This window comes from Curcuma longa, chromosome 12, assembly GCF_044706935.1.
Source record: "Curcuma longa cultivar G26 ecotype Majalengka, Jawa Barat chromosome 12, ITB_CL_G26_1.1, whole genome shotgun sequence".
Taxonomy (NCBI): Eukaryota; Viridiplantae; Streptophyta; class Magnoliopsida; order Zingiberales; family Zingiberaceae; genus Curcuma; species Curcuma longa.
Window position 1 is genome coordinate 2,487,092 of NC_133872.1, and position 70,848 is coordinate 2,557,939.

A 70,848-nucleotide genomic window follows, 5' to 3' on the forward strand; every position below is an offset into this window, starting at 1 on the left:
GTTCCCGAACTAATCTCCTTTCCATCTACTTTTATCCTCAATGTCGGTAGACTAACAAGTGGCTCCGCAGCCGGTGGGTTTTGGATGTGGCCGGGTGTGAGCAGGTAATGCATTTGACTGCCGCCGCCGCCTTGTGTTATTAATTATCTCTGAATTTCTGACGATTTATTTAACTTTTAAGACTTTAAAGCTTAATATCGATGCATCATGCAAAGAGAGTTTGTTATAGATTTTATCAGGGCGCATTTGGTTTACTGAAGAAAAAATATAATTATTTGTAGAGAATAAACAAATCGATGAGTAATTACATTTTCATGATAAAAATTGTATACTCTGGTCTCTGTACGTATGAATAATTTATGGCCACGATTTAATTCAATCTAAAACGAATCTAAACCACTTGACTATTTCCACCGTCCCAATAAGTCAACTCTTCTGGATTGCCTGATTAGTTTGTTTAATTGTAGCTATTTTTATCAAAAAGTCAATTTTAGTTTGACTAGTCTAATTGACCTGATCACACGTTAGAATTGTTCCACTCACTTAGCGACTATAGCATTAGAATGGTTATATATATCATAGCCCCATAAAATATTTTTAATAAAATTCACAAACATATTTCTTTTAGAAAAGATAATTATGAACCATTAGGCATTATAATTTGCATCATATTTGGTATAGCAGTTCAGACGGGTGACTCATCAAAAATTCATTATCTGGTGGCCTAAGACAGATCGATCTGCTTGTCTGATTGGTTAAGAAATTCTCTATCCAAGGTTGGATTGCGGGTTAAGTCACCCAATGAATCTATAAAAAAATTAATATATATAGAAAATATTAACATTTTTAAATTTAGATTGCAAATTAAAGCTTAGTCCATTGAACTTTTCACTTTACTTTTAAGTTTTAAAAAATAATTCTTCTCGACTTGAGACCAACTCAAATCCACCATGGACAAACTTATTTGGATCCATAACCACACGGGTTAACCTGTTTAGGCATATTTTTAAATGGATTAATAAAATTTTAATTAAAATTATTTAAATTATTTGATAGGGACAGATCAACTTGATATATGGATCCAACCTAAATTGACGATTCTAATATTTAAATTTGTGTGAAGGCAAATTTAAAACCTAAACTTTTATAAGTAAAGAGAGATAATATAAAAATTAAGAGGGTGACTCTTATTATAAAAAATAGCTTTGTTTTTAACGTCAAAATAACATCTTTATTATATTTTATATTAAAAAAATATTATTACTCTCGTAGTAGATATAACCATATATAGTTAATACACCATATAGTACAATTGCCAGCCTATAATTACTATAATATATTAAAGTAAATTGACTCAATATTTTTTAGTCCAACTTAATCAAAATTATCACACATAAAATATTATTATATCAAATATTCTTTAATAATTTGATTAAAATTATTTTAAATTAATCAAAATTATTTTAATATTATTATAACAGTAGTTATAGTCTTAACTTCAATTACAGTGGCGAAGCGATTTAATAAGTCAAAGTAATTTTGATAGTTTGATCAATAAATACAATACTACTCTATGTATATAAATTTTAATAAAATAATTTTATTTTATTGTAGTAATTTTAGTCTGGCTATTTGGAATAAGAGTATTTTTCATTTATGAAAATCATATACCATATTGACCATCAATTGATTATTAGGTAATGATGCATAGATTTGGCTGGTAATCATCATACACCGCGTAAGTGCAGGCCCTGCAGCACGGCGGCAGATCTTTGCATGACTTCTCCTTCTCCTCGTCCTTCTTCTCGTCTGGCTTCCCCACCGTGACGATCTCCGCTGGCTTCTTGGCCTTCCGGAGGGCCTTCACGATGAGCACAGCGTCAACGGTGCCGACGATCGTGACCGTGCTCTTCTCCACGTCCAACGCCACCGACGTGACGCCGTCGAACTTGGCGACGGTGCGCATCACGCACACCTTGCACTTCTCGCACGTGATGATCACCTTCAGCACTATCTTCTGCAGAAATTATAAGCACGTACGTTAACTGCATGATTTTCAACTGGGAATATATATAATTCTACGTGGCCATTTAACCAACTCTTACCTTCGCAGACATACTCGAGAACCGATTTATATATATATAATCATATATGGAACAAACTAATTAATTTCTGCCTCCTATTCTATCTTATGGATCTGGTTGGTATTTTTGATCTCTCCTGGAAGATGGTTAATTGTTTGTGGGGTATTTATAGTGCCACTGATGATCCAGATGAGTGCGAAGAGGAAGAAGAGTGACGTAGCACGGCTGTGGGACCATGTGCTGACGACGAATTGAGTGATATAGGAATTAATGTACCTACGCGGGACGACGGCGACCCATCGAAGACTTTAATATAAAACCATGCTTTCTGTGGATGAGAGGCATACACTTTAATGATTTGGTCGTTAGTTGTTATTATTAAAATATAGTAATATCAGGGTTTTGCTGGGGGACGAAGCTTACTGGGGCAGATCTAGCTGCGATCACCAGCAAATCAGAAAGCCGATTAATCTTGGTCGTTCAATTGCGTGAGGACTGGATCATAGCTAGTCAATGAAGACATTGTCAAAGTCAATGTTTACTGTTTACAATATTCAATTATTAGAATGTTTCATTCCTGTTATTTTGGGGACCAGCTCACAATAGAGAATTGACTCGTTAATTGAAAATTACAACCATTCGCAGTTGAAATTTTTTAAGCTTAAATTGATAGTAACTCCCTCATGTGAGCTAATAAAACTTTATCATTTTAAGTCTTATTGTCTTGGTCAAGAATCAAAAGCCAATTTTTTATCTAAAATTATCTATAATTGTCATCGTATGACAATTAATTTTAGTTATACTGTGACACAAGCAATCCTGAGGTGCACTTAATTATGTCTTAGATTAAATATATCAATTAGCAAAACCCATTTGGATTTTGAATTGGTTTATTAATTTGTCAGAGTCAACTATTGATCTAAATATGTCAATCATGTCTTTCTTCTCCACCATTGCAGTTAATTCCTAAGAAATGGATAGGACCTTGTAGACTGCTTCGCATGCCTGGCTAGTGTGGAAAATCATAGGTTCCAGAAAAGACCCAAATGCAAACAAAGTCACCTTGAGAAGGAAATAGCTGATCATCAGAACTTAACGTAACTTGTGTTTCTTGCTTTGTTGAGTGTGTCGATCGAATCTCTCAGATATTTGTTTTTCACATTGCAATTTTGCAAAACAAGGGATGGGTGCAACTTTCACCTGCTTTCCAACACAAGTAGCTAGCTAGCCTGATTCAATCAGTGAGACTGATCTTGAATTTTGCAACTTGAGTGTGCAACACTCGCGCACAAGCTCAATGAGTTCATATCTTAACCTGTGTAAGCATTATTTTAGCTTTTAGAAAAGCATTGGTGCACATGTAAATGAAGTGAACATACAGATAATTTAGATAGATATATATATTTCAATGTCTTATCAAGATAGATATTTGTAATCTCATATAAATAATAGCTCTCTAATTTATTTATTTTATTTAAGTTTAATATAAAGATATTAATATTGCTTGCAAATCTTATTCTATCTATAATTTCTGAAGAGATGGATGACCTAATTAACTTGAGTGGTTAGATTTTTGCTTTCATAATCATTGGTTCCAATCCAACAACAAACGATATAGCAATCGAACCATGGAAATTTAGTGGACCTCAAGGTTGTCTATAGATGTCTTAATTGCACCTAACATTGACATAAGCAAGTAGATTTCTAGACAATCTTTTTTATCCCGCTACCGTTTCTACCTTTAATTTTATTGACGTCCATAATTTTATTAATTAATGTCATTTAATTAAGTCAAGCTGTTCCTTTTATCGTATATGTCGTTGTCTATTGGATCCTTTAGTGATTAATCTAATTATTTTATGATTGAGGAATTTGTAATGGACTTTCATTTAGGACAGCAACTATTAACCCCGAATATTTGGGTTTACAAGGTTTGAGACTTATGACTCTCAAGGGGGTGGATAGGAAATATGAGTTGGAAATAGCCATTAGGGCTGAGTATTCGGTTAAAATCGAACTAAATTAATTGAAATCGAATTAAACTAAATTTTTTTAAGCTAATTGAACTAATCAAATTTTTAAATAAAAAATGAACAAATTGAACCAATAAAATATCGATTAATTCGATAGAAAATTGAATTAACTGAAATAATTAAAAAAAATTTAGTATGGAAGATTTATCAATTAAATAAAAATTTATAAAGAACTTATCAATTGTTTTTTTATTTTAATTAGTTTGATTTATTCAGTTTAATTTAATAATAAATTTTAAAATCAAAATCAAAACGAATTAATTGATTTTTTTTAAAAAAAAATTAAAATTCTGAAATAACCAAATTGAATTTATAAATTTGATTAGTTCGATCGGTTTGTTTGATTTAATTGAACTTTTGTTCACCCCTAATATTGTCACGTCCTGGGAGACGACCGTCCGAAAAATTTCGGCAGCATCTCCCCTGTAACAATCCAACGTTTCTTGATACATAGTGACGTAGAAGGCTCACACGGCCAATACTAATACAATACATGAATAAACTACTAACTACAACATTACAGGCCAACACGGCCACAACCACACATCCAACACATGCATATACTAATACATAACTACGAAAATCGTAAAACACTACGATAATGCTCACAACCAGTAACGATAAAACTCCACAATCTATAATAACAAAAATACCGCAACGAAAATCTGCTAAGGTTCAAGTCCACACGAAGTTGAACATAAGTTCAAACCACCAACCAACATGATCCAAAACACTAGGAAATAAAATGACAAATAGTCCACAACAAGTAAAAATGAATATAACCTAGAAAGGACAAAGACGACTTCTCCTGCTGTGAGATAGGGCAGTCTAGCAGAACTTCAAGTTTCAAATGGGATCCTTACCTGCTACTTGGGGAGAAAACAAAGAAACCCCCAGGGTCTGGGTGGTGAGTATACAATACTCAATGGATATAAACAAGAAAGTGCACAACAAATCAATATATAAGAGGACAACAGGATAGCATACGAGATCAATAAACTATGTACAATAACAAATATCATGCAGTTTGATCACAGTCATATATCAGCAAGTGTAATAGCCACAGTCATGTAACAACCAGTGCAATGATCATGAATGCAGAAGACAACTACCAACAAATGCATGCACATGTGAAATGCATGGTCACTGTCTGCACTCGCCACCCCCAGACACTCACCCAGTGCAATGTACTGGGGCGCACGACAGGAAAGCTGCACACGCTCCAACAACAAACCACCACTAAACAAGTGGGGAGCGGGCAGGATCAGGAGGGCTATCTAGCCAGTCCTGGTTGCACCCAACTTAGTGCAACAATTGCTCTCACTCTTGTACCACTATCATACAGGGTCAAACGAGAGCCAACAACGTCAACAATGATCAACACACCTACTCCTATCATGTATGTGTCATGATGCTCAGCCCCAACAGGACAACTACAACTACTCATGCAGGATAGATAATTAATCATGCGAGGTATCAACAGATCATACAATGATTTCGAATAACAAGTAAAATACTGATCATAGTAATGTATTATCAATGTAGGTCAACAACAAAAATCCACAACAAGGTATCAGATCAGGATCAACAATTAAGATAGCAAGATTATCAACAAGGTAATTAACAGTGAAAATAATTATGCACTTACAAACAATCCTGTGTTGACCAAGCACAGGAATATCCACCTGGTAAGACGCACTTTGAAATATGAACCTTTCCGTATAATAGGATCCACAAACCAAGGTCCCTTGCTTGCACTGATCAGCAAGAATCCATCCGGTGTAACAGGACTGTAGAACAAATCCACGACGGGCCGTGAATGCCCATGGCACACAAGAGGAACTGCCACCTTCTTCTTCCTCTACTCGCGGTCGGCCATACCACACTCACGATTGCCAAAGAAGGCGGCGTTCAGTGACGGCGATGTAGGGCAGCGGGAGAAAGCACGACCATGGAGAAGAGAGGCGGCACTAGGGTTTATTGTTCTTCCCGGTTACCGCGGTCGGATGCCGTGCTCAAGGGAAGAAGAAAAACCACGCCTGAAATCGCGATCCTCTATTCTTAAATCATGCGATTAGGTTGCTTGCTACAGGGGCGGCTGCAGGCTGAGGAGGAAAACCGAAAAGAGCAAACCAATAAAACCTAAATCAGATTTTAAGTTTTAGGGTTAGTGTAGCAAACTGGTACGGTAGCAAATCGGGTTTATTTTGGTTCGCTTGGTTCACTAACCAAACGAACTCCGATTCGACCCAAATCAGTTTTGTTCATTTTGTTTTCCCAAGATGAAACTTCTCATCTTTTCCGTTTTATCAAAGCCTCTTCTATCACGAACCAAACCAAGTTGGTTCAATTTGGTTCAAAATTGAATCATTTGGTTCACTAACCAAACAATTTCTGATTTAACCCAAATCGATTTCGTTCATTTACGTCTCTGCAAGACGAGTTCCCTTCTCTCTCACTAGCAAAATTTCTGATATCTTATAAATATCGGGTATGCGGAAGCATCTCACTGTTGCATCGTAGCCTTGAAGGCCAAAATTTATTTTATTTTTTTAAATCAAGTATCCAACTTACATCGATTAATCCAAGAAGTGAGATTACTTTTGACGCGGCGTCTTAGCATCACTAATTGTTCAAACATGCTACATATATGCATTTTAAACCCTGATTACTTACGAAAAGTATCATAAAAAAACTCAAACTTTATTTTATTCCTTAACTTGCTTTTGTCATAAATTAACTTTGAAAAAAAACAACTTAAAGTGGCGTTGCTCGTACTCGAACTGGACAACTTTAAAAAAATAACTTACGCCAATTAATCCAAAAAGCAAGGTAACTTTTGACGTGACATTTTAGTATCACTAATTATTCAAATGCACTATATGCATGCGTTTTAAACCTGATTACTTAAAAAATTATCATATAAAAAAATTTAAACTTTATTTTATTCCTTAACTTACTTATTTTTGTCATATATTAACTTGGAAAAAAACATTTTATAATGGCCCGAACTCGAACCGGAGGCCTTCAGTGTATATTAACTTGGAAAAAAAACATTTTATAATGGCGTCGCCCGGACTCGAACCGGAGACCTTCAGTGTGTTAGACTGACGTGATAACCAACTACACCACGACACCATATTTAACAACTAAACAAAATTTTGTTTTCTATTAAGAAATACAGTTTCCATGATATTTTCTAAGGATCTAATTACATGAATGCGGAAGCATCTCACCGTTGCGTTGTTCCTTGAGAGTCAAATTTTACTTTATTTTTTTTATATCAAGTATCCACCTTAGACCGATTAATTCAAGAAGTGAGATGACTTTTGTGACACGACATTTTAGCATCACTAAGGAGGCGTTTGGTTTGGTCATTTTTTTTTTTTATTTTTTTATTTTCTAAAAATTATTGTTTGCTTTGTGTTTTCCAATCTCATTCTCTGGAAAATAAAAAGTCATTTTCTAAGAAAATAGAAAATGACAAAATATTATTTTCTATAGAGAATGAAAATTGCGACTGGCAAATAGAAAATGCGACTACATTAACGTCGCACGCCCCCAAATTTCTCTCCGACGTCGCAATTTTTGCCTCGGCCTCGATGAACCCGACGCCTCCAATGGGAACCGCGATGTCGACGCTAAAAACCGGACCTTTCTTCTATTTCCCATAAAGCGAAGAGGAAAGGAGCGACCTTTGGGGGTCAAAGGCAACTCTCAGCTTTAGAAGCGATGGAGTTCTCTCCTCCTAGTTAAAGCCGAGGACCGGGGAGGCAAAACAGGCGGCGGCGAAGGGAGTCGGCAGTGGAGGGGAGGGGTTGGCCAAAGGTGTGAGCTTGCGATGCGGGAGGCAGCGAAAGGAGGCAGTGCGCTGAGATAACCCTCTCCATGATTCCAAGCGGTCGGCATTATCCGAGTAGCAGAGAGAAGCTTGAACAGATTTAGGAATTCAATAACCAGAACCCAACCTCGGAATCGTTATGAGGTAGTAACAAATCCTTTTTTACTAGTCCTGCTCCTGAAGGGATGGGAACAGGGAAGGAAGCATCCAAGGAAGAAGATTGAAATACATGAATTGATCCATTGACGCAATTGCAATGTATTAGTGAGATAGAAGTCTTCGTGGCCGCGTCTCAAAAACAGACTATTTGATACTATTTATTTGGTATTTTGTCCCTTGAATATTTTTATTCCTTTCTAAACTTTTCATAAAATTATATTGATCCTCTTTTGATTTTTTGATTATACTATAATTATTTATTTGATAAATTTTATTTTTATTTTTTTATAATTTAGATATGTAATTCTTCAAATCAATTAATTTTAATTTATTTTCCACTCCATGGTCCCACATGATCGGGTTAGATTTGGCTCCCTTCTTGAATGATTTTTCCTTTTCCATGAATAAGATGATCTTTTTATTTAAAAAATTATTTTATTTATAATTTTTCATATTAACAAACCAAACGTATTTTTTAGTTTTCTTTTTTAGAAAATAAAAAAATAGTATATCATACCAAACATATTTTTTATTTTCTAAAAATGATCAGAAAATAAAAAAATAGAAATAAAAATTCAAAGCAAATGCCCCCTAATTGTTCAAACACGCTATATGTATGCGTTTTAAACCTGATTACTTAAGAAAAGTATTATATAAAAAAACTCAAACTTTATTTTATTCCTTAACTTACTGGTTTTTATCGTAAATTGACTTTGAAAAAAAAACATCTTAAAAACATCTTAGACTAACGTGATAACCAACTACACCACGACACCATATTTAACGACTAAACAAAATTTTGCTTCTTATTAAGAAATATAGTTTTCATGATATTTTCTAAGTATCTAATTACGTGAATGCGGAAGCATCTCACTTTGCATCGTACCTTGAGAGTCAAATTTTACTTTATTTTTTTATATCAGGTATCCACCTTACACCGATTAATCCAAGAAATGAGATGACTTTTTGACGCGATATCTTAGCATCACTAATTATTCAAACGCGCTACATGCATGCATTTTAAACCATGATTACTTAGGAAAAGTATCATATACAAAAAAAATTCAAACTTTATTTTGTTCCTTAACTTACTTGTTTTTGTCGTAAATTAACTTTGAAAAAAAATAACATAAAGTGGCGTCGCCCAGACTCGAATCGAAAACCTTCAATGTGTCAATGTGTTAGACTGACATTATAATCAACTACACCATAACACCATGTTTAACAATCAAATAAAATTTTGCTTCCTATTAAGAAATACAGTTTCCATGATATTTTCTAAGGATCTAATTACGTGAATGCGGAAGCATCTCACCGTTGCATCGTACCTTGGGGGCCATATTTTATTTTATTTTTTTATATCAGGTATCTAACTTATATCGATTAATCTAAGAAGTGAGGTGACTCTTGACATGATATCTCAACATTATTAATTATTCAAATGCGCTACATGCATGTGTTTTAAACTCTAATTACTTAGGAAAAGTATCATACCTCTTACCATTATATCTTGCTCCAGGAGATAGAGTTTATTATTTTGTTCCTTGTCTTGTTTATTTTTGTTTGCTTAGGATGTAAATTAAACAAAAACTCAAACTTTACTTTGTTCCATAACTTAAGTGATGTTGCCCAAACTTGAATCAGAGACCTTGCGTGATTACTTGTAGTCTTAAGCTTCAGCTTTGCTCTCTAAGAGTTTGCATGATTACTTATAGTATAGAGTAGTTGGTGTTGTGCACAAAGAGAACTCTTGAGTTTTTTCTCACGTTCATGGGCTTTGGTCAAATTGAGATGATTTTTTCTCACGAGGTGGATTGCAGGTCGTTCACCCTATTCTTACGTGAGACACCTCACGTTGTGGATTACTGATTATTCATCCTATTTGTATGTGAGATACTTTTTGGGTGCATTGCAAGTTGTTCACTATCTGTGTGTGTTTGTGTATATGCATTCACATGATGTATTTCGTATTAGATGGAATGTGGATCGTTCACCCCATAGGCATACGAAATATCTCTTTCGGATGGATTGCAAGTCTTTCACCCGATCTATGTAAGTATATGTGCGTACATATAGTGTATTTCGTTATGAGTGGATTGCAGATCATTCACTCTCATATACGATGCATACTTCTCAAATAGGTTGCAGGTCGCTTACCTTGATATTTTCATTTATACATAATGTATTCATATTAGGTGGAATGCGCAGGTCATTCACCTTTACTTATACGACGCAACCTTATTGAGTATATCATGTTGTTCACTCACTCAATAGATTATGTTGAGTGTTGGATAAAATAAGATTATAATGTAGGTAATGTTGGAGAATGAGAAATTAAAGAGAACTAATGAAATTAATTAAAAGGAGAATAAAAGATGAATGATGAGAAAGGTGTAATAATCAAACGATGCTTACAAATATGGAGACAAAGTGTAAATTATATTATTGCCCTCTTGGATTATATTTTTATGCACATCTCTTTTATCTTCACTTTACAATTTGTGATCACTTTTTTTTTAACCTCCAAGTTACTTACTGAAATATATACATAACACTAGTGGAATTATTTTTGAAATATGCATGTAGTCAGTCTAGTTCTTTATATTTTATAACATTGTTATAGTTCACGAACGGAAAGCGAAGCTAGCATTGTAGCAAGCCTAGTTCATACGGGATATGGCACAAGTAGCTTGATTCAATCAGTGAAACTGATCTTGAATTTTGCAACTTGAGTGTACAACACTCACGCACAAACCTAGTTAACTAAACTGTATTTGGATAAATAGAAATGTTGTTTTTAGAGACAAGTGAGGGCTCGCGCAGCATCTACTGCGGCTGTGGGAATGCATAATCTTAATAGCTATTGCCTAGTTGACTTTTAATTCCTGAGCTAGCTCTATGTTTTGATCTGTTGTTATCACTGTTACTTAATGCTTAGCTGATATAGTGATATTATCGTCACATAAGTAAACAATGATCAATCGAGTTTGAACTATCAGTGCATTTTAGGCATGTCTTGCTCATTCATTGATTCAAGATAATAATTAATACACAAAGCAAAACAAACCAGCACTTCATTATGCTGAATATACTTGGATATTGCAATCCATACTTGACCTCTTCTCTAGTTTCAGGTAAGCCTCACAACTGTAGATAAGTCAATGCCATGACAATGCTTTCACTATTACAATTTTATGAATGTTGTGTCCAAAATGCAAGATTTTTATAAATTGTAATGCTCAAAGTCTCCCTTACTGACAAGGTTGGCTGCTAAAAATGTTTCTGCATAACCCGGTGCAATGTGTACAGAGAAAAGGAGCTCTTGCAATGTTCATGCCCAAAAATATGCTTTTGATACAGTATTTACAGAGAGGAGATTTGAGCTCAATGGAACCCTTCCCCGAGGGATATGAATTTTATGGAAGATAAAGAATCCTATCAATCAATGTGAAAAAGGAATGTATCAAACAAACGTAAAAAGAAATAGGAATGTATCAAACGAATGTGAAAATAAAATATGATATGATGAATGATTCATTCAGTATTTCATGATTGTTTTATATGGTGGATAGAGAGATTTATATGTGAAGGGAAATCAAAATAAAGTATAAGTGGAGGTCAAAGCAACCATCCAACTCTTTCAGAGGACTCAAGCTCTTCGACTCCTTTAACTTAGCTCATCCAACATCAGAAGACTCAAACTCCTGTACTCTTTCAACTTGACTTACCCAAACATTAGAGGACTCGAGCTTCTTGACTCATTTAACTCGACTCGCCTAACGTCAGAGGACTCAGACTACCAGCTTCCCTCAGCTTGTTCCACACGACCTCAAAAGACTCAAACTTCTCGACTCCAGGAACTAGACTACTCGGCCTAGACAGTCCGATCTTCAGGACCACTCCTCATTTATTTCATTTCCTTATTCATAGTTGAGATATATATCCTATGGGGACTCACTAATAGCTACTATGAATATTCTCAAATGCAGTATCATGATCGAACGGAAAGTTAATCATATGACTATTAGACCTGGTCCTCTAGATGTCCCTCCATATATATATGGCGCTTACCGATTGAAGAGACCTTCAACGATCATTGGATATGGTCGCCTCGTCGACTTTGACATAGAAATTCTTTTTGTGTTATTATATAAACTCTAGATACGGTACGTGTACGTGCAAGAGGTAATGGTCACACATGCACTCATACTTTTCTTCTTCTACCTTACTGTCCTTCTCTTTTAGTTTCTGTGCTAACTTAAACATCGGAGTAGTCCCATCAAATCCATTTTGACACTCATTTTAATCCTTGTCTAAGTATTACAAGCATCCCAGAATTTTCTTTTCACCTTCGTCATCGTCATCGTCATCATCGATCTCATCCTCTCAACAATCTCTTTGGTGTTGGATTTAATCTCCAGTGGATTTATTTATAATTTGTATATGCGGATACGAATCGAACTCATTTAAGTAATTTAATTAAGGTTTATCAAGTTTTAAATTATCAGATGTAGATTAAATATGTAAAATCCGTTAATTTGTTTCAATATTATCCGATATGAATTAAATATGTAAAATTTATTAGTTCATTTTATTATTATCTATGGACTGATAACGGATCAAATTTCTTTATATAAGAGTTGGTCTCGAAAGATTTAGAATCAATTAACATCCTATCTTCGTTTTTATGAAGATTTTATGACGTTGTTATCCTAATTCCTTTAGAAGGTCATCTTATGGAACTTGCTTCGATTGAACACTTACGAGATCAAACAAATTGATGGATCGAACTGAAACAATAGAGGCAATCAATCAAGCCCGGCCCATCAACAAATTTCGTAATCAAGGGCCCAATTACGAGTCACGCCGAAAACAACAGCTGGAACTAAAATGTATCATGCAAATTGTCATGTAAGACAAGTTCAGTTCATCCTTGTATCGTTCGTTATCTCCTGTTCTAAGTATTCTCCCAACTACTCTCCTCCTTCTTCCATGTACATCATTTCTTTCTTCGTCACCTTCTTCAAGCTCAAGGGAGTCAATTAACATGCCGTGTCGAGGACTGGAGGAGGAGGCAGAGGAGGAGCAGGATGAGAAGTGCAGGACGCCCAAGGGAGCGCACTGCAGGATCCCTGAACATCCTCCTCGCTTACCTCCGCCGCCACGGAAATTGAGACCAAAGAACCGCGGCGCAGTGCCGTCCGTGGGCTTCTTCAAGTCCCCGGAGATCGATGAGTTCTTCGCCACAGCCATTAATGCTCAAAAGCCACAAAACTGAGGTAGAACAAATGACTGAGCATATGCCCCCAAGACTGCTGTACTGTGTGCAAAAGTTGCATGAGTTTAAATTGTATTCATTTGGTAGATGGTGCAATATGTAGTTGGTGCCATTAATTTTTCTCGGAGGTTAATTAATTACTTCATGATTTGTTTCACCATGCACTTGTATCACTATCCGGATTAATTTAGATTATTTCACTCTTTGAAATTAATTAACCTTCAGTTTGTGTATAGGTTTTACATAAAAACAGGTTACCCAAAAAAAAAAAAAAGGTTGATGTGTAATTTGGAGTCTTGCGGTTCAGGCCAGTGCATGAGACAAAGGCCTGGATGTTTCTTCTGCAGGTGCGGGGATCAGAACAGTCAAACAGAGCTATTTTAATTCAAAAGCTTGGTCTATAAAGCAGCAGATGTTGACAACAAATTAACGTGTGATAAAATGGTTTAGGCTGTTAGCTTGGTCCCACAACCTCAAAATTTACTCAAAATAAATTTAAAACAATCATGATTAGCAGGTACGTGGTTATTCAGAAAAATCATGATGAGTGTTTGATTTTTGTACTGCACTCTTCCAGACAAAGGGCATGATGAATTCAATAATTATGCTTTGGGAATAAAAGAATCTAGGAATGCCCTTTTCTTTTCTTCTTCTTTTTTTTTTTTTACAATTTCACATTGTTTATCAACACTGTAATAATGTCTCGTCATTGAATGTTTGAAATTGTGAAGTTAACAAAATTTATTTTGTTTTAAAAGCAAATGTAGTGATTTAAAGTTTGGCGAATCATTAGACTGGTTGTTAAGAGGTTGACAAGTCAAGTCATTTGATGGTTATAACTTTTTTTTTTTTTTGATCTTTGACCACCAATCCTGGACCATATTGATGTGAAGACGATTCTCATTTAAAGTTACTTTTATATTTTGGAAATGTAATGATTATATATATATGAGTAATTGTATCGATTGCATGGCAAATTGGAGAACTAATTAGTGAATAGGACTTATTAAAGTTAAAGAAAATTTTCATGAATAAAGATTATTCTTGAATTAACTATTGTACATTGACGCTCCTTCTTTGATCTAAATGAACATGTAAAATATATTTGAGAGTTTAAATAGAATCCAAATCAGCCAGATTTACTGTAAAAGCTATTGTTGTTTTGATAAATGAAGAATTAAACTGGAACGAATTTAAAATTAATAGGCTTACTGAATTGTGATATATTGCCAAATATGACCTCATTTTTAAAATCATGACGCTTATTTAGGGTAATTGTCCTGTAATTACAAGCTTATAGTTAATTAATTCTCTTGCGTGAGAGTGTCGTACATTCTCAATGTGTAGCTAATTATATTAATGCCGGAATAATTCTGATATATAATTACGATCCGTCAAAAAAGCATCCTTTGACAGACCAATTAATGGCAGATCATGATTTATAAATCTCCTAGTACCATCAACTTTTGACTAAAAAAGGGAAAAAAAGAAAACTTTCTCAATTGAACTCTGTATAATAATTAAAGGGCAAGTTCATAGACCTAACAATGGAGTGCACAATAACCATGTGTAAGTTGCATGGAAGAAGCTCATGACTAATTAAAGATTTAAGAAAGATTACTCAAACTTCCCCTTTTTCACTTATCAAAATCAAAGATTCCTAAGAGCTTCCTTTTGACTCTTCCTCCAAAGCTTTCGTTGTAAGAAACTCATCCATGCATCTTGAGAACGCGTTTAAGACCAACGTCTGTGGTTGCTTTAGTAAAGTTTCCTAGAATTTTTGCCCCTCTGCAATGTATAAATACGTACGCTGCACCATGATGATTGTATGAAGTAGCTAGGTTGCTCTGATAGAGTAGTTCAGATCATGGGAAGAAGGAGATCGTTTCTTTCTTTCTTTGGCTTCAAGAGAGAACGCAATCACAGGGGAGAAGAAGGGCCGCCAAGGAAGCGGGAGGTTCGGCCAAGCGACGACGACGAGGACAATGAGTACCGGCACTGGTATGTAGAGCCGGACGTCGATCGGAAAGCCAAGGAATACATTGACAGAGTTCGCAAGGAATTGGAGGCGCCGACTCAAGGATAACTGATGATATATATATATATTTATCGTCGATTTCATTGTTATTTCATGATTGTAGTTATTTTTATCATCCACTTGGATATTGGTTTGTTTGGGAGCTACATATATATGGTAGATCTTGTTTGATCATATCTTCATGTGGATTAATATTGATCAAATAAATTATCTAACAGTTACCATCTAATATTATTAGTATTAATCAGAATTGATGTATTTCTATTATAATAGTCATAATTGATATATATATATATATAGCAACGTCGAACAAGTGTATTTTAGAAAATAAAAGTATTAATTTAAACGTTCACACATGTCATATACTCATTATATTAATATCTTCCTTCTATGAATACACACCTATATTAGTTTGAACGTTAACGCATATTTATTTTAATATTAATATTTTTTATTGATGAATCCCACTATTCATTCATTCATATGTATATATTTGTTTTATATTAAATAAATAAATACATTTTAAATTTATACTTGTAATTCCATAATATTATTATTTTTAAATATATTTATACTTTCAAATTCTTTCATCTTTTTTTACTAGTGTTGTTTATTTATTTAAAAATATAATTTATTATAATTAAATTTGAATTGAAGGAGTGCTAATAGAAAAAATCATACTCAGCATAAAATCAAAAATAATATATAAATTAAATGTTTCAAAATATATAAAATACTAATTCATCAAATTGAAAATAATATATAAATTAAACGTTTCAAAATATATAAAATACTAAATCATCGACTGTTGTTATGTCATGTCCAAATATGCTCAACTAAGTTGGCATGAAGTTAATGATGCACTTGATTGTCAAGTAGTTTGGAATTTCTCTGGAGATAATCATGAAATCCTCGGTTTGAGTCCTAGACGAGTTGTGCAAGTTCGTCACCTTCATTGTCATATCAATTTGTCGTGTGACTCCCTCTCATCTTCAATAATCATATTGTGCAAAATAATGCATGCTAACATAATATGTTTTAATTTTTTTTTCCTATACCAATAATGAGTTGGACCACCCCAAATGCCCATTCAACATTTTTTCTCATAGCCTTTTGTCTTTCTTTAAATAATCTAAATAATCTCCTCTTGGGTCTTCCAAGGAAAAAGCCTAATCTAAATAATCTCCTCTTGGGTCTTCCAAGGAAAAAGCCTTCACAAAAGTACCTCATTCTAAATATATTTCATCTATTAGATAATACCCCTTTATATATTAAATGTTGTTCACTCATCACTGTGAAATTAATCTCCAAGACATTTCCTTACAAAATGATATTGAATATGGGAGATTCATACAACATGTTAATATCATTGCATGAACCAGTGTCCCCAAAGAATGCATGTTATATCCACAAGTCTTGCAACATGACCCCTTCAAGCACAATCGATGGTGACTCATGGTCTCTTGGAAACTACCTTTTCCAAGCAACTGGGTATTTTTTTCATTAGCAGTGCATATAATTAAGGCTACCTAACATGCTAGGGAAGTTGTGCCTCTAATCATGCAGTTGAAGAAGACATTGAACATCATCAGCATTCAGTCTTCTCAAGTATCGATCACCAAATTGTTCAACTACATATTTGCAAAATTTGAAAAGATACTTGATGGCGATTGATTCACTCATACATAGGTACCCGTCAAGATGGTCGACAAGGACTCCATAAGCCGAATGACAATCATACATTTTTGTAGTGATGACAAGCCTTTTCTTCTCGTATCATCGTTCTTAATTATGCTGAAAATCCGATGAACAATTCTCAAATGCATTCACTATGCGAAAGAATAACTCTCTTTCCATTCTAAATCGTCTTCGAAATATTTGATCTGGATACACTAGGTGTGTGGAGAAATAGTCATTGACAAGTCTCGTGTGCCCAACTTTACGATTTCTTTGGATGAACCTTCTTCTTCGCCTTGTCTTGTTATTACTTTGATATGCTTCAAGTATTTCTCGACTTTGTTGAAGTATCAATAACATTAGTTTTCCTCCCGGATCATAACCTTGGTCATTAACTTCAACTTGGACTTCTTTTTCACTAGTGGAGTTATAGAGTTAGAGTTGGAGCTGTTGGAATTTTGAGACATTTTGAGGAAACGAATTTATGTATATATGTTTGCCAAATGTTATGTTTTTAGAATGAAGAATTGCATAACACAAGGTGTCCACATATATATTGTTTTTATCAGGTAACGGTTAGTTTTCAACGACTAATACTTTTAATAATTAATTTGTAATGACTACTTTGCAACGACTACTTTTCAACGACTACATTACATTAATTGAAAATTCCATTAAATGACGGGAGAATTACATTAATTAAAAATAACATTAATTAAAAAAGAATTAATACTAACAATTGAAGGTTGAGTCCACATTTTAGATATTCCAAATCCACCTAATCTCCCGACATAGACGTTCATGAAAGATAAGTTACTCCTATGTCATTTGCGGAGTGTCCTCGGAAAGAATTGTGTATTCCTTCAACTTATGTTGGCAATTTTTAGCTTCAGAGCAGCTTTTGCTTTCATCTCCTGTATTTCGAGTTGTTTTTGTTTGACTTCAACTTCGGTCTTTTTTATGCTTGTATACTCAGCAACCTTTGCAAACATATTGCTGAAGTTTACTGTATATCTCCATGGCCAATTTTTCCTTTCTTTTTGCTGCCTTCTGACCCATTGGACGAGTGTTTCTTCGTTTAGGTCTATATCTTTTATTGACTGCGTATCAGGTAAGGTGTCTAAGTATCAGAAAACAGACCATTTCACTTATTTATTTGCTTTATCTAAAAGACATGAGCTTACATAGTCGTGATTAGAAAACACAATTAAGTCTCAGAACTGGAATTGGGAATTGTGGATGCAGCAACAATGAGATCAAAAGCATACAAATAAAACGATTATGAGCCGGCAGTCAGGTGAAGTGCCACCAAGGATGCATAAGCCCCATCCTTAATGTTGATCAAAGACTCATGCTTCCCTTTCTCCACGATCATTCCGTTCTTGACAACGGCAATAACATCAGCACCTCTTATGGTCGACAATCGGTGCGCTACAACCACCGTGGTTCGATCGACCATGACGCGATCCAGAGCATGTTGCACTGCTCTTTCAGATTCAGCATCAAGAGCACTAGTTGCTTCATCCAGCAGCAAGATTCTGGGCTCCTTCACTATGGCACGCGCAATCGCAACGCGCTGCTTTTGGCCGCCTGATAACTGCACTCCTCGTTCCCCGACCAGTGTTTCATAGCCCTGGCATAGATTTTCATACGATACGATGCCATTGAAGAACACAGATAAAGATAGAGAGCTAAAGCTGCGTTTTGGATGCAGCATCATACCTTTTGCAAACTGCTAATAAATCTATGGGCGTTTGCTAATTCTGCAGCAGCTATGATTTCACTTTCAGTAGCCATCCCCTCCTTTCCATAAGCAACGTTAGCTCGAATTGTATCGTTGAACAGAATCGGTTCTTGGCTCACTAGACCCATCTGCTGCCTCAGCCACCTGAGCTGCAACCTTTGTATTTCAATTCCATCTAGAAGTATATCACCGGAATCAGGGGAGTAAAACCTCTGTAACAATGATATGGCAGTTGATTTTCCACTGCCGCTCTCCCCGACGAGTGCAACTGTCTGAGGAAAAGATAGTGTCAAATTTCCCTAACTGAATTTCAGAAATAGGGACCATCGATCCATTTTGAGTTACGTACCTTTCCGGATTGGATAGTCAAGCAAAGATCTCGAAAAATTTGGATATCTGGTCTCGAAGGGTACTGGAAGCTGACATGTCGAAACTCGATGCTGCCCTCCAAGTTTTCTAAGGTCATGCCTGAATCTTCACTTGGATCTATTCTAGATTTTCTATCTAGAATAGCAAATATGGAAGCTGAAGCAGATCTGGCCTTTGTGGAATCTGGTGCATAGGAGCTTGACTGAGAAATACCAATAGCTGCCATTGAGAGAGCAAGGAAGACCTTCCAAAAGAAAGTTCAAAACAAAAATATTAGGATGCCCAACAAGCCTACAGTGACCTGATGAAAGATAATTGTTGCTTTCGTAATAAACTCAATGTTGAAGAAGTTAGCATATATAGAAGTCACATACCCTGAATACTTTGTCAAAAGTGGTCTTTCCGTTGTTGACTAGCCGTGCTCCGACGTAAAAACTAGCTGCATAGACGCAAAACAATAAGAAGATGGAAAGACCGAATCCAGCACCGCTGACAATCCCTTGTCGGATTCCTTTACTCATCGGACCTTCACATTTCTGTTTATATATTTGCATAACCTTCTCTTCGGCTGAAAATGAAGCAACTGTTCTGATACTTCCCACTGCATCGTTAGCAACTTGACTTGCTTCTTCATACATTATCTACATCCAAGTACAGTATCAATTGTAGGTGAAGAAAGGAACAAATAAGAAGAAAAATCTTTTCAAAAACCATATATATACATACCTTTGCATCCTTGCTAAATCCTTTTATAAACTTCATTTGGACGTATCCGTTAAGAACAAGAAGAGGCACCAAAGCTAGGATTATCAAAGAGAGTTGCCAATTTGCAAGGAAAGCTATCAGCAACCCAGCAACTAATGTTGTGATGTTTTCAACAGTTAATCCGAGTGCATCACCCACAAGACTCCTCACTGTAGCTGCATCTGCCGATAGTCTTGCTCCAATTGCACCACTTGAATTCTCTGGATTATCAAACCATGCTATTTCCATGTTAACCACTTTCTCAAATGTCATTAGTCTAATCCTCCTAATCAACTTGGATCCTGAAACTCCAAAGAAGTAAGATCTGGCTGGGAGGGAAACTAAAGACACCCCACCAAATATCAGGAACATTAATGACCAAAAATTTGAGTCCTTTTTGAGCTTGTTTGGTGGCTCGTAGAATGCTTCAATCACATTTGATATGAGTATTCCAAATACAGGAAATATGATCCCATTAGCTATGGCAGCAATTGAGCCAAGAATCAGCATTGGCGTCTCCGGTTTATTAAGATAAGCTAATCGACGTAGAGGTACTTCTTTCAAGTCTTGAGTGAGGATTTCAGGATCTTCTTTATGAGTTGTACTGTCTTGTACATCTGCTCCAACATCAAAACCATGTGGTACTCGTAATGAGTGGCTGCTGCTGTGCCTGCCAGATGAACCTCTACTGCTGGAATGGTGAAAGGATAATGTTCTTCCTGAGGACTTCTCCAAGCCAACTCCATGCGCATTAGATTTGTGCAACTCATGTCCATTTATACTTTCTGCATCCTGGGGCATTTCTTGCAAGCGTATTAATTGGCTATAAGCTCCATGTGGATTCTTTAGTAACTCTGAATGTGAACCTGGAAGTTAAAAAAGCAGTTAGATTCATTGCAAACTAGTTGCCTTTTTTTATCTGTGGTTCGACTTAAGTTAGTACCCAGTGGTAGTCTAAATATCAGTGGATATTTACCTTGTTCAACTATTGATCCTTGACGTATAACAGCAATGGTATCGGCATTTCGTATAGTACTCAATCGATGAGCAACCACAACAGTAGTACGGTTTGCCATGACTCTATCAAGTGCTTCTTGTACAGTCCTCTCTGATTCTGCATCAAGGGCACTTGTAGCCTCATCTAAGAGTAAAATGCGAGGATTCTTCAGAATTGCTCTGGCTATTGCAACTCTTTGCTTTTGACCTCCAGATAGCTGTGTTCCATGTTCACCGACCACAGTATCAAGACCCTGAAAATCCATCAGTAGTTTCAGACAGGGTGTTAAATTACTGAAATGGCAGTCTATCAAACTGATCCTACAGAAATGGAAGCACTTTTGAAAGATAAGATGCTAACTCTTACTTTGGGCAACTTATCTACAAATTTGGCAACATTAGCAAGCTCTGCAGCAGCTCGGATTTCCTCAATAGTTGCATTATCCTTGCCATAGGCTATGTTATTTCTAATGCTAGTAGCAAATAGGACTGGTTCTTGACTCACTAGCCCGATTTTTCCTCTAATCCACCTTAGTTGGAATTCCTTGAGGTTTATGCCATCTATGAGAACTTCTCCAGCTTGTGGATCATAAAACCTCTCGATCAAACTGATGACAGTCGACTTTCCGCTTCCACTTTCACCAACCAATGCAACAGTTGTTCCTCTCTGAATGACTAGAGTAAATCCATGAAAGATTTGTTCATTTGGTCTGGCTGGATAGCTAAAATAAACATCTCTAAATTCAATATTCCCTTGAATGTCGTCAAGCATCTTTCCTTTGTCATCATAGGCATCTATTTCTGGTTTCCTGTTGATCGTCTCAAACATCTTGTAAGCAGCAGCTTGTCCTGCAGCAAAAGCTTGCATGCAGGGTGCTAACTGGCCTAACGAACTGGACAATCAGATCAAAATTCTCAAAAGCTAGTACGAAATGGTGAATGAATTTTTATAACTAAAGAAACAGGTACCAAAGTTCTTAATCTTTAGAGTAAATATTTTGATTTAGCAGGCCTATTGATAGTGATTGATAAATGATACTCCCAAATTTCTTCGAGAGTTTTGTACCACTATGCATGACTTTTGATTCGTCAACGAGGAAAAAAAAAGAGAAAAAAATCCAACTTCAACTTACAAGGATCCAGTGAGGATTGCAAATATCACATTGATCACCTTGCCACCAGTGTAACCTTTTGAAAGTATCAGTTTTGCTCCATACCATACTCCCAATGAATACCCACCAAACATGAACAGCACGACCATACCAAGTCCTAATCCAGTAACCAGTCCCTCTTGCACGCTCGCATTGTAAGCACTCACCAATGAGTTTTCATACTTCTTCACTGCTACTCGTTCCCCAGTAAAAGAAGCAACCTGCATAAAGACAGGCTCAACAAGAGATGAACAACTTGGCTTCATGCTGTGCCCTAGAAAGGAAAAAAACTTACTGTCCTAATTGAACCAATCGTCTGTTCAACAATGTTAGCAGCTTCTCCATAAGCTGCCTGTCCCCTTGACGCCATCTTGGCCACGATATTGGCCACGACTCCTCCGGCAACCACCAAGGGGGGGATGACACTGAGCATGACTAGAGTGAGAAGCCAACCTTGGGCAAACGCAACTGTGAAGCCCCCAAAGAATGTGGATAGTAGCTGGATGAACTTACCAACCTATAACAACAGAGGGAAGCCCGACAAGGAGTTATCAGTAAATAAGAACTCAGGAACAGAATCAAACAGGCGATATGTCACAGATAGCAATCATGTGAGACGGAGGTAAGTAAACTTGAAGCAGTTAATTACCTTCTCGCCCATGGCGTCCTGAATAAAGACAGTGTCACCAGACATTCTCTCAACGACTTCACCAGTATTTGTTTCCATGTCAAAGAATGCTATTTCTTGTCTTAGAATTGTCTTCAGGTACATATTTCTTATTCTAGAAGATTGCCTTTCCCCAGTAGTCATCCAACAAGACACCTCTGACAGGAATTAAAAAGTTGAGCATTCTGTTCTATGCAAGAATTAGATCAAGTTTGTTCCTTATAATGCGCATGATAGAGAAAGTATTCTTACGGAGGAATGATGCCACGCCCGCTCCTACAGCCAAGTACATAAATTCCAATGCTACCTGAGTGGAAATATATACATCACTGATTATTCAGTAAGTTCCACTAAAATACTCATTAAATGAGAACAATAGAAAAGATAATTTTACAGATTTAACTGAGTGGCACTTAAGCTTACTTGAGATATATAACTGTAACATGTTTATGATAAGTCTCGAGTGTGATGATCAACTTACCTTGGTAACTCTACCAAGCACATCATGAACGTCTGAAGCTCCTCCAAAGGCCTGTATCAAACCTCCAAACAAGACAGTCATGAGAGGTAGAGCAATCCCATTCCCCAGAGCGCCTAGTGATCCAAGAATCATCAGAATTATGTCCACCGAATCAGCGAACGAGAACAGCTTGTAGAATGGAACGGTGTTCTTGTTATCATCTTGAATCTTGTCCTTGCCCATGGATTTACTATTCTCTTCAGACCCCACAAAACCAGTAGGAACGATGCCCTTTTTGCCTTCAAGCTCCATGTGTTCTGTAAGTGTTCTTATCAGGAGTTATGACCTGAGCTGACACATAGAACAGCAGAAGAAACAATTATGAACACTGAAGCTCATCGAAGTTGCAGAACAATCCTGATGCTGGAGTAAGAGACAAAGAGGAATCACGGAACCAGGAAGCTCATCGAAGTTACATGAAATCGGAAGAGTGAAAACAAAGAACAACAGAAAAAAAAACAGAAGCAAACATCAACTTATTGGCACAGAAGTTACAGATAAAACAAGGCTTACTGGCACTCTGGCAGCAAGTTACATAGGCAAGAAGAGAAAAAGGAAAATCATAACTATTACTCGTCTCGACCTACAAAGCAAACTCACCGATCAAAAAAAAGAGCAATCACCCATAGGCAAGAAGATAGAGGATGAAGACCAACACGATGGTCATGACTTCTTTTAAAGAAAAAAAGAAGCAGAAAAATTGGGTGAGAAAGGTTCAAATGAAACAAAACAAGGAAGAATTATGATGATGTAGACATGCCTTCTTTCTCACAAGAAGTGAGATAATTACGGGGACCAAGATGAGCTCTCATTGTCACAGGTCTGGTTGCTGCCTTCGTACTCAGATGGCATCCCTTACCTTAGAAGCCATGGTTGCAGAAGATTGTATGGGAAGGTTGCAATGCCACCAACCTCACCATGTCAAATGGTTTCAACGCAGTGTTAACAGCTACGCGATTCTTTGTGTCTAAAGCATTCAACTGCCTCTGAAACTTTTTTGTAATTGCTGGCAGATATTAATCAACAATTCTAGTATTTGCAAAGATGCGAAATTATTTTCCTTTAAGACATAAATAATACAAGTGGTGTTGCTATTTTTTTTAGAGAAAATTAATTTGTCTTCCTCAAGATCTTAGACAGTGCATGGGCTGAGAAAACTCACCCTCTCTTAACATTGAGTTATTTAAACACACAACCTCGCTTGGTTTAGTATTTTCTAAAAAAGAAAATTGTTTTTTTTTTCATATATTGAAGCATGTAAACATTAAGCACGCAATTTGATTTTCTTTGGCATGTAAACATTGAGCATTCATTTTCCATTTCTTATAATTCTAAATAATCTCTCTCTAATCCAACCGATCAAAATAATCTTAAATTATCTCCTGAGCTAATTTTAAAATTAATTTACCTAGAAATATATATATTATATATAATATGTGTGTGTGTGTGTGACTGTTAAAATGGGTTATTTTATACCCAAAATATAAAACTCTAAATGTGATAGATTTATATGTAGGATTTTGTGAAAATATATGTTGTTTTCAAAACCTACTTCATTATCATCCTGTCAGCTAAATAGTTTGATTTTTTAAAAATGAAAACAATTTGTGTTTAATCATGCTTACGTCAATAGAACGTAAGATCGAATATGCTCCGTGCTAACTGATTTTATGCAAAAATATCTTTTCCCCAAAATTAAATTAACATTATTATAAATGGAAAAAATGGGCCTTGATGAATTTTAAAAAACAATAATAATTAATACGATTTAATAAGTTGGCCTAGATAAAAATCATGCTCATCCTATCATAGTTACCAGATAAAACAGTAATAATTAATACGATAATTATTTCATCTTTCTAATAGACAACAAAATGAAAATTTAAAGGGCATTTCAATATTAATTAAACTTTAAAAAAATGGTAAACAATTTAACATTTTAAAAACCACCTAGTTAAAAAAAAAGGAAAAACAAAAGAAAATAGAGGATTTAATCTCCTATAATATTGTTTTTTTATCTTCTTAATGCCGATTCCAAAGCAAGTAAATGAGTTTGAATTATTTATTTATTTATTATCGTCTACTTAATTATTTTTTATTTGTCATCCTTGACTTCTTTGGTTGATCAATTATATTGTCAAACGACATATCATTGAGCACGCACTATCTTTGTGCGAGGAGTAGGGTGTCATGGCTTTTGCTTTTCGGTGGGTGATGCTAAAATTATGTATAATCGTACAATGTTGTCTGGTGCGTGCCACACTACCTCAACAATGGATGGGTCCTTGTAAGTTTGGATGCCACTAATTAAACAATAGTAATTAGGAATATAAAATTAGTGCATTAGTTTAACAGTGCATCCATTACAACAAGCTTTTGCTATGGCCTTTGTCTTCTAAAGGTAGAGTCGTCAATCGGGTTGGCTTGATAAGTTGGTTTGGTGGATTGATTCGTTTCGTCAAATAATTTAAATTAGTTGAGTTAAAATTTTATCAATTTATTTTAAAATAGATTCAGATGGGTCAATCCATAAGGCCTACAATATGCATGGATCGATCTGTGATGGATTTGAATTGGTCTATGAATTAAGAAAATTTATTATTTTCTTTTAAATCTAAAATTAAAATAAAAGCAGACTAGTGGACTCGATCTGTCTAAATCGCAATTTAAATTTAAAAATTTCAACTTGATCAATTATTAAATTGTAATCTAAATTTAAAAATTTTAATATTTTTTATATTTTTGATAGGCATGTGAGTTGATCAACTTAATCCACAATCCGTCTTAAATTGGATTAAGTTAGAAATCTCACAACTAATTAAGTTGGTGGACCAACCCACTTTTATGACGGATAGATTCATCCCGTTATGGGTTGCCCCTTTTACAGCTCTATCAAAAAGTGATTTCAATTTTCAATGAAACTTTTTGAAGATGTATTGAGATTCTATTTCTTAGGATATGCACCCAAAACTTTAAAATGAACATTTTCATTTCTCATTAAACATACATCAGGTCGCCCGATTACAAGCCCAATTATTCCAAGCCCAATAATACTATACAAATTCATTAACCAATTAAAAACAAATTTAAAAATTAAAAATTTTAAACAATTAAACAATCTTAATGAAGAAGAACTCGACATAATAATGAATCGAGTTCAAATTAAATTTAAATGAATGTCAAATTTATAAAAAAAACAAATTAAATTTGAATAATTTTTCAATGATTTAATTTATTTTAATCATGATTTAATTTGATTTGACTTGATTATGTTATTAAATAAATTTGAGCAATATAAAATTTAATTTGATTCGATTGGTTTACAGCATTGGGCTTAAGACTCTGCCCTTATGTATTGTCCATTTTGTTCACATGAGTGTTGCAAAGGAGTGAGTAAAAATTTAATTAAATTGAATAAATCGATCAAATTGATAAAAATTTACATTTTAAAAAATTTTTTAAAAAAATCAATTAATTCAATTTAATTTTAATTTTAAAATTTCTTATTTGATTAAATCAAATAAACTAAATTAATCAAAATAAAAAATAATTTATAAATTATTAAATAAATAAATTTATAAATATCTAATTAATTGATAAATCTCTTATAATATTTAAAAAATTATTATTTTAATTAATTGATTAAAATTAATCGATATTTTATCAATTTGATTTATTGATTTTTATTTAAAAATTTGATATAATTTTAAAAAATTTAATTTTTTGATTAATTAATTTAATTTAATTCAATTTTAATGGAATACTCTTCGCCCTTCAACATGCATGTGTGGAGGTAAGCATGTCCATTTTGACTCCTTAACCATATCTTCAACCTTTTCCATGCACCGTCACTGCCAGCATTTCAAGGATTAATGTGATAGATATTTTTGACAAGAAATTTAACAAAATATATGAATCGATTAAATATACATTATATTTGAGGGCTAATTTGTCCTGAACCTTTCGTTGAGTATATATAGCCATCAGTTCACTAATGTATATTTTCTCATGTGATTGATTTATTTTTCAACGATCTCCATTGATGATTTTGAAGAAGAAGAGGAAGTGAAAGTGATTTTAAAACTCCAGACATCTGTATGGATACTTCAACCTAAAAAAAAAAAGAAATTAAATGAAATGAAAAATCATACGTTAAAAAATATTTATCATGCACAATATTAATTAATAATAACAATTATTGGACATGTAACGGCTACGTTTTGTTTTTCCTCCTCTTGGTGATTTTGGAGTCCTGGAGATCGAGGCATTGAAAAAGAGATTAATTAAGAACCCTAATAATTCTGTTGTTCCAGGAGCCATCGTTGCCCCTTCACACTGCTCAATCGTTCTTCAATTCGTGTGGAAAAAGCCATTGAAAACTGCAAATTGCATGCAATCGCAGAGCTTCTTTTAAAACATTTTTCTTGCGATTTGTTCAGAATTGATAACTGTGCAATAATTAATGCCTGTGGCCCCCAATTAAATTAATTAAGAGAAAAAATTGGCATCGACTTAATCAATTAAAAAGAATATATCAAGTAATAGATACAAATTTCGTCTCCGCAATTCAATTATTTTATATATTGACTATATTCAATTGCAACTAAAATACTTTTTTCATGGTCTCTGTACCGGTCACGGATAAATTCACGTGCGTCACGTTTGTTGACCGGATTAAATGATTGCGGCTAAAATATGCAGCAGCTGAGGCGATCAAACCGACCGCTTCCTTGCTTCCTTCCTCCTTCCAACAATTTTGAGCAGGAGAAGAAGTCATGGTTCCCCAGATCATGGCGTCCATCCGCCTCTATAAAGCCATCGCAGAGCTCCCCGTTTCCAACTCAACGATTATGAAATAACATACAGTACAACTGCACGAGAAGGAGAAGGAGGAGGAGGAGATAGATAGATGGACATGGTGAAGGAAGGAGGAGGAGGAGGAGGTGAGGGAATGCGAGTGCTTGGTAAGTACGAGCTGGGGAAGACGCTCGGCGAGGGAAGCTTCGGCAAGGTCAGGTACGCTCTCCACGTCGACTCCGGCCGTCCCTACGCTATCAAGATACTCGACCGCAGCCGCATCCAATCCCTCAAAATCACGCACCAAGTATGTACATCTATGCTTTTGTGCATTTATTATGTTTGCGTTTATGTTTATGCTCAAGGTGATGTGTGTCTACGTGACAGATTAAGAGGGAGATCGCCACCTTGAAGCTCTTGAAGCATCCCCGTGTCGTCAGATTATATGAGGTCTGATATATTATTTCCTCCCTTTTGATTCGGTAGTAACTTAAACTAAATCGATCATTTAGGCTGAGTTCTTCATTAATATGATGGTGATCATGGTCTTCGATACTCTTCTTCTTGTTGTTCTTCCTGAGATTTAAGAATATGTTCATAAAAGAAGGATGTTTTTCCACCAATAACGGCAGCTTGTGAGCTGAATGATTGGTCTACAGAAAAAAAAAAAACTTGATTGGTAGAAGGGTGACAGGATAACTATTTGGGCTCTCTATCTGCTTGAATCACTGATTAAGCTCTATACTTCGGCAATTTACAGGTCTCAGCAAGCAAAACCAAGATCTACATGGTCCTTGAATATGTTAATGGAGGCGAATTATTCGACAGAATTGTAAGAACTTTGTCACAAGTTAATCTTGGTTGGTTCTTCATGGTAAGTTGATTTAGCCATTACTGATAATGCAGGCATTGAAGGGAAGGCTCTCAGAACGTGAAGGAAGGAAGGTCTTCCAGCAGCTGATTGATGCCGTAAGTTACTGCCATGATAAGGGTGTCTACCACAGAGACCTAAAGGTGATAATTAAACAAAGGTTTAAGTTATTATCTCCCAATTTTACTTAAACTTTTGAGTTCCTACTTGAATTCCCCTTTCTTGTTGCAGCCAGAAAACGTTCTTGTAGATGCAAAAGGGAACATAAAAGTATCTGATTTCGGTCTCAGTGCTTTGCCACAACATTTAGGGGTATGCATTTTGTATGTCTTGGTTCATCAAAAGAACTGATCCGACCAATTTGTCATGTTTCAACTTGCTTCTCTCTTCTTTTCAGAATGATGGGTTGCTGCACACAACCTGTGGAAGCCCAAACTACATTGCTCCTGAGGTAAAACCCATAACTTTTGAAATATTTAAAAGTTTGTTTCTTAAGAAAACAATGTTTTTGACAAATTTCCTGTGGAATCAACCATCTATAGGTCCTTGCCAATAGAGGATACGATGGTGCTAGATCAGATATATGGTCTTGCGGTGTCATCCTATATGTTATTTTGACAGGTTCCCTGCCATTTGATGACAGAAATCTTGCTATGCTTTATCAGAAGGTGTGTATCAAGCTTGACAATGAAATCAAACTATGTTTGTTTCAGTTCCTCATAGTGGCTTTGTTGCTCGATTGGTTCAGATTGTTAGGGGAGACACAAAGTTCCCTAAATGGCTCTCCCCTGGTGCTCAAGACATCCTAAAGAGAATCCTTGATCCAAATCCTATCACAAGGATAAATGTAACTGGAATCAAAGCACACAATTGGTTCAACCAAGACTACACTTCTGTTGTCCCCATCGATGACGAGGAAGACTTATGTCTTGATAATACACCTTGTTCAATGAAAGAGGTGACCCTCAAAATGTCTAATGTACTGGTTTGGTGCCTTTTAGTATTTTGTGATGGTTGATAGTGAATTAGCTTTTGTTTTTTTGTTTGTTGTGTAAGCACAATGAGTCAGATGACAATGGAAATACACCTACACACATCAATGCATTTCAACTGATTGGGATGTCTTCTTCTCTTGATCTTTCAGGATTTTTTGAGAAAGAGGTAAGTCTGATGATTAGATTAGTACCTTGTTCTGTTTCATTACTTTAATTCAGTGAGCAAAGAAATCACAACCTGGAGAATAATGATATTTATACATATTACTCTGCTGAATTGGCTTTGCAGGATGTCTCAGAAAGGAAGATAAGGTTTGCGTCCGATCGCCCACCAAAAGAATTATATGAAAAGATTGAGGATATTGTTACTGAAATGGGGTTTCAAGTCCATAAAGGGCATGGCAAAGTAAGTGGATTGCTACTTCATTTCGTGATAGCAGATTGTAGCTAAGCCAATTAATAGAGAAGTTTACACAATGTACTATATATCTAAAATTTGCAGTTGAAAGTAATTGAAAATTGCAAGGCTTCAAAATGCCCCTGTAGGTCTGAATCACTTTCAGTTGCTGCTCAGGTAAAACTTCTTTGTCATCATAATTTTACCGACCTTTTCAGTGTGAAATTGTCTTACTAAATGCATATTATGATAACGTATCAGGTGTTCGAGCTCAGTCCATCTTTGTATGTTGTGGAATTAAGAAGATCACAAGGAGATTCTAAGTTATATCGACAGGTATTAAATCTGAACTTAGTGAAAAAAAGGAGAAGTTTAGAAGATGCAGTTCATATAGTAAGAAGCTTCAAATCTGAAGGTGTAAATCATTTTTGGTTATGACTGCAGTTGTGCACAAAGCTATCAAATGATTTGGGAGGCTGCAAAAGCCAACTTACATGCACAGCAGAGTCCATGTCAGAACTCAACAATTTTAAAGGAGATGTTCCTGTTTCTACCGTTTGTTTGAACTAAATAGTGATAATTCTTCTCCACCCATTTTATGTGTAGAGAAAGAAAGAGATTGGGACTAAAGAAGATGGACAGAACGTCCAGAAAGGGGCCCTTCTCTAACATTTGCTATGAAGGATTTAATCCCGACAACTGAGTAATAAGTACTCGGGATTACCCTTCAGGGAAGTTTTGAATTTAAGAAGATTGTCTTCTCTTTGTGAATGAGAAAACCTATTCTTCCTCAATCAAGAACAAAGCAAGAAAGGATGAATCCTTTTTACAGTAAATGTTTCCAAAGTAGTGAGTCTCACATTAAACCACCTGTAATTTGAATGATAGTGTCATATCAAGCAATTTAAACAGTTTGAGTGATGCTGATTCTCCATCTTCTCTAGAGCATTTCACCCTCTTTATTATCCTTAATTAATCAATCAAATGTCCAACGTAGATGGCACATGAGATTGTCTCCTCAATAATTTTTTCACCACATCCATGGAGGCTTTCCCTTGCTTTCTTAGAAATATACATAGAATTCTACAATTGATCGATATATATTTTGTTTCACTTTCTTTTCTCTCCCTCATGTGTTTCATCCAAATAATCAGACCCTAAAAGTACTAATTTTTAGGTGAAAATGGGATGAAGGCACGTCTACGGCATGGGCCAACTTCCACAAGATTACATTAACTGCAAACGTATAGGTTAAAATCACATGAGATTCCTTCAGTTATAACCTAGCTCACAAGTTGCTTCCTCAATCATCCATTAATTCAATTTATGAACATATAATCATTCATCAATTCAAAATAATGAAGAAAATATATCATTAACAACATAAACAGTAAAAGATTTTAGTGACTTGTGGAATCGTTGTGTTCGATATCAGTGATGCCATTGATAATTCTCATGAGCCAAAGTATATAAAAAAAGAAGTTAAGAACTGTGACATTTCAGTTATTAAATGGTTACTAACTTTTCACATGCACTATTTTGAGGGTTAAACAGGCCTAAATACAAATTAATCCAAATAAGTCAGAATGTAAACTTAACATATATTGATTGCTCTACAACTTGTCCTGTTTCTCGTCCGTTTGACATGGCATTGCAAACTGTGAGTCGTTCCCTGTTCAAGAAATCATAACTAGTTAAAAAAATATGTCCATCTTTTACTGCGTTGTTGTTGTTGCTGCTGCTCCTGCAGCTGTTAACCATCACACACTGCGTGCACTCGTCGCCCTCTCTGGAGTCTGGACCACTACGATTCACTGTAACTTTCACTGTCCTTTCATCAGTAACTGAAACCCTCTGCCTCGCACTTTAAACCCAATCATACTGATTCTCATTCCTCATGATACAACAGAATAATCATCACAGAAATGTATCACTCGATAATTATCCGTCTTCAGATTTTTAATTACCCCTATTAATGTAATTCTCCTGCATGCTGCTGCACTTGTGCATGCAACGCAGGGAAGCAAGCTGCTGTGTGCAGAGAAGAGAGTGAGTGATCCTCTCTCCTCCTCAGTCTAGCAGTGGGATTAGTGCCTTAATTAGCACCAGTTAATCAAACCAGTCAGATAATAATTACCTCTGCAGTGTGAGTTCTGGAAGAGTGCCAGTCCTACGGAAGATTTTGCTGCACAGAAGTATGGCCCACAGAGGACCGCGTGGTGGTCCACTCCAAGAGCCAATGGAATCTCAAAGCAACAAACAACCCAGTTTCTCTAATTTGGACGGCCGGCTCAGTCTCAGAAAGACACCAACATCTCTTTCTCTCCACACTTCCTTTCAAGCACAACCCAACACCTCTCTTCCTCTCCAAGTCATATCACTCTTGCCTCTTCTATATTACATAACCTCTCTCTCCTCTTCTTTCCTCTTCTCTCCTTCACTTTTCGGCTTCGCCCTAGCACTTCACTTTACAGGTTTTGATTAATCGGTGCTGTAATTAATTAACACATGTTTTATGTTTTTGTATGCTTAGAATTACTTTATTGATGCAGAGAAACCGGAGGGATGTACCACAACTTTGGTTCCATGTCCACTCACTCAGACTACTTGCCGCTCATGGGGGAAAACAGCAGTGACCTGACCATCAATGACACCTCCCTCGGCCTCCACCATCAGTTGCTGCAACCGCCGTGCTTCGATCCCATCAACGGATTTTCCGGCTCGGCGGAGGCGGCCGCTGATATGTTCTACGCGGAGTTGCCGCCGGTGATGGACTCTAGTAATGCCGTGTTCTACCACCACCACCCGGTTCATTACGATGCGTTGGTTAATCAGGCGCCGTATGTCTTTGAGGCCGTGCATGGAGAGCAAAATCTGATGGAGAACAGGACGAGGCATCATGAGTGGGGGTTGAAGCAGGGCGGGCAGAAGAATGAGAAGCAAAGGAGAGAAAGGCTCGGGAAGAAGTTTGAGGACCTCAAATCTCTCATTCCCAACTCCACCAAGGTTTGATTCATCATTTTGCACATTTGATTCGTATAATTTTGTCTTATGTATCTCCCATTGTATTGCTCCCGGCCGGCAGCCTTACAGGGCGTCGATTGTGGCGGACACGATCGAGTACATCAACGAGCTGCTGAGGACGGTTGAGGAGCTGAAGATGCTGGCGGAGAAGAAGCGGCAGAGGGGGAAGAAAATGGCGGCGGCGGCGGCGGTGACGTCAGCTGGGGACGTGGAGAGCTGCTCTTCGCTGGGTGTGGCGGCGCCGCTGGCCGAGAGCGGACGGAGCAGCGGGATGCTCCGGAGCTCGTGGATACAGAGGAAGTCGAAAGAGACGTTCGTAGACGTGCGCATCGTGGACGACGAGGTCACCATCAAGGTGACCCGCCGGAGGAGGGCGAACTGCTTGCTTGCCGTCGCCAAGGCACTCGACGAGCTCCGCCTAGAGCTGACGCATTTGTCCGCCGGAAATGTGGGAGGATCGCACATCTTCATGCTCAACGCCAAGGTAATTATACTAATTAATACATGCAATCTAATTGTAAATCGTTTTGATTCTTAATATAATTACAAACGTTCGAATGAATTAATTAGTTAATTAAGAATGGTTTTGGATTAAATTTTATATTTAACGGTTGCAGATTCATGATGGTTCTTCGGTCTACGCCAGTGCGATCGCCAAGAAGCTTATCGAAGCAATCGATGTTGTTTAAGAAGAAACGACGGGGAGATTAAAATGGAGCTAATTATAGTTAAGGTAGATCTTGTAGCTAAGATTTGATTGGTCTCATAATTATCTCTTAAGAATCACAATGCGGAGTATTATTGTCACTTTTAATGTGTTTAAATAGGTTTTTTTTGCATCTTAATTTATATACATTTTAAATTTTAACCTTGTAAAATCTTCAAAACTCTAACTTTATGCATAATTTAAGTTCAGGAGATCTCAAAGTGATCATTAGTTCATGTAGAATTAATGTGTAAAAGACCTTTACTAAGATTGAGAGGAACTCAAAAATCTAATTTCCACTAAATAATCTTTTGAAAGAACATTTAAAAAACAAAAACTAAATTGTGAAGAATTGAATGAATATTTTAAAAGTACATGTTCTTAATTTTATGAAAATTATTTGCATATTTTATTTCCTAATATTTTATTGAAGTCCTAATATGTTATTATCGCAATATTAATTGAATGGGTATAATATGATTGTCGTTAGAAATTTTACATTTTTAACTAATCATATTATTGCCGTGCCCATAATATTTTTGCTAATTATTCAATGATTTTGGTGCTATAATTTTTCAAAATCCCTTTTAGTAATTTATTATTGATTAATTCAAGTTCAAGTAATTTGTTAAATTTTATTTTCCTTACAGTTAAAAAGTATTTTATATTAAAAAATAAATAAATATTCCATTTTAAACTTTTGTTTTTAAATGAAAATGAAGCGGGTGCTTTTGATGTTTGTCCATTTTTTAATCTTAAAAGACTTGAAAAAAAATCCAAACGTTCGTTCCATATCTACGGTCATGATTTAACGGTACACGGTACCGTATGCGTATCCTGCGAAATAGCACAAGCAGACCACTAACGTATATAAGGCTTCTCCTTCCCCCACAAGCCCTAATCTTATCGCGCCGACGCACTTGCTCCGACGCAAAGCGGCGGTGCCGCCGGACCACCAACTGCCAGGAAGATGCAGATCTTCGTAAAGACCCTCACGGGGAAGACGATCACCCTCGAGGTGGAATCTTCGGACACGATCGACAATGTCAAAGCAAAGATTCAGGACAAAGAAGGGATTCCGCCTGACCAGCAACGCCTTATCTTTGCCGGAAAGCAGCTCGAGGATGGTCGCACCCTTGCCGATTACAATATCCAGAAGGAGTCGACTCTCCACCTCGTCCTCCGCCTCCGCGGCGGAGCCAAGAAGCGCAAGAAGAAGACATACACCAAGCCCAAGAAGATTAAGCACAAGAAGAAGAAGGTCAAGCTCGCCGTGCTCCAGTTCTACAAGGTCGATGACGCCACCGGCAAGGTCACCAGGCTCCGGAAGGAGTGCCCTAACGCCGAGTGCGGCGCCGGCACCTTCATGGCTAATCATTTTGATCGCCACTACTGCGGCAAGTGCGGCCTCACCTACGTTTACCAGAAGTCGCAAGGTGACTGAGCGATACCTGCATCTTGATGAAGGTTTATCTATATCAAGCTAAAAAACTCATCTTTTTCATTTAGTATCAGTTCACTTTGTTTAGTTGCTCTGAAGAGTAATATTTGTGGTGAAACCTTGTTTGAGATGCTATTAAATTTCTGCGAGTTGCATGGTGGTTAATTGGTAATCTTTCTCGTCTATTTGCTTCTTGGTTGGATGATAAAGGATAGGATTGTATCTGTTCTTCTTATGCTCCTGATGACTATTGATATTTCTTCAAAAGTTGATACCTTTTTCTAAGTTTCTATTATTCAGTTCCTGGTTGAGTAAATAAACATCACAATGATTTATGTTTATATATAGTCTCAATGATACTTGCTGTTTATTTGGAATGATAGGATATCTTGGTCTTCTTGGTGTTTTTTAGCCTTTTGTATTTGCCTAAGATTTGTTTTAGTTGTCTTCATCTTGTTTGGTTCTTCAACTAATTGGTCGCATTCTTTATGGGAGTTCAGTTCAAGTTAAATAATGCGTCACAAAATTACTGAACAATTTTATTTGACTAATCAATCTTACAAACTTTAGTTGTGTCTAGAGGCTCTAGACAACTTACTTTTGAGTAACGCAAATTCTATATTTGTTTTCCAAACTCAAATTCTATGTTTATTTTTCTCTTAGACAATGACACAATGCTTTGGGGCTGTAGGATATGTGAATCTGAAGACAATCTCAACCAATATTTATGAATTATAGTTGTATTTTTTTTTCATTTTACATGAACATGTCAAAGGATTACAATAATACTTGTAGAAATTGAATGAATTTTATATTTTTGTTAGTTGCTCTTGGATGCACTTTATCAAGGTAGTAGTTAATTTCTCAATCATCTTTCTTTCTAAGATGATCAAGTCAAGTAACTAACATACCTCAAACATTCTTTAACAAAAAGTTTTATGCTCTCATGCAAGTTTGTTGTCAATATTAAGCTCGTCCCATCACAACTATTCGAGGCCACTTATATTTTCCCAATTGATTGTCGGTAAATTTGATTGTCATAATGGTACAATTCTAGTTTTTGTTGTGGATAAATTTGTTTGTCCCTTCTGCAACAGCCCAAATTAATTTTATTATTTCAACATCATGTTTCATTCATGCTTTCTTGGAAGATATCTATATTTTAGATTTTGTATTCTTTTCACACATAATCATTCACTATAATCAATTTATTTTTATTTTTATTTTTATTTTTTTAAAATTTATTTATTTATTTATTGCTTTATATTTGTCATGAGATTCATACATTGTATCCATGCTCTTCAACTTTTTGATACCTTCAAAACATGTGACACCACTTCGTTTAGTAGTGAATTATTTCAGACAAACTATGACTATGTTAAACAATGAACATACGCTGGTATAAATTGATTCAAAATCATTTCTCAAACTAAAAATAAAAAACGTTATTTTTTATTATATACCCAAAGATATAGTTCTTTTGGTTGAAATCCAATCTTATATACATGAAATACAATTTGTTAAGTGTGACATCTTCATTCTCATTAACCAAACTTCTCGCATACATGTAAAACTCAATTTGAACACCAAATGCCTCAAACTCAGTTACATTAAATAGTGCAAAAAAAAACATATATTTTGTGATCTTTCAGTGTTTTTTGTGTGGCAAAAGTGAAATTTACCATCTAATGGTCTTATACACCTTGCAGTATTTTTTTAATAAAAGGTGGAATTCGTTATTTCAGCGGTCTTATATAGTCGATTTTATGATCTTATGAAAAAGTAAATCGAGAAATTATAATTGATCACGAGGAGGAAGATTGTCTTACCTCTCAGGGAAGAGGTAAATCCTATGGTGAAGTGATTTGAAATGAGAAAATCATCATTTCATTGAGGAGTTAACTGATTTTGTTTTAAAAAAATAAATGTACGATTTGATTAAATGCACTAATTCAATTCAAATAAGAAAAAATCGATCTATTTAGCAGATTCATTATAGTCATGATTCAATCATATTGGCTGGCATTTTTCTTGGCTGTGTGCACCGCATCTCCCCAGTTGCTACGGTTTCCACAAGTTGCTGAGGATTATACAAATAGGATGCCCAGAAGAAACATTTAAGGAAAATTCATTTTTTACTGTTTATTCAGAATAAATAAAAGAGTGGAGAGAAAAATAAGATCAATAATTCGTCAATATTCTTTCATTTGGAAGATGATGAACAAGAAAGCATAACCAAACTATCGACAATTTTTCAAGTCATTATCAATTTTATATCTATCATTTGTAAACAAAAGAGAATCTAATTTAAAAAAGAGCAAAAGCGGAGATCGAAAGTTCCAATCCAGTGATTCATTGGTTGTATCATACACCAAATTATCAGACATATGTATCTGCACGTTGGCGTGCATGGCTCATGCAAATAAAAGGAACAGTGAGATCAAGTACTATATTGCATCAGATATATGCTTTCAGATGAAGGGGGTACAAAAAAAAGTGTCACATCTTGTAACATCTCAAAATAAGATTTCATCCACAGTTGAAAAAAAAAAAATTACCCCCCACCTTAACTATAACTTTCCACAACACACCAAGGGCAACAAATGAACACTGAAAAGCAAAACAAAATCCCACCAGGAGTCAAATCCTAGCCGTCGCCAATGGAACTAAAGAAAAATCCCTTTAGATAATTAAGAATGGGACAGTCCAACAGAAAACCTCATTGAACTGCTAAAATACAGAACAGAGGCAAATTAGTGCAACTGAAGGAATTAATATCTCTTTGGTTGCGTACCATCTGCTGATATTCCTTTTTTGGCCAACTTCTTTCTCTTGGATTCATCATCATTAGGCACAGATCCGCTGAGCATAACACTAGAAAATTACTGACCAAGATCCTTTACCTGTATTTGCACTGAACCAACAACGGTCACAAAATCAGTGGGAATGCCATCTACCTCCACATTGCCCAAGTTTCTGGATGTACCTTGTTTTGGATCAAAAGAAGGCACACAGCATTTACCTTCACCATTTGCGGCTAATTGCGGTTGTGTTTCTTTGATGAAAGAACTTTCCGAGACATGAGTATTTTTGTTAAGTTGTTCCTCTCCAGAGCCAACCTTGTGCACATTGCTGACATCCTTTGATCTGTTAGTATTCTCACTGGATGGAGGGCGACTAATTCTCCATTTTGTTTGTGTTCCATCTGCTTTTGGCTGCACATTGGAACTTGGTGGTCTTGTTTCTGCTTTCAGATGATTCACCACAGTTGACTGCTTTTCACCAGATTTTGGCATATGATTGGCTGTAGGTTTCATTTTAGCTTCCACATTTAGAGTCTGATCAGCAACATTTGCTTGCACTCCGTTTTCTACAAGAATTTGATTCTTTGCATCTGTTGTGGCATGGCTCTCAACTGCCTCGGAACGCAAAGAAACAGTAGAGTCCAGCAGTTTACCATCTGTATTCCAAGATTGATCAGCTAAAACACCCTCATCCTTTCCAATTATTTTTAAAGGCTCAGAAACTGAATTATCTTGAGTTGTTTCTGTATGTTTTGAAGGTGGTTCTGACTTACTGGCTGACTGATGGGTGACCTGTCCCCTACCACTTGGTTGATTGCCATCTGCCATCAATGGGACTTCTGAATTGCTGTCTTGTCTATTGAGGGCAACAAATGCAGGCATGTAATGAGAAGCATCAAAGGTACTCCCTAGATTCCTTAATTTATCTCCAAGCATTTTCTTCTGCCGCTCTTCATAGAACATAAAATCATCAAGTATTGACGTCCTCATCAGAATACTCTTATACATCTTTAACATATTTATGCCTGCGCTGTAGGGTATCTGCACGTAAGCCACATGAGATGAAAATATGTTACAAAATAAAATTAATACAAACATTAGTATGATAAGCAGATGAAAAATATCCCTGTGAAATATGCTATATAGAGTTGGATATTTAGTAAGGTTGAGAAACATCATGTATTTGTTAAAGAGACATTATGCAGGAATACCACAAAAATGATAAGAGAAATACTCACCAATTCAGTCAACTAAATAAATAATACCACAAAAGGAGAAATAAAAGAGATCAATAGAAGTCTAAGGTAATATTGTGATGAACCGGTGCATACAAAATCAGAAACATAAATAAAAAATAACAAAAAATGCAGCACAGAGAATTAGACAACGTGAAACACAAGAAGCCTGAACCGGTGCATACAAAATCAGAAACACAAATAAAAATTAACAAAAAAATGCAGCACAGAGAATTAGACAACGTGAAACACAAGAAGCCTAGTATATATGAACAATGTCCTGAAATATCCTTACCAACTGATAAATGACAATTGAATTCCCAAACTTAACCCTGCACTATGGTTGGTGGAATGCCATCACTTAATATGTTATGCAGAAGCTATATCTCAACTAAAAGCATAAAAAAATATGAATAACAATTCTAGAGAAGCAGATGCAAGACCAGTCAAACAGCCTGATAAACAAAGGAACAAGAGCCCAAGATGGCATTATACATCTTGTCATTTCACATGGCTCAGGTGAACATACAGGAGAACTAAACCATAGCTTGGACACTATATATTTTTTTATCATCAACATCAAGCAGTCTTAAACTTCAAAAAGACATTTTGATTAAAAAAGACCTCGTACATTCAACTTTCACACGTGGTAAGAAAATAAATTAGCAGCAAATAAGAACAAAGCTGAAGCATTAAACCCAAGAATGCTCCTAAACAAAATAAATGATGCTGAAAGACCTGCATTCATCTAGATTGCCATTTCCAATTCCACTTCATGCAGTTGTACACAAATAATGGGAGAAACCAGAAATAAATGGAAATCCAAAGAAAAACACACGATTACATATAAGAAAAAAAAAGAGAAGACAATCTTGAGAAAACTATACATGCACTATCACTTTCAACTTCAGCATCACAACACTTAGAATACTTAAAAAAGACAATCCTGTGCACGAAGCTCCTGCCAACATGAGGTTTTGAGGAAAGATTGGACCATATTGGATCTATTGTACGCAGTCTTACTCTACATTGCAAGAGACTGTTTTTGTGATTCGAACTCGTGACCACAAAGTCACACAGTAACAACTTTACCGTTGCACCAAAACTCCCCTTCCGACACTTAAATACATACAATTTATTTTATTCATAGATTCAACAATTGTCAATTAAATAAGCATCAAACATTTGTAGTCACATACAAATTATTCCGTCACAGATAGGCATGCTAATTCAATATTTTTGACAATTATCTCCAAGATGATATAGATGCACAAACTTAACCTTCTGCATACCTCCTGGGTGTCTCTGCTATTAGTTACAGGTTTATTGTCATTGTTCTCTAATACAATGTGACGAAGACTTGCATTAGGCACATCCTTGATTATATGCCACTTTACAGGAAAGCTTCCAGACCACTTATCTTGCTGCCAAAAATTCATATCTTTTTCAAAGTCAACAGGACCAACCATTTCAGCAAGACCACAGAACTGGCCACTTGCATTGACCTGGTACAAGAATTTTCAATATGCAAAAAGGAAAAGGATTAACAATATAGTGACACCTTAGAAAGAAGCACTTACAGAAAAGAAAAGAAAGACAGGGCACTTGCTTGGTTTTCCTACAGATCTATTCTGTGCATCTGCATAAGCACTATCAAGCTTTCTGTTTCCATTGTGAGTGCTAGACCACACATTATACTTGATACTTTTATGCACATCATCCTCACTGTATGATTTGATTACAAAAAACTCTGCATCAGAATATTCAATAGGAAAGTCGTCCTTATTGTAATTATCAGGACTGATAATTATACATCTTCCTTGAGCAACATTATCACTTTTTTGTGCAAGTTCAGCTGGCTCAAGACCATTTGAAGTAGACAGATCTCTTGCCCTGTTTTTTCGCGGTCCCTTATTCTGCTCACCTAAAACATATGGATTTCTGACAAAGGCATTAAATTGGGGGCCCTGCCTTTGCTTATCTTGCCTGGCCCATCCATGAACATTGGATCCAGAATCAGTTAAACCACTGTTGGAAGATCCAGCAAAGTCTAAATAACTCTGACCATAAGGTATCCTCCAGTTTGAATACTGAAATGCTGCTTGCATCTGACTGGAACTTGCAACCTAACAGCATAAACATTGATAAAGTGAAATTTTAGCACAAAGATAATACCTAGAAATCAACAAGCAGAATTAGCAATAAGGAAAAGAAACTAAAAAACAGAAAATACTTATATTGTGATGTAGATATGCATGCAGCATCATTAACACTGAGAATAGAAATACTATGATAACTTGAAAAGAAATTGCAGTGTCTCAGAAAAAAACAACTGGATTGAGGATTAGGATTAGAACAGTTAATAGAAAATAAGCCAAAAAAAAACACTTGACACTGAAACACAGATAACATTACAGGATTCTCAAATGTGAAATAGGATTATCCTACCCGATAGGGAAGAACAACAGTGCTCTGTGTTGCAGTTTGCTGCGGCATGGACGGAATACTTGGTCGAATGTTGGTCTGTGAAGCTTCTAAAGGTCTATGTACTGTTTGATTGTTTTGTGATGGCTGTGAAGCATCTGCAAGGACCAACAGAGGTGTTGAAGTAGCTAACTGAACTGAATTGAGAGATGCCTGTCTAGATGTAATTTTTGAACCAGCGTTAGTAGATCTGGGACCACTTTGAGTGCCATTGCCAACATGAGAGGAATCAATAGAGGTAGTTGGCACAAAATCTGAACCAGGTTGGCCAATAACTGGAACATAAGAAGGTGAAGAAATGGGGTAGGAGGGGATATTCAGGTACTGTTGAACTCCTAAAAATTGACCATCAAGACCGGTGGCAGCCCCAGGAACATACGAAGTATATTGATTATAAGGAATCTGAGAATATCCATAGCCAGGGGTATAATACATGAAGGGCATATTTTCAGTCATACCCTGACAAAAATAAAACAAAATAACACCAAGTTAATAGGTAATTGGCATTAACCGAAATATATATAGTCAAAATGTCCCTTAAATTCAGATATTACCATGTAATGGATATCTTGACTATCTAAACCATATGTACTATGGGGGTCACCCCATTCCCCTGTGGATAGAAAATCGGAGTGAACATATAAGCTCCACCACAATTGAAGGCCTTATACTTAAGTAGGTGCTACCAAAAAAAGACTTTACCAGTATAAAGATAACTACAATTTTCAGCAGAAAGATAGTTCTGGCCTTGCTCAAAAATATATTCTGATGGTATTTCATTACGCCGAACCTCAATGCCAGCTGATGGAGGAAAATTAGTCATATTTGGAACAGATCCAACCCCTGATAACTGCAATTAAAATGAGAGAATATGAATAAAAACAAGTAAAAATACAGAAAAACAATTCAAATGAATTTCTTTTCAACAGCCATTAATATATTCTTTATCACTATGAATTCACACATTAATAGCCAATGCTTTCTTTAATCACATGCCAGCATACACATATGAGGAGCAAAATAATATGAATAATAGCACCTAGAAGTGAAGATGACTAATATTGGTTATGTTTAATTTATGAATAATATGACTCAACAAAATAAGAAAAACAGTAAATGTTATCATCTGAGGAGCAATTTAACCGTTGGTTTAGAATCATAAATAGGTATGACATATATTGGGTTGGTGGTATATCTAGTTATAAAAGCTTTAAGGACTAAGGGGATAACTTAACCAAAGGAGCTCCAAGTTCTATTTTATCTCATAATTGGAACCAACAGATTGTGACGATTATAATGAATTGCATGATGATTTAACTTTTTAAAGAAGAATACTCATATTTTCCCTATTTATATTTGTTACAAGCTTAAATGTCATTTGCATTCTGTTGTTTATTATTATGTGATCTACACTAGTTTCTATGGACTGATTACAAATAATAATCACCTAGGTTGTCCCTACATTGAAAAAATAATGTCATAATTATTTTTATGTCACATTCTATAAATCTTTACAGTCAAACACGTACTATCAGACTATCACATCTCCCGTATGTATTTTCAAATGTTGGTAAAATTCGATTACACAAGCGCATGCAATTTGACAATTACACTAAATAGATATTAATAATGAATTTAAGTTAATAAAATAACGAATTTCTATTAATTTATGCTTAAACTTATTAAGATAAAATGAACTCTAGATGAAAATAATATTATCCAATAAATGAAATGCAATAATCATAAGAATCACATATCCTACAAAAATTATTAAAACTAAGCATGTTTTTCATAAAAAGTTACAATCTTACCGAACATATCACAAGGCAAGAAGCAAAGCATTCTCTTGCTATATGACCTGCTGATTCTAAGTTTGGTTGGATTAAAACTATTGAACGTCTTGATTCTCAACCATAGGAAAAACATATCACAGAAATTCTACCAAATGCATAACCATTTTACTTGCAGTAGTTTTTCATAATATCTCCCTTTTTTGCTTGTTTGTCAACTACAAATGGTGTACTGAAATAAACGAGCGCCACAACTAATGCAAAATCAATAAAAAACAAAGTCGTGAACAATTGTTTTCATGCAAGAATAATAAAATAACCTTCTACCAAAACTAGTGACCAAGTGTACCATGTATTGTCTCTGTACTTCCAGGTTGAGAACCAGCACGCCGCTTCTTTCTGCAATAGCCAACCGCCAAACAGCTTTACCAATGCACACAAAAGGACAGAAGCTATTCAATTGGAAAAAAACAAAGCAACCAAAGATGAACTTTGTAGTGTTCGGAAGACATAAGTCGGTAACACATTTTCCATCCAATCCGTAGAAATCCAAATCAATGCGATTAATAAACTACGTAAAACTCCCACCATCAAAAGCACATTATCGAGTGCTGGAGAAAGGCCCAATTATACTCAGGAACAGCAGGCGGATGATTATTTTATAAGAACTAGTGGCCAAGTAACAAAAAAATAAACCAAATTTCTAGAGATAACAAGCTAAAAGCATGTGCGACAATTCTGTTGAAATGTCTGCTGCAGAGTAAAAGAGAACAAAGTCCCAAAAAACGAAAAGAAACACCCTACAAACATACAAAGAGAACAAAGAAGAAGGATATGGGCATAGGCTGGAAGCAAGAGGTTCGAAAAGGGGTTTACCAGAGATGAAAAAGAAGGTCAATCTCAATTCATCAGAGCCTGGGCGAGCACCGAGAGCTGGAGGTGAGGGAGGAGAAGGGAAGGTAGAGATTCTAGCATTGAGGCAGCGAACTCCGCCAGCATAATTTGGCCGAATTCTAACGCCGAGAAGCAACCTCGCAAACCCTAACCCTAGAACGAAGACTCGCGACGAAGAGACCAAGAGAGGGGAAAAAAAAGAGGCGCGTTATGCGGAGAGGGAGAAGGGAGGGAGGCAGGCTTGATTCGTAAATGAGGTAAGGACTGCCGATACATTTATTGTAAAACGCCACTATTGCCCTTAGATTTATTCTATATGTAGTCGACTTTTAACGAGGTTGGCAAGTAAATAAATTATACTGGTAGGGGTATAAACGGAATAAGAATAGATTCGCCGTCCATCTGTGAACGAATCTTACAGCGCGGTTTGGTCAGACCGCCGAACTTTTGAGAAGATGGAACGTTAGCGTCAGGTTAATTTCAATTCTCCCCCGCAAAATTATCAAATTACAATATTGCTAAAATTTGTATTATAAATTTATACTGTTCTAAAACCTTCTGATATGGTATCTTCCAATATTCTACGAGCTTGGCCTCTCCAAATATTAATCTTTTTTAATATCATTCCATTTTTAGTTTTTGTTAATTGTTTTAAATAGTTTGAAATATATTAATTAAAAATACTAAGAAAAATGGGTTAGTCACCACATGCTCGACTAGTCCTCAATCAAGATGAGTTGGATCAGACACGTTTCTTACTGGGCCAAGCTTTGTTTGGGTCCAGCCTAGCACGGATGCCACCATTTACTAGATCAAATATGCATTTTATATTCAAATAAAAATAAAAACAAATCAAGCCGGAATTATCTTCGTAGTTATTTTTCTTGGGTGGTAACTTATTATTGTATTGTATTCCATAAAAAAATTGTAAACAACTAAATATAGTAGGTTTGGAATAAGTACCAAATTAAAAGACAAAATTAAAAGATATTTCTTTTTTATTAATTATTAAAATAGTGTCCTATTTTTTTATTATATAAATTAATCCGCTTTATTCAATCAGTCCAAATGCATAAAAATTGAATCACTATAATATAATTACTCATCCAAACTGAAGGAGATAAGGAGAGGAAATTAGGTGTAACAATAGTTTAATGATTAATAAAAAAAGTGTTCTTCTTATGATTTCAATAAAAAAAATATTTTTAAATTTTATCCATTATTACAATTTTGGTTTGTGATTGACATTTTTAGAAAAATATCATTCTAGGAAAGGTATTCCCTGTTATTCTGGAGGAAATAAAATTTAGAAAATACAATGTTAGGAAAATGTCAAGAACTCCATGATGATACTTCTATTAATAGTTTTCGTGTTTGGTATACAACAACCATATTAATAAAACTTCATTTATTGTTGTGCATGGTTTGTTACTTCTGCTTTGGCACGAGACAGCCATATATTCTTGGTTTTGTTGATCTTCTAGACTGCTTCTTTTACCACGTGTCCCATATGAGAACACTACATGGTTAAACGGACCGACTTTCATCTCGGCGGCCCAATCTCATGTTTACCGAGAAAGATGCAACCATGCAAAATCTCAGCCTCTCAGGCCATAGGAATATAACGAGGTCGATGGATTTGTATGTGTGTGTCTGCTAGAGATGGGATGGGTGGTATATCTCTACTGAATCGCGTATCCAAATTTCAAGCAGTTTAAGTATGCAAAATACTGAATCGCGCATCCAAATTTTAATCTATTTCTCATTTTTAGTTTAAATATCAAATTTAAAAACATTAATATATTAAAAAAGCTTTCAAAAATATATTATTTTTGATTTAAAATGATTCAAAATTTTTTAAGTTCATTAGTCAATTCCACCCAAAATTAACTGATGAATTTATATTATTTAAAAAAATTTATGAATTAAGAGAGTTCTAGAAATATATTGATGGTGTTGGTTAGTAAGTATTATTATCCTAAGTCTTATAATAAAATTGTGATAAATTTTATTAAACCTTTGTAAATTTAAAAATTCACTGCTATATTGAATTCAGGTACAAGAGCATACATACATTAAGGAGATTTTCTATGAGTATATTGATTTTAGTTTGAAGTGATTAAAAGTTCTCTAAGTCCATTAGTCAATTTTCAGATGAAACTGACTGATGATGATGAACTTACATCATTCAAAATTTTAAAAATTTGATATTTTAGAATCAAGAGAGCCCTAGGAACCTATTGGTAGTGTTGGTTAATAAGTAGTATTATTTTAGGTTTTATAATGACCTTGTGATAAATTTTATTAAACCTTTGCAAATTTAAAAATTCACTACTGTCAATTTAAGCTCTCAAATTCATATCTAAAGGCATAGATACATTAAGAAAGCATTCATGAGTATATTGAATTTTATTCGAAGTGATTTGGAGTTTTTTGGGTCCATCATCTAATTTCATTTTGATTTGAAGTGATTCAAAATTCTCTAGATACATAAGTTAATTTCAAACTTTTGGAAGCCTTTTTAATATAAATGTGCTCTCAGATTTGAATTTGATAGTGTAAATAGAGAATAATAATTTTTTTAATAGGTAGAGCAAACATTTAAAGTGTTGGTATAATTGACCTAAGGTCAAGGTTAACAAAATTGACCAAGCTAGAGTTGACTCAAGTTTGAGTTTTGATGCTTGATCAATATATTTGGTAGATGTCAAGTAGGTTAAGGTTGACCGGATACTTGATGATGAAGAAAACTGAAAGTGGGTCACGACTAATCAGACATTTGACATTAGTCAAAAAATCCAAGTGGGTCATGGAGAATCGAACATTTGGCAGGAAACAGAAAGTCTAAGTGGGTCATGAAGGATCTGACACTTGATGACTAAAAATCCAACATGGAGTTGGCAAGAGAAATTTAAGTGAGTCACAAAGGACCCTATTAGTGCAAGTAGCACTATTTGGTCAAATCTAAGTTTTGATATTGACAAAGGATCAAAGTTAAGATTACTTGTGATCTGATGTGCTTATCAAAGTTCGCAAGAAGTTCTAGTTGAGCCTATGCAAAAAGAGTCTTGGTCGGTGGGACTAAACAAGGAAGTTCTGGTTAGTGAGACTAAACAAGGAAGTCATGGTCAGTGGAACTAGACAAGAAAGTCCTCGTTGGAGGGACTAGACAAGAAGACTTGACAGATCGAGGATATTGGACAGAAAACCCTAGGGTCGAGGACACGGGCAGAAGTTTAGACAGGGTCAAGGATTGGAGGTTTAGCGAAAGTCTCGAAGGTCAAGATCAGCTAAGCAAAAATCCAAACAAGTTAGGTGGACCAAGGTTTGACATCAAGTAAACTCTCCCGAGTGGAGTAGTGAAGACATGCTATCAGAAAGAGAACAATAGGTGTCGGCCAAACTTAAGATTTTACAGGAGATTGAAAGTTAAAATCGGACAGCTGGAAAGCTGTCGATTATATCCATTATCTATTGTATTTGTGTTAACTCTATGATACAAGAACTCAAAATAGAAGCTAATCGGAATCAGTGATTTTGGATGCCCAGATGGAGCTCCGGGCACCCAGAATGGTCCAAGCGCCCAGATGTGCTCCAGGCGCTTGGAAAGGTACGTTTTGGTGAGCAGGCTAAGTTGGCATGCGCCAAGTGGTCGGTACACATCAGTTTCTAGGCATCCGAAAGGGATCCAATTAGCGCTCGGGAAAGGATAAAGTTCAACGCGAATATAACTTCGGCCAGATGCTGCCACGTCAGCATTCTAAGTATCCGAAAGAGATCTAGGAGTTTAGGAAGGGATAAAGTTTGACGCGGATAAAATTTTGACCAGATGCTATCACGTCAGTATTACAGGCATCCAGAAGGGATCCAAGTATTCAGAAATGGATAAGTAAACAATGGTTGGATCGGATAGACTTTGGTGGAGGCTCCCGGAAGTGGATCCAGACGCCCAGATCATCCTATAAAAATAGGGTTCCACTAGTGCTACAATATAACTCTTTCCTTGATCGTCCAAGTACTACTCTATGAATCCAAGTCTCCGAGACGACGTGCTCAAGCTTCAATAATGCAATGACACCTTGAAATCGCTACAAGCTCAAATGAACCAAATCTTTGGTAACACTTTGTTAGTTGTTACTTTTGTTTTATTCGTTTCTTGTATGAACTTAATCTCTAAGGTTCAGTAGGTTTGTTACCGAACTCTACTATTATAAAGAAATGAACATTCTTCTCGTTTGAGAATGAGATAAATAGTGTTTGCCTAACATTAGTGGTTAAATTGACTGCGGGCCTTGGAGTAATAGTCAAGCAGCTACGAACCAAGTAAAAATAACTGTGTACTTATTAATTTATTTTCTATTTTCGTTGGAACGATTTTAAATTCAAATGATTTCTAAATGCGTACGAAACACACTATTCACCCTCTTTAGTATTTTTTTTGATCCAACAGACTGGACATTTGACGAGATGAGAAATTCAAGTAGATCATGGTTGATCGGACACTTGGTGACTAAGAAAATTTAAGTGAGTTACGGTTAATCGAACACTGAATGATTGGCAGACAGAAAGTCCCAATATGTCACGAATGATCGGATGTTGGACAGATGAAGTCTTAGTAGGTCAAGGTTGATCAGATGTTGGATAATAAAAAGTTCTAACACGTTATAGATGACTGGATGTTGGATAGATAAAGTCCTAATAGGTTGAAGTAATCAAATACTAGGCAAGAGCCTTAAAAAAGACTGAAATTAGGGTTAGTAATCGATTGACGCAATGTAGCAATTGATTGGCAAGCCTTAAACCCGAAATTTTGAATTTGTTACATGACCAATCGATTGGAGAGGTTAACCAATCGATTGGTGGCTATCAATCAATTGGTCGATCGATTAGCAAAAGGTGGTCAATGAATAAAATATCTTGCAATCGATTAGTCAAGTAAAATAGTCGTTCTATAGATTTAAATAATTAGATCCAACATGATAATCGACTGATGAGTAAGACCAATCGATTGATGTGGATTCTACAAGTTTCATGCAAATGGGGAGGCACCAGTTCTTGAAGATTTGAGGGGTGAAGTGCTAGTGATTTCTAGACAACAAGAGGCAATTCCAAAAGGAGAAGATTCATGTAAATAGGGGTGTCAAAAATGGACCCGACTCGACTCGACCAACTTGAAAAAAAATTAAGTTAAGGTTGAGAGTTTTCGAGTTTGGATTGGAGGTTTTGGATTGGATTAAATTTAGATTGGTTCAGATTAACTCAAGTTGACCCAAATTTAGGGTTTAGAGGATTTTCTTGGAGTTAAATCAAATTTTATTTTAAAAATTAAGATGTTTTATATAATATTAGTATGACAATAATAAAATATTAAGATAAAAATAAAAAATTATCAAGAAAAATAGTAAAAAAAGTTTTTTTTTAGATTATTCAGGTTGGTCAGGTTATAAAGTTCGGATTTAGGATTTCGGATTGAATTCAGGTTTGGATCGAGTTCAGGTTGAGTTTTTTTAATAATATTTTATTTCAATCCGACTCGAATCCATCCGACCCATCTAAATTGACACCTCTATATGTAAAGTAGTTTACTTTGATTGTATTTATATTTATTTTTTATTGTATTTATTGTAAAAATAACTTATAAGAGGTTTTTTCATCTCCGGAAGATATTTGAAAGGGAGAAGTTCATAGTACAAGGACATCGCTCGGAGTATGACATTAGACTATTCACCTCAAGAAGATGGATACCAAATAAAACTAAGGTATTGTGTATGTGATATTGATTTTAATTTAAATTTTCACTAAGCATTCAAATATGACGAGCACAACATTAAGATAAAAAGTAATCAGGGTTATTCACCCCTATGTAGTTCACACACGTCCTAACATAAAAAATAGAGAAATTTTTGAGAGCAGCTAAACGAGGAGAGGTATACTAGGAATGTGTTGTATGATTTTAATATTATGAGAAGTGTGAAATCTTGAAATCTGCCTGTGCCTGCGCACAGTTCAATAAAATGCTGTCTCATAATCCTAATTTCAACTATTTTCATCACGGATTGTTTGGGTTGGTTTGCTTACGTTAACTGCTTTAATTAAATTGTTTGGGTTGGTTGGCTTACGTTAACTGCTTTAATTAAATCTTAAATTACAAAACAGAATAAGATTTTAAAATTACACAGATTATAACAGACACGCAAATTTAAAATCATTCAACATCCGTTTCGTAATGTTTCAATCATAAATAAAATTAAAAAATATCAAAATATTTTTAATATGTTTAAAGTTTTAGAAAAAAAAAATCAAAAGGTGTCGTTGCCTCATTTTTGAAAATATTAAAATGGTGCTATCCTTATTCTAGTATTAATTATCATATATATCTTTCATCCAAAATATTACTCTCATTTTAACATTATTAAAATAATTTTAATTAAAATTGTTATAATATAACATAAAATTATTACACATTAAGCATGATTAAAGTCATTCTAATTTGATCAAAATTGTTGTAATAACACTAAAATAAGTTTATTTTCAGAATAAACCCGGTAAAATGTTTCCACTTTAGCTACCAACATAGATAGTTTACTTCACCAAGAAATGACGTGGCATATATGCATGTTTACTAGCATAAGTTTCATTCAATTATTTGTATGAAAGATAGGAAGGAAAGCTGACAAAATGACGACAAAGTAAGGTACTTAAACAATGATGAAGCTTTTAACATGAGAAAATGATGAAATTGTATGTATAATTTTTGTAACTCCATTCTCTCTCTGTCTCTTTTTCTTTTCTTTTCTTTTGTATCTACCTTAATGGACTGTTTACTAAAAGATACATTGTAAGGGTTATTTTGACGATTGAGTAAAATATTTACATTCAATATGACATATTATCTACAAATACGTAAATAAATGAGATATATTCTGACTGCATGATGAACATGAAAGATTAGCTTTCTTCGATCTCCTTGCCGATTTCTTTCCCCTCATTCTTCTTCCAGTTCAATTATGAGTATAATCCAGGCACAAATAGTCCCATAATTTGGCCTCGATATAAGTTACGCCAAAGACTTCTTGTCGACACCGCATGTTTCTTTCTGATAAGCTACTAGGTATAGTATGTGAGTAATCTCACACCTCTATCTCTTTGTCCTCTCTGCAACTCCAGATGGCCGGACATGCAAACAACCTGCCATAAGCCGTTTCACTGCCGCAATTAATTCAAAGGCGAAAGCAAAAATAAAGCATTAAACGCCACAAACCGGCCAGAATCCCAGCGCAACAAGCAACTGCAACGTCGATCCCACGAGATGTTCTCTCTCTGTATATACCCAATTCCATATACTTACTTCCCTATATCACAATCACAAGGCAGCAGCCGCGTACGCAAGACGACAGAGCTGTATCCCATTGGTCTCTGTCCTCCCCTTCCCTTCTCGGCTTCCATTATATATATATATATATATATGTTAGTTTCATTGATCTTAGTTAATTGCGCTCTAAGTTAATTCCTCCTCTTCTCTGTCTTAATTTCTAAAGATGGGCGGCGAGAGCTGCATCCCGACCCTGGCCATGGTCGCTGTTCAGGCCGGGTACGCAGGCATGAACGTGCTCTCCAAGCTGGCGTTGGACGACGGCATGAGTCCTTTTGTCCTCACTGCTTACCGGCAGGTCGTCGCCACTCTCATCCTCTTCCCCATTGCCTTCTTCCTCGAGAGGTACGTTAATTATAATCTAATTGATTGAGCTCTCTTCTTGTGAACTTAATTAGTTGGAGACGTCAAGTACTTTTTCTTGAGCCGTCTTAGATTTATGAATTAAAGTTGTTTAACTCGTTGCATTTAATGTACGCAGAGAAGCTTTCAGGTTGATCACAGGCAAAGTCATCAACCAACTTCTCTGGTCCTCCATCTTTGGGTGAGTCTGCAGCAGAGGATGATTTTATGATATGTTACAACTGATTAATCATTCATGTTAAAGTTGGTCAAAATGGATCAAATACCGAGCACGGAGGGCTACATATGGCATGTAACTGGTGAAGTCAGAGGTGGCATATGCATGATATTGGTTGATTCACCACCAAAATAATTATGTTTTAGAAGCAAAGATGAATTTAATTACTCTACTAGATTTGTTATATGCAAATTAATGTAGAAGGAAGTATATGACAATAGGCTTATGGTGGATACAGGGCTACATTGAACCAACTCCTATACTTTCTCGGGCTAAAATTATCGACCCCAACGATCGCGTGCGCCCTCAACAACACTCTCCCTGCCATCACCTTCGTCATCGCAGTCCCTTTCAGGTACTGTTGCAGACAAATTGACTTTTTAATATATCATGGCAATAACCGTTAAGGATTTACGTTACCAGTTGGTTAAATTTGGTCCTCGAGTGTGCAGAATGGAGACGGTGGGTATTCGGACACTGGCAGGCCAGGCCAAGGTCGCAGGAACGGTTCTATGCGTTGGCGGTTCCATGCTGATGACCTTCTACAGAGGAGGCCTCATCAGAATGTGGCCATCTCCCATTGACTGGAGGTACGCCGCAGAGATGAGCAGTAAGGCCGGCGCCGACGCCGGCGGCCATCACATGGCCGTCGGTGCTGCTTTGGTCATCTTCAGTTGCTTGGCCTGGGCGATCTGGTTCATCATCCAAGTACGAGAGAAGCACAGATATGACTATTCAATCTGATATCTATGTTAACCATATGCGATATATGCGCAGGCGAAGATGAGCAAGAGCTTCCCTTGTCCCTACACCAGCTCGGCCATGATGTGCTTCATGGCCGGCGTGCAGTGCCTGGCTTTGGCAGCTTGCACAGCCAGGAAAGCCTCGGCCTGGGCGATGGGTTGGGACATCAGGCTCGCCGCATCCATCTACGCTGTACGCGAACGCTAATCCATAAACATTCACAACCTAAAGAAATCAGACCAAATCTGCTCAATTGAATCATTTACTCTTCCAGGGCTTGATTGGCTCCGGATTGGCCGTGTCACTCATGTCATGGTGCATAGCGAGAAGAGGTCCTCTGTTCGTCTCCATGTTTAGCCCACTGTTACTGATTATTGTGGCAGTCCTCGGTTGGGCGATCCTCGATGAGAAGCTCTACGCGGGAAGGTTAATTTTGCAATATATAATATAATTTGTGCAATATGAATTGTGTGTATGAATATGATCTGAGATGGGTACTCCTTTTGCAGTGCAATAGGATCAGTGTTGATAGTTGGAGGGCTGTACATGGTTCTTTGGGGGAAAGGAAGGGAGATCAAGCAGTTGAGTCAGAATCAGATAACTGATACAGAGGAAGATGATGAGGAAGGAGGGAGGTTCTCTGCCATTAGTTTGCCGGTACGCTCCAGTACTCCACCCAAGTCGCCAGCAGAGGGATGAAGAATAGTAGTTTTATCTCGAGGTAAAGGAGCAATCTATCCATAGGCGTGGTTCACTGATCTATGCAGTATAAAAACTAGAATCCACTGCGGATCTGTCTAATTCCTTCTGCTGTGATATATGGTGTGTGGCTCTATGCTTGTGGATCATCAATGATCCAATGCATGGTTTGATGTTGAAAATAGTACTTATGATGAAAGTTCTATCCAGGAACAAAAACACTCTCGAGAAAACATTCGGTAAAAAGAAAAGGAAAAAAGTACACAGCAAATAAAGAATCCAAAATCTATCCAAAAATTCACTTCACATTCAAGCATCGAGCTTGAAAATTTGTTAGCTCAAACCTCCAAGTCCAACCCAGCAAGATATCAACTCTGAGATTTCCCCTGTTCAAATACACATTGCAGACTCCATGATCACAACAGAGAAATAGGCAATATCCCCAGCATTACTAAAGTTTTTTTTTTCTGTCTAAACCTAAAATATCCCAAATTTTCAAAATGAGAAACTGCAAGGAATAACAATAGGATATATCGGAACTAAATCAATGATGTATCTAAATAGGATTAAGTTTATCATCTTTAATAAGACTACCAAATTGAAAATCAAAATAATGGCTAACCGAAGAGTCGATTTGAATTGACAGCCAACCGTTACTTCTTATTTGTTGCTGGAGTTCCTATGAGTGCGGACCAACAATGACCTGCTACAGAAATGATCAACAACCAAGAGTTCTTTTCAATGGGAAAGAGAGGAGGAAGAAGAAAGGTCCAACATTCATTAATATGCCCAAATAAAGTTTGACCTCTCCCTCTATGCTTGGCCCATCCTATAGTGGTCATCTACCATAAAGCCCATAACCTATTAACAACCAATTAATGTTAATGAATCGGATTATTGAATTTACATATTGAATCCATATCCAATTTCTAAACCTCCATTAATGCCACAAGTATTAGATCACTTAATTTAGATTTAGTTTCCTTAATGGTAATTAATTATGTGTGTTAATCAAGTATAAGTCCATCTTATGGAGATTCGAGCCCAACTATCCATCTGGACTTGATTAAGCCCACCTAGGGTCATTAAACAAAAGAGAAGAAACAACTAGAGAAAAGAAAACAACATTGGTTTCAATATGAAGAATTCATGAGAAATCTCCTGAAGGAGATGGAAAACATGCACGGAGATTTCATGCGAAGGATGTTTAATAAAAGTTTTTCCTACGTTGCATTTGCAATGGTTATATCGACAATCTTATGTGAGAATGTTGAATATTGTCGGAGTTATAGAGAATAATCTGAATTAAAATTATAGAAAAAATAACTCAGATTTATCTGTCAAGATGATTTGAATTGATAATCTTTGACTGCTAATCTAGATCGGTTGAGTGGTGCTCCAAGTAATGCACAAGTCGATTAGAACTCATGCTGCCAAGTGCTCAATCACCGATTGCTTGAGCTGACCGAATGGACTAAGCATTGTGAGGTCTAAGAGACTCGGACGCTAAGTTATTCAAATGCCAAGAGCTCTTTGTGAAGGATGCAGAGAGTCGAGTCCTCCCGAGTGGGAAGTGCACCTGACTATGGCTTGTTGAGTCATTCGAGTGCTTCTGCGCTTGTTGGGACTCGTGTATCTAACACCGCAATTACTAGTGTATCTACTCAGTTTATTCACTACGTAGGCTAAGTTTACTCGTGTATAACTCATCAAGTATATCAGACTTCTAATCACCTTGGAGTACTCTATCTGAGATTTACCCTCTTCTCGATTTTTTGATAGATGTTAATTCATATTTATTAGAGTCTGTGCCAAGTCATATCACCCGTGATGGATTTCTCAAGAATTTTATCCATATGATGACACTACTTAGAATAATTCCTTCTGATGTTCTAAGAATTTTGATTCCTAGAAGTACATCAGTTAGACTCATGTATTTTATATCAAATCTTGAGTTCAATATAATTTTAGTATATTTAATCACTTTATCATTGCTCTCAATGATAATTATGTATCTATGTAAAGACATAAAATGATATAGTCATTTTATGTGGCTTTCATGTAGACACATTTATCACATTCATTGATCTTAAATCCACTTTTCTTTATGACATTATTAAATTTCTCATGTCACTACTTTGGAGTTTGTTTCAAGTCGTATAACGACTTTACCAATCTACATACCTTATTTTCCTATCCTGACATAGAAAATCCTTCAGTTTACTTCATATAAATTTCATCTTCTAAATTCCTATTTAGAAAAATCATCTTTATATCCATTTGATGTATTTTTAGATTCCATAGAGTGACAATAGCCAGCAACACTATAATGAAAGTTATTCTCGACACCAGAGAATGCATATCAAAGTATAATCAAGCCCTTCACGTTGTCAGTAATTTTTAATTACTAATCTGGCCTTATACTTATCAATCATGCCATCTACTTTTATTTATTTCTTGAAAATCCACTTGCAATTGAGTGATTTACTTCCTGGAGGGAGATCCATAAGTTTTCAAGTGTAATTTTGCAAGATAGAGTCAATCTTAGATGCAATTGCCTTTTTTCAGTGAGATCCATCAGAAGAGCTTATAACTTCTAAGTAACTTAAGGGATCACATTCCAACATGAAAATGATAAAATTCATTCTGAAGGATTTTTCTGCTCAAACTCTTTTACTTCGTTTGAGCTCAACCTCAATTGGTTCATCTACTTCTTTTTCTTCTTGTGGTTCAAATGCCCATTTTGAGGAACTTCTTTCCTCTTAGTTCTTATAAGGAAACATATGTTTGAAGAACGAGGTATTTCTTGATTCAATAATTGAGTTTTTGTGTATATCCGGTATTTGAGACTCATACACAAGAATTGATAAGCACTATTATTATGTTTATATCCTATAAATATGCAATCAAATATTTTTTATCCTATTTTAATTTTCTTCAGATCAGGCACCAAAACTTTTACAAGATACTCCTACATTTGCAAGTATTTGTTGGATGACTGTCTTCCATTCCACAACTCATAAGAGCTCATATCTATTTTCTTCCGGAGCACCTTATTTAAAAGGTAATTAGCTGTTATTATTGCTTCCCTCACATGTATTATGACAATCCAAAACTTAATAGAAGAGCATTTATCATCTCCTTTAAAGTGTAATTCTTTTGCTCAGCAACTCAATTTTATTATGGTAGGGAGTCATTATTTCGTGTCTGATCATATATTCAACATACAACTTAATTAGCGAACGATGATACATGTTCATTGCCTCAGTCACTTCTCACCATCTTAATCTTTGTATTAAGTTAGTTTTCAACTTATTCTTATATATAGAGAATAAATTTCTCTATAATTTTATTCTTACTTTTGAGAAAATACATATAATAATATTTTGTGTTATCATCTACAAATTAAAGTGATAAAGTACTTATTTTCATCATGTACTGGTATACCTTTTAGGTTGCACACATTGGTGTAGATTATGCCGAGTGGTTTGTTACTTTTTTCAATATATTTTAAGGATGACCTTATTATTTTTGCTTAAACATAAGTCTTGCACTTGTATTTCAGGTTAAAGTGAAATATAGGTATGCTTTGCATGTTAATTAATCTGTGTAGCATATCGTAGTTAATATGTCATAGTCTATCATACCATAAAAACACTACAACAAAAACAGTCATAGACATCGGTGGAAAACCGATGTCTATGAGAAAATCGACTGATGTCTATGAAGGCGTTGTAAAAGGTCTGACATTTTAGACATCGGTTTGTAACCGATGTAATACAACTTAACGACATCGGTTTGTAACCGATGTAATATCACTCAACGACATCGGTTTCGCAACGGTGTAAAACCGATGTAATATCCGTTTAACATCAATTTTAACAACGGTTTTCGACCGATGTAATATCACAAGGACATCTCGCGCGCCGTTTATTTGAGGAGTGCACAGTAATTTTACCCAATAAATTCTAAACTACCGGCTAAATCCCATTATAACGATTGAACCGAACCGGGTTAAATTTTGGTTCACTTGGTTTACTAACCAAACGATCTCCGATTTGATCCAAACAAGTTTTGTTGGATTCGTCTTTGCGAGACGAATCTTTTCACCTATTTTATTTCATCAAACTCCCTTCTATCATTTAACTAAAGAATCTTTTATTAAAATTTTAAATCTATTTAATATTCCTAAAATAGGGAGAAATAATCGGGGTGTTACAATCTCCCATCCTTATAAAAGTTTCGTCCTCGAAACTTAGAATAACTTGGGATACTTTTATCTCATATCTTCTTTAACCTTTGGTTTTGCCAATAGCTATCTTAATTGATTCATCAACTGAGATAACTGAACACATTCTATTGGTTGGTAATTCCTCCTGAGTTAACTAACTAATCAGTCAACCACCTGTTTTTCTCAGTGCTATTACAACATCTCCCAAAAAGGTTATAGAACAACAGTGATGATATTCCCATCTCTCTTAAATTATGGTACGAACTTCCTGTTCATATCTCCTCCCTCTTTGGACAATCAACTCTAATAGGGCTCGTCATTTGGCTCGGTATTAGCTCGTCTTCTAGCCATGTTCTTTTTATTCATAAATAACAAGGTCGAATATAAACTTACTATTCTAATACAACACTACACATATATACTAGCATGTCTACTTCATTAATCATTCTTTATACTAATCATAGAAAGAGATCGTATGGTAGCTTTTTAGAAAATTCCTTTTTAGCCTAAGAGGAGTACTTGATAAGGTTCTCTTTATTTCGACCACTCATTCTATCTTATTATAATATTCACATCAATATTCCCTTCTTATTAAATAATACATTTAAGATATATACCCAATACTTCCTAAATAAGGATCCCATGCCCATCTATCTTAACTATTCCATTATTTGTTTCTTCTACTGAAATTACCTCCATATAATCAATAATATTTACATCCTAAATAATAAATAATGATATGGTCTAATCTAATTTTTCTTTACATACACATGAGAAACATAATCATCATCTTCAAGTTGTATTAATCTTAACTGTATGAGGGAGATACATGGAGCCTTACTGAAACCATATCTAATATATAAAGTATTTTACATGGAAAATAGTTGTATCCCAAATATATTTAATACTTCATGTAGAAGAAATATCTTCAAGTCGTCTTAGTCCCAACTAATTAGAGTGGAGTACATGAATCTTATCCTTCCATTAACTCAATACAATACTATATTACTAGTAATATTTCAACTTGCATCCTTATCCCAAAGGTAAGGTTAATATTCTATCAAAATCTTGCATCTATTTAACATGTATAACTTACTAATCATTCTTTATGCCAAAGTTAACCATGCCTACTGAAAATCATTCTCTAGGCTAATCATAATAGCTAGGTGACTTAAGCATCATTCTTGAGGCTAATAATCAGAAGCATGTCTAACATAAAATCATACTAATCATAAAAGAAAATAAAGCCTAAGTATACTTCTTACTTGGAAAGCGGCAGGATTGATGCTTGATGTGCGTGTGACGGAAGGGCGGAGCCTGCTCTGATACCATTTGTAACGACCCTCCTCCTTTCTAATAGGGGGATGTTACGTATATCTTATCATTATTAAATTATTGGTAGAAAATCCAATAGATAAATTCTATCAAAAGGAATATTCTTATAACGGAATAAAACAACTGTTCAATTTACGATGCATGCGGAAGCCATTGATATAAAATACATAATTGATATAAGGTGTTTATTCATTTATTTATTCTAATCCGCGGTTCCGCCGCCACACACATCGAACACTGCTCCTGCTGCCTCCCGTTGCTTAACACTTTTCTTTACCTCTATCTGCAGTATAAGGAATGCAACTATAAGCAAAGCTTAGTAAGTACATACCTAATCTCACAAAACAACGGAAATCATTGCATGCTTTCTTAGTAATTAAACAGGAAATAACTTGTAGTTATGAAGTCATGTACTTAAGCAGAAACTACCTGAACATGGAAATATTTGTATTGCATAGAAAATTTCTTAGCTTCTTTATAATTGAAAGTCATACGTTTGAATTGTAACGACCCGGCCCAGCCCATTTGGCGGTCCATTCGGCGGCCCATTTGGCGACCCTTGTGGTCGTCGACCGTCGACCGTCGGCTCGTCGACCGTGTCGTTACTCATCCGGCCCAGCCCATTTGGCGGTCCATTCGGCGGCCCATTTGGCGACCCTTGTGGTCGTCGACCGTCGACCGTCGGCTCGTCGACCGTGTCGTTACTCATCTGGACTTTCCACCCCTGGAAGTAGATTTTTGCCTTCCCCAGGATTCGAACTCTAGACCTCCAGGCTAAGTACTAAAGTTTATGAATCCTGGTACCAAGTGTTCTCGATGGGCGAACCTTTGGCCCGATACCCGCCTCTTAAAAGTAAAATACATTTCTTATACTTCTTATATCATGCAATTTGGAAGAAACAATTTACACTTGCTTTAACTTAAAATGATGTCATGGAAAGAATACTTTATGCATGCTCTATCAAATCATATTGTGGAAACAATAAAGAAAGTAACGGAACAACTCATACTGCAGGTGAGAAATGTACTTACCTTATTGATGAATAGTCACACTACGAGCCTCGAAATACTACTAGATCCACGAGTCAAATTCCTGTAACAAAACATCCTCTAAATAACATATTCTAGAATAACCCCCAAATGATTCTTATATCTTATCTGAATTTCACATAATCATAACCTAATCAATTAATCAGTTAAATTAATCAACCTTTCAATTGGATCAATCAAACATATACAACTATTAAATTAATCAAATACTAGACTATTAAACTAATTAATTGATTTACTCATTAACTACTTAATTAACTGATTAAACAATTAACTAATTAACTAATTAATTATTAACTTACTGTTAATTAATGAATTAATGGATTAGTATCTAGATTAATGATTTAATCAACTAATTAATTACAACTTTAATTAATCAAACTGCTAAACTTCCTAGATTAATCAACTAACTAATTAACTACTAGTCAATCAACTAATTAAACCATACCTTAGTTAATTAACTTACAGTTAATTGATTAATTGCGGTTCTGCTGCGTCTTCTTCCCCGCGTGAACAGGCCAGCAGATCACGGCAGTTGGCCGGGGCCGGACAGGGGCGTCGCAGGCGGCAATCGGCGGTCGGCGGTGCTGGCGTCGGTGGTCGCAGGGGAGCGGCAGCGGCTTCTCACGCGGCGGCGAAGGGCAGAGGGAGCCGGCGGCGGTCGGGGCTCTGGTCCGCAGGGAACGGCGGTGCTGCGACGGAGGGAAAGGGGAGGCGCTGGTGGCTAGGGTTTGGTGCCTCGCCTCCCTCCCTTGCACGGCCTTTTAAAGGCGGCTTCCCTACGGTTTCTCCGGCTTCGGTTCCGCCGGCGGAGGACGCGGTCGCGCGCAGGGCAGACGTCGCGGGCGGAGGACGCGGTCGTGCAGGGAAGACGTCGCGCGCCGTTTATTTGAGGAGTGCACAGTAACTTTACCCAATTAATTCTAAACTACCGGCTAAATCCCATTATAACGATTGAACCGAACCAGGTTAAATTTTGGTTCACTTGGTTTACTAACCAAACGACCTCCGATTTGATCCAAACAAGTTTTGTTGGATTCGTCTTTGCGAGACGAATCTTTTCACCTATTTTATTTCATCAAACTCCCTTTCTATCATTTAACTAAAGAATCTTTTATTATAATTTTAAATCTATTTAATATTCCTAAAATAGGGAGAAATAATCGGGGTGTTACATCACAGTGCTCAGGAGGGCATTCAACCAATCAAAAATAGAGACTCAGTGCTTGAGAGGTAATCTTGAGTTCAAGTGGGTCGCTGTTGCTTGAGCGATGAGTTGGAAAAAATAGAAGTTGAGGTCTGTATTTGACGCCATTTCTTTAAAATATATTCTACTTCGACGATGCTTCAAGGTCACATTGGACGTCTATTTTCCAAGATACAATCGCGAAACCACATCAACAATCAAACATAAGTTGTTCATAGTAAACTGAATATGTATCCGAATGTTATCACAAATAGAACTTCTAGTGATATGTACAACAGAATAAGGGAAAATGAGATGGAACAAAGTGCATGGAGTTTTAATTTTTCATCTGTATATCTTTTCCTTTGCTCGTAGCCTCCCTATATAGGGGCTCCTATTCTAAGCTGCATTTGAATGACCGAATAAAGGTTATTCAATGCCTGAGCATAAAGATTGTCACCGACCATCAATGATTGACCATTTCTATCTGGCAATTACAGATTCACAATTAACATTTGATCATTTCATATCCGACACATTAACGCATCCGTTACCCACATGAGTAGGAAGCAAAAAAAGATTCAGATGACAAATATCGACTGATTGATTTGACTTGGATAGACCTAACTCTATTGAGTGTGTGCAAGTATTGCTTAGACAAGAATCACCTAGGGTTAATATAATCCAGGCTTTGGATTATCACCTTCTCCTGCAAGTGACACACGAGCGCATCCATAACTTTCACAATTATGATTTATTTTAAATCAGCTTTAATGCCTCTCAATTCTCAACTTGGGACTAACGCCCCATGTGACCATTCACAATGGAGTTTGAGTCATCCATTTTCCAATAGGTTCTTCCAAATTTGGTCGTGTCATGTATGGTTCATAGTCTTCACATGCCACTTGAGTTTCGCCCCTAATTTGGACTACTTTTTTTTTTGTGAATATACATGGAAGCATGCCTCCATTTTGGCGCAGACAGATTTTGAATCCTTTCTTGAATCCATGTTGATATATACAATCATATCGCACTAATCTGAGTTATCCAAGTCTTCCTTTGCATTCTCTTTCCCTCATCTTTCTCCCCTCATGTCGTGCTTTTCTGATGGTGGCTAAAGCCAAACTGGACAAGAACAGCATCTTAGGAATTGGTAACTAAGGAATGTAAGGTCTTGGGTCATTGTATTTTCTGCATGCTTAGTCATGTCATGCGCTCCATCTTTCATATCCTTACCAGAAATTAATAAAATGCATTTCCATTCCAAAAACCACATTTACTTACTCTTACTTAGACTCAATCTCATCTACTGTTTCTTGTGGACTATCTAGCTTCGTTGTGTAATGTATAGAGCGTTCAAAGTGAACTTAATTTAAACTAAATGGGAACTAGATGAATCCACCAGTCAGCAACTTAATTCGACGTGAATTATTTACAAACTATTTAAAAAGTCACCAGTATGATAAAGAGTTTCAGGTATCCAATTTTAACTAGCTTATGGTTTCATTTCCTTTTCAATTTTGTACGTAATTAAGAAGTCGGTGAGTTTTATTATCATCATTGTTGTTGCTGTTGTTGTAGTTTTATAACCAAGCAGTTTATTCTAAAAATGAAGGATCGACTGTTCAGATAACAACTTGCTGGATGATGAAGACCTGCAAATGTGGTTTGCAACTAGGAATTATTGCCTGTTATTTGCCCACTTGCCCTGTCATTTTCATCTCAACGAGAGGATGCCACAGTACTGAAACACTAGCTAGGCAAACACGGTACGATCTACAACATACATACTAATGAGATAAGATTCAACAATTCAACACACTCATGGCCATCAGTCTGTCAAGTTAGAAAGATTGCATCTCTTTTAGGCAGCTTTCTACCTACCTCAAATGAGTTTATTCACGGCTTCTCCTCCAATGAAATGCTAATGAATAGGATTCCTGATGCAAACATTTTCTCCAGGGTTCAACATATGCATGCGAAACATGTGTTGGGCCATGAATCACGCCGAGACGCGCGACCATGGTTCATGTTAATCTGAAGAAAAACTAGTCCTCGTCCCTTGTATCAGGATGACACAGTGACACTCACTTACCCTGAGGTATTAATTCATATCTTAATTGCTCACCTGCAATACAACGATCACCACCATCTCAGAATGACCTTGTGTAGACAAGAAAAGTCAATAACCCTATCTGCCCCAACTAAAGATTTATCTGAACAAGCTTCCGAAGTGAACATACTGCAATATAATTAATGCTATATATTGATGGTGATTAAAGTTCATTGATATGATATGCAACAGGCCTTAATAATTAGCATGATGAAGTACCACAGGATTGGGGGAGAGTGATGCACTGAGTCTAGTGATTCTTGCAATTGGATGAAAGAATGATCAAGATAATGATAGAATTTCGTGAGATGCCGGTGCAAAGTAGGCAAATCTGAGATGAACATTAATTCATCCTCCTTAGTCCTCAATTACTTCAAGAGCTTGCAGCTCCTAGCAATTACAGTCAACCCTTTGAATTCTGTTCACAATTTTCTCACTTCACGTAGCCAGTTTTGCCACTTAATTAAGTCATCATTGCAGTCATCACTGAATAACACAAAGGCGAACCTGTAGTTTAAGAAAATTGAAAGAAGAACGCTAATGGAATTGGACAATCTACCAAGGTAGTCAGTCATCGCCCAAGGGAGAAGAACTAGCAATTGCTCAAGGACCTGCCGTTTGAAAACCAATTTACAAACCTACCTATACTTTCTTTCATCTCTTAGACTTCGACACATGTTTCTATCTGAACTATATACATAAAGGTGATAGAAAATTATAAGCCAGTATTCAAAGAAATTAATGAACTTGGAATCCAGGTGGCATGCTCAAGCATCTCAACGTCATCGTTGAGTTAAGATCAGGACACATGTCCTAAACATGAAGGCAACTGCTTAGTTGTAAAGTGAAAATTAGAAGAATAAAGAAAAGGTAGTGCATGAGGCATGCAGGAGAAGAATATCTGTTCTTGTACACTTTTGCTTTGCTTTCTCCATTGACAAGAGTTGAACAGTGAGAGAGAAGGAGCTAATGTGAGAGATACTGTGCCACAATCAATTTTTTTATATTAAAACTAGTAATTTGCTTAATTAGTTATCATGGCCTTTGCCTACTTGTGCCACAACATGCTTCATTAGAGAAATCACTTCTTTCTCAAAAGAACACGCTTTGAATGGCCTTCTGCATGCATGCGCATGCCATTAGGGAGAGTTAGAAAGCAAGACCTTCACGTCATGGCAACAAGATGGGAGACATTTTCTTATATTTATTTTTTTGTCTGGCTTCTTAAATGTCACCTCGGAAGAGCAAAGGTCCTCATGAACCTCCTTTTAACACTTCATTATAAAACAAGCTTATCATGTTATCCTCGTAATCATAGCTTCAAACTAAGGTTATTCTCATGATGCAATTCCATTTGTTGATCAGTGAATACTTTGTTATATATTGTATAAAGTGGATGTCATTAGGTATAAAGCTATAGAAATATTTAAAATGCTGTATTACTTTTAAAATTATTCTAAAATTAAAATAGAGATGAATAAAATGAGTGATCTGGTATATCGGTTAGTCAGACTCATCAAGATGGATGAGTGGAACCGACCGTATGAGCTAGACAATCTAGATAGGATTAGAAGACGTTGAATGTGAGATAAGATAAAATAAATTGATCGAACATGTTGGATAGGTTACGTTGGACAAACTACACTGGTTGGATGGGTTATGCACTTGTATGAGCAAAGTGGTGTATCATATATATTAGATACATTGAATAAGTAAAGCAAATTGATAGAGCTAAACATGTTGAGTTGATTTGGTTGTGCCAAGTCAACAACTAGATCATATTGAATTATATTAGACAAACCAAATAAATCAAATCTATATTAAATTATTCTACTAACTACTTTTTTTTTATTAATATTACCAAGTCATCGATCAACCTTGATTGTCAAGCACCAACTAGCGCCTTGGGGCGAGGCGTTCAAACTGCCCTTCATTCTCAAGCACCAACTTTAGTTCCGAGGCATTAAAATAAATAATTAAACAAGTTATTTATTAGCACCAACTAGACTCCCGTCATCTAAGGGATAACACCAAGTACTAAAGGTTGGTGTCCTTGGGCACCAACTAGTAGGAGTTCTCGAGCACCTAGGGGTGTCTCCAGATTTACATGCTCAAGTGATAAAGCAGATCAATATGCCCAAACACTAGTGCTCACTCGGAGATATATTAACCGCGGTTGGATCTGGTTCTCTGATAGCACCACAGGCCAATGGTTGATGAACACGTGACCATCTTACAAGGAAATATTTGTAACGACGGTCGAATCTAGTCTCCTAATCGCATAGCAGACAAATGGTTGACAAACACGTGACTATATTATAAGGAAATGTTTGTAACGGTGGTTGGATCTGATCTCCCAATATAGGCATCGGAGAAAGAGAAAAAGAAGTATAATTTTCTTCTCATGAACAGAGGCAACTATTCTCCACTAAACTTTTTCTTCTTCCTCGAATTCTTCTTTTTTTGAATCTTGCATCTCTACAAGATATCCTTTTCTTCTCATACTTGACACTGACTTAAGCATCAGAGCTAGTGGCCATGCTGGTAGAGTCAACCAACCCTAATGCTCTTTACATTTCAAGCCGTTGGATCGAAGACTTTCAGAAGGCGGATGTAGCTTCGGGAGAAAAGGAGCCCGAACAAGTGAGTAGGAATAAATTGGAAAATAAATAAAGTCCATGGTGCAAAATGAAATTAGTATCGAGAACAATGTAGATGAATGAAGTTCATTACTTATCGTGAAACTAGTATCAAGAGTAATTCATGATGAATAAGAGAACGCAAATTGTTTGAAGAGATGCAAATTTGATTGAGACTCTTCTTGCCACACACAATTTGACATGATATGTATAAAGTGAACCCTAATTGTTAAACAAATCCTATAGCCAATGCTATGGCCAAAGTGCAAACCATGACCCAAAATTGTTCCTCTTTAATGCCCTAAATGTCATCTCTCGTAGTGCTCCTATGTTGCTAACCATCGATCGTAACAACTCCATGATCCTTCAAATTTCTATTCACTTCGAGAAAGATCATTTCCTCGTTAAGATTTAGTAATTTTTTTCCTTAAAAATTAGCCTAAATCAATTCAAATTGACATAGAATTAAATTCTCCCTTTGGGGTTTAATTTAGTCTTTGGTCTCATTAATATAATCACATAGGATTTTGAATTTACACACAAATTAAACCAAAAATATCATATATATATATATATATATATTAAAATTTGAAAGAAAAAAAACTTGGAAATAAAAAAGTTATTTTTAACGAAATCTTGATTTAATTTGTTTCATGGGATCGGACTTTGATCATACCGAAACATTTCACTACATCATGCCGAATATTTTATGCTGATTAGTGGATTAATCTTATCATCCTGACCAATTAGCATGCTAGTTAATGGCAAAGTCCAATATCATTAGGCTCGATGACTACCATATGGCAGATACATTACATCACACACCCATGCATGCACGCGGATTCCAAGTCAAATTAAACTAATGAAATTAAACAATGGGCTAGCTGATAATTAATTAAAGAAGCATTAATTATCCACGCACACAAGTTTTTGGGTCAAACAAGATTCATCTTGCAAGAATATTGACTGTCAAAGAGTCCATCGGTCAAAGCAAATCATGTATTATTATTATTATTATATTTTGCACTTAAATTACTTTAACCACCTTTCTTTTAAAAATTACGTACGTACATTGAATGTGGGCTTGAGCTTGTTTGATATGCATTTAGTCTTAGCTAATTGTGTTTGATTATAGTTTGTTTTAACCTTATATTGTTAGTAACTAATTCTATTGCATTAGTTAATTTTATTTACTCTTCTTCTAGCTTTCATTCAACTTATCAAAGAGTGAAATTTATTAATCTTCTTTGAATATATATAGTTTTGTCTTTTTTATTTTATTTTATGACTTAGTTCAATTACACCTAATTATTCTTAAGTTTAATCATTATTATTATTATTTTTTAATAACCAATAATAATATCATTTATATTAAATTTATTTATGATCACTATGATAAAAAAAATTAGAAATGATATTTAGTACTCTTAATTTTCGATTCGATCAATGAAGGAATATAGAAAAAGAAGAGGATAATTTATCATTTGGATAAAGAAAAGAGGAATGTTGGGATGCAATCAAAGTCTCACATTGAAAAAATATGAAAAAAGATCATGAATTTATAAGATAAAAAATATCTCAATTGGTATGAAATTTTTTGGATAGAGCCCAAGAACAAAATGAGAAAAATAACACGATGTTAAAATCATCGTTTGTAATCTTAGTGACCTTTGTATTAACCATATTTCAAAATGACAAGCTATCTCAATCATGTCCTTAAAGTCGGCCCCATGGATATGGAAGTCATACAAGTACATATGACGGGATCGATCCAAGTCAAAAGAATATTTATACATCACCGTCTGTGCTATACGCTCTGGGAGTATCAACCATACTTTTAACCTCGCATGTGTCCTTGTCTACTTTATAGCTAGTAACCTTGCCCCAATCTAGTTCATCTCTTGCATCAACATTGTTTACTACCTTGACACTACTCGAGAGAGGGCAAAAAAGTGAGTTCTCTAAGAGAGGAACTTTGGTCTAACCATGAAACTCAATTTTAATGCAAAATGACTCCACAGAGAGACAAAGTTCATTTCTTCTAAATTGTTATCTAACTATTAGAAGTCTCTTGCCCTTAAAATGATGATTACAGAAAATAAGTTGATTTATCTAGATGACTTAATTGATAATCAAACAAGAATAGGAAAGGAACTGCTTAAAATGATTGAGCTGCCTTGTATGACCGAGATGAACTATTTTGTATGATTAAATTGAGTAAGCAATTTTCTTAAACAAATTCGTCCTCCTCCTTTAGCTACCCCCGACCACTAATGATAAGCAGTTTTACTCGGTTGGTTACGGATTCACTATTAATCATCGATTAATGCATCTATTATACACTTAAACAATCCGTAAAATAAAATTAGGTGGCAAAACTTTTCCAACATTCGACACACATAGATCATGTTCGCATATGAGTCAACTTGAGTCATTGCAATCCAAATACTGGATTTGTATCCTCTCCTACAATATCATACATGAGAGAGAATTCATACATTTACCATATTAATGCTTGTGAAACATTATAAATCAATCTTATTACCTTGAAACTCTTATTAAAATATGCACAATGGAGTCTCCTATGTCCTTCTCTCCTTTTCCCTTCATTATTTCCAAACATAACAAAGAAAAAGATATGCTGCCTATCCTCTCCTTTTCGTTGTGTGGAGAAATACAACCTTTTCAGTGACTTATTGAAAAGTTTTTTTTATTCTTTTTGCAACTTTTCGTTTTATTTCTGGCCAATTCAAATGTTCTTCGAAAGCTGTGTTCCAATAACTACACTTCACAAAGTCAACCAGCCTACTCATCGGCCGTTTGACTTAATTAAAACCTTCCCTCAGAGAATGTCAACTCCCCGGAACTAAAATTTATCTAATAGATCACGTACCAAACTCCGAACCATCAATTTGTCTCGTTCCACAAGCTCATAAGCCATTCCTCTCCCCGTCCCCTTCAGCAAACAAAACAATCATTGACCTTCGCCTCATCCCAGAAATCCAAAACAATCACATGCCAATTAATTTCCAGGGCACGCCACTTGGAAGCATGAGGACGAAGCAAAGTCAAAGTCCATGTCTCGCTCCTTTTGTTGGGGTTGGCCTTGCTGATTAAAGCCCTTACTTTAGGCTTTAATGAGCTTGAACTAATCTCGTTAGAACACATGTTGCTTTGACGCCACCCTCTATAAAGCTCTGCAATCATCCATGGAATTAACTCGCACTAGAGTTAGCAATTTAATTAGCTCCTAAACATCGATCATTCATCTAGAGTGATGGATTTTGAAGCGAGAGCTGGTAATAGCTCTGATGTGGAGGTGGAGTTGAGGAAAGGACCGTGGGCGGTGGAAGAAGACCTCTTGCTGGCGAACTACGTCTCTCTGCATGGCGAGGGCCGGTGGGATTCCGTAGCCAAATGCTCAGGTTTTTATTTCGTTTGCTTGATTTCCATTAAGTTTCCGAGTTTCGTGCAGAAATCTTGGCTAAAGATGTGGAATAACAGGGCTGAGAAGGACCGGGAAGAGTTGCCGGCTCCGGTGGCTGAACTACCTCCGCCCGGACGTCCGCCGGGGGAACATCACGCCGGAGGAGCAGCTCCTCATTCTCGAGCTCCACTCACGTTGGGGAAACCGGTGAGTGATCAGTCGTTGATGAACGAAGAGAGGAGATGCATGTGGTCGGTCCTAAATGGTTGAAACAACATGGCAGGTGGTCAAAGATAGCGCAGCGGCTGCCGGGAAGGACGGACAATGAGATCAAGAACTACTGGAGGACGCGAGTGCAGAAACACGCGAGGCAGCTCCGGTGCGACGTCGACAGTAAGCAGTTCAGGGATATGGTCAGGTACATGTGGATTCCCCGGCTGGCTGAGACGATTCTGGCCGCTTCCGGTGGCGGTCGTGAGGCTGGCTCCTCGGCTCAACAGAGCGTGTGGCCGGCGGAGGAAGGTGCACGGTTCGCCATCCCGCCGCCTGAAACATCCGGCAACTCGAACACCGTCAATTTGTCGTCGGAGTCGTCGGATGCGGCTTCAGCGTCGGATTACTTCGTCGCCGGCGGCGATGTAGCGTGGTTTCAGGATACGGCAGCGGCTGAGTTGAGCGAGGGGTGGATGGAATCACTGCGGAGTCCAGGAATTTGCGATAACTTTTGGGCGCA

The 70,848-nt window shown here is 36.1% G+C and overlaps 8 protein-coding genes and 1 non-coding gene across 11 annotated transcripts in view; 5 read left to right on the plus strand and 4 right to left on the minus strand.

Moving 5' to 3' along the window:
* Positions 1-1,693: 1,693 nt before the first annotated feature.
* Positions 1,694-2,117, minus strand: LOC141842663 (heavy metal-associated isoprenylated plant protein 2-like). The gene is made up of 2 exons (XM_074730702.1): positions 2,106-2,117; positions 1,694-2,017 (listed from the first exon to the last, which is right to left on the minus strand). The coding sequence occupies exons 1-2, from the start codon at positions 2,115-2,117 to the stop codon at positions 1,694-1,696; spliced, it is 336 nt and encodes a 111-aa protein (XP_074586803.1).
* Positions 2,118-7,181: 5,064 nt separating this feature from the next.
* Positions 7,182-7,255, minus strand: TRNAV-AAC (transfer RNA valine (anticodon AAC)). Its single transcript has one exon. It is a non-coding gene; the product is annotated as a tRNA-Val (tRNA).
* Positions 7,256-18,252: 10,997 nt separating this feature from the next.
* LOC141842614 (ABC transporter B family member 4-like) lies at positions 18,253-24,241 on the minus strand. 2 transcript variants are annotated; one of them, XM_074730662.1, is made up of 13 exons: positions 24,161-24,241; positions 23,263-23,587; positions 23,034-23,088; positions 22,764-22,939; positions 22,410-22,631; positions 22,097-22,335; positions 21,331-21,856; positions 20,944-21,217; positions 19,950-20,833; positions 19,598-19,864; positions 19,204-19,467; positions 18,833-19,126; positions 18,253-18,743 (listed from the first exon to the last, which is right to left on the minus strand). In XM_074730662.1, exons 2-13 carry the CDS (start codon positions 23,551-23,553, stop codon positions 18,390-18,392), a joined length of 3,846 nt encoding a protein of 1,281 aa, XP_074586763.1. In that variant the 5' UTR covers positions 23,554-23,587; positions 24,161-24,241; the 3' UTR covers positions 18,253-18,389. The 2 variants fall into 2 exon arrangements, with proteins under 2 accessions (XP_074586763.1, XP_074586764.1); XM_074730663.1 differs by lacking the exon at positions 24,161-24,241 and adding an exon at positions 23,902-23,952 and having other exon boundaries at positions 23,263-23,592.
* Positions 24,242-28,060: 3,819 nt separating this feature from the next.
* LOC141842615 (CBL-interacting protein kinase 1-like) lies at positions 28,061-31,202 on the plus strand. The gene is made up of 13 exons (XM_074730664.1): positions 28,061-28,405; positions 28,486-28,548; positions 28,859-28,930; positions 29,005-29,112; positions 29,201-29,281; positions 29,367-29,420; positions 29,512-29,637; positions 29,718-29,927; positions 30,026-30,130; positions 30,254-30,370; positions 30,467-30,538; positions 30,623-30,697; positions 30,806-31,202. The coding sequence occupies exons 1-13, from the start codon at positions 28,211-28,213 to the stop codon at positions 30,929-30,931; spliced, it is 1,404 nt and encodes a 467-aa protein (XP_074586765.1). The 5' UTR covers positions 28,061-28,210; the 3' UTR covers positions 30,932-31,202.
* Positions 31,203-32,886: 1,684 nt separating this feature from the next.
* On the plus strand, positions 32,887-34,074 carry LOC141842725 (transcription factor TIP2-like). The gene is given in 4 exon segments (XM_074730748.1): positions 32,887-32,925; positions 32,927-33,367; positions 33,447-33,869; positions 34,003-34,074. Coding segments are annotated over 4 exon segments (975 nt in total).
* Positions 34,075-34,992: 918 nt separating this feature from the next.
* LOC141843013 (ubiquitin-ribosomal protein eS31 fusion protein) lies at positions 34,993-35,715 on the plus strand. Its single transcript, XM_074731024.1, has one exon. The coding sequence runs from the start codon at positions 35,062-35,064 to the stop codon at positions 35,533-35,535; it is 474 nt and encodes a 157-aa protein (XP_074587125.1). The 5' UTR covers positions 34,993-35,061; the 3' UTR covers positions 35,536-35,715.
* A 2,236-nt stretch (positions 35,716-37,951) lies between these two features.
* LOC141843109 (YTH domain-containing protein ECT4-like) lies at positions 37,952-44,933 on the minus strand. Of its 2 annotated transcripts, XM_074731138.1 has the most exons (9): positions 44,722-44,933; positions 44,195-44,268; positions 42,758-42,905; positions 42,610-42,668; positions 42,232-42,514; positions 42,020-42,153; positions 41,152-41,697; positions 40,864-41,076; positions 37,952-39,377 (listed from the first exon to the last, which is right to left on the minus strand). In XM_074731138.1, the coding sequence occupies exons 2-9, from the start codon at positions 44,195-44,197 to the stop codon at positions 38,415-38,417; spliced, it is 2,349 nt and encodes a 782-aa protein (XP_074587239.1). In that variant the 5' UTR covers positions 44,198-44,268; positions 44,722-44,933; the 3' UTR covers positions 37,952-38,414. The 2 variants fall into 2 exon arrangements, with proteins under 2 accessions (XP_074587239.1, XP_074587238.1); XM_074731137.1 differs by having other exon boundaries at positions 42,020-42,514.
* Positions 44,934-52,277: 7,344 nt separating this feature from the next.
* On the plus strand, positions 52,278-54,160 carry LOC141842640 (WAT1-related protein At1g09380-like). Its single transcript, XM_074730686.1, has 7 exons — positions 52,278-52,456; positions 52,593-52,655; positions 52,930-53,046; positions 53,144-53,399; positions 53,469-53,627; positions 53,710-53,861; positions 53,945-54,160. Exons 1-7 carry the CDS (start codon positions 52,278-52,280, stop codon positions 54,132-54,134), a joined length of 1,116 nt encoding a protein of 371 aa, XP_074586787.1. The 3' UTR covers positions 54,135-54,160.
* A 15,790-nt stretch (positions 54,161-69,950) lies between these two features.
* Positions 69,951-70,848, plus strand: part of LOC141843012 (transcription factor JAMYB-like) — a 953-nt gene continuing 55 nt past the window's right edge. The window contains exons 1-3 of the mRNA XM_074731023.1: positions 69,951-70,113; positions 70,193-70,322; positions 70,399-70,848. The exon at positions 70,399-70,848 is cut by the window's right edge and continues 55 nt beyond it. Of these exons, the coding sequence (XP_074587124.1) occupies positions 69,966-70,113; positions 70,193-70,322; positions 70,399-70,848 (728 nt within the window). The 5' untranslated portion in view covers positions 69,951-69,965. The remainder of the gene's footprint in view (positions 70,114-70,192; positions 70,323-70,398) is intronic.

What these genes read in the sequence shown, in the direction of transcription:
- LOC141842614 (XM_074730662.1), bottom strand. Translation starts at nt 23,553, where the DNA reads ATGGAGCTTGAAGGCAAAAAGGGCATCGTTCCTACTGGTTTTGTGGGG. An exon ending in TTGTAGATAAGTTGCCCAAA is followed by an intron (nt 21,218 to 21,330) that starts GTAAGAGTTAGC and finishes ATGGATTTTCAG; the next exon opens with GGTCTTGATACTGTGGTCGG. An exon ending in GATTTAGCAAGGATGCAAAG is followed by an intron (nt 19,865 to 19,949) that starts GTATGTATATAT and finishes ACTTGGATGTAG; the next exon opens with ATAATGTATGAAGAAGCAAG.
- LOC141842615 (XM_074730664.1), top strand. Translation starts at nt 28,211, where the DNA reads ATGGACATGGTGAAGGAAGGAGGAGGAGGAGGAGGTGAGGGAATGCGA. An exon ending in CACCTTGTTCAATGAAAGAG is followed by an intron (nt 29,928 to 30,025) that starts GTGACCCTCAAA and finishes TTGTTGTGTAAG; the next exon opens with CACAATGAGTCAGATGACAA. An exon ending in CACTTTCAGTTGCTGCTCAG is followed by an intron (nt 30,539 to 30,622) that starts GTAAAACTTCTT and finishes ATAACGTATCAG; the next exon opens with GTGTTCGAGCTCAGTCCATC.
- LOC141843013 (XM_074731024.1), top strand. Translation starts at nt 35,062, where the DNA reads ATGCAGATCTTCGTAAAGACCCTCACGGGGAAGACGATCACCCTCGAG.
- LOC141843109 (XM_074731137.1), bottom strand. An exon ending in TTGTAGTTATCTTTATACTG is followed by an intron (nt 42,669 to 42,757) that starts GTAAAGTCTTTT and finishes TTCTATCCACAG; the next exon opens with GGGAATGGGGTGACCCCCAT. An exon ending in ATAGCAGAGACACCCAGGAG is followed by an intron (nt 39,378 to 40,863) that starts GTATGCAGAAGG and finishes GCTTACGTGCAG; the next exon opens with ATACCCTACAGCGCAGGCAT.
- LOC141842640 (XM_074730686.1), top strand. Translation starts at nt 52,278, where the DNA reads ATGGGCGGCGAGAGCTGCATCCCGACCCTGGCCATGGTCGCTGTTCAG. An exon ending in CTCTGGTCCTCCATCTTTGG is followed by an intron (nt 52,656 to 52,929) that starts GTGAGTCTGCAG and finishes TGGTGGATACAG; the next exon opens with GGCTACATTGAACCAACTCC. An exon ending in CGATCTGGTTCATCATCCAA is followed by an intron (nt 53,400 to 53,468) that starts GTACGAGAGAAG and finishes ATATATGCGCAG; the next exon opens with GCGAAGATGAGCAAGAGCTT.